At 34.2% G+C, this 72,089-nt stretch overlaps 6 protein-coding genes across 6 annotated transcripts; 2 read left to right on the forward strand and 4 right to left on the reverse strand.

The window, feature by feature from the left end:
- The first annotated feature begins 3,402 nt into the window (after window positions 1–3,402).
- LOC120160896 (RHOMBOID-like protein 13) lies at window positions 3,403–4,836 on the forward strand. The gene has a single exon (XM_039171216.1). It carries the CDS (start codon window positions 3,792–3,794, stop codon window positions 4,596–4,598), a length of 807 nt encoding a protein of 268 aa, XP_039027147.1. The 5' UTR covers window positions 3,403–3,791; the 3' UTR covers window positions 4,599–4,836.
- A 2,467-nt stretch (window positions 4,837–7,303) lies between these two features.
- Window positions 7,304–10,395, reverse strand: LOC120160906 (probable transcription factor PosF21). Its single transcript, XM_039171223.1, has 4 exons — window positions 9,514–10,395; window positions 8,233–8,365; window positions 7,999–8,083; window positions 7,304–7,703 (listed from the first exon to the last, which is right to left on the reverse strand). Exons 1-4 carry the CDS (start codon window positions 10,131–10,133, stop codon window positions 7,396–7,398), a joined length of 1,146 nt encoding a protein of 381 aa, XP_039027154.1. The 5' UTR covers window positions 10,134–10,395; the 3' UTR covers window positions 7,304–7,395.
- Window positions 10,396–11,149: 754 nt separating this feature from the next.
- On the reverse strand, window positions 11,150–14,771 carry LOC120160915 (F-box protein SKIP16-like). The gene is made up of 5 exons (XM_039171230.1): window positions 14,343–14,771; window positions 12,839–13,561; window positions 12,333–12,551; window positions 11,948–12,054; window positions 11,150–11,367 (listed from the first exon to the last, which is right to left on the reverse strand). Exons 1-5 carry the CDS (start codon window positions 14,556–14,558, stop codon window positions 11,289–11,291), a joined length of 1,344 nt encoding a protein of 447 aa, XP_039027161.1. The 5' UTR covers window positions 14,559–14,771; the 3' UTR covers window positions 11,150–11,288.
- Window positions 14,772–17,554: 2,783 nt separating this feature from the next.
- On the reverse strand, window positions 17,555–43,306 carry LOC120160927 (3beta-hydroxysteroid-dehydrogenase/decarboxylase-like). Its single transcript, XM_039171238.1, has 12 exons — window positions 42,877–43,306; window positions 42,039–42,128; window positions 41,812–41,945; window positions 41,543–41,713; window positions 41,012–41,128; window positions 40,846–40,925; window positions 40,050–40,248; window positions 38,781–38,898; window positions 19,008–19,182; window positions 18,396–18,552; window positions 17,991–18,057; window positions 17,555–17,903 (listed from the first exon to the last, which is right to left on the reverse strand). The coding sequence occupies exons 1-12, from the start codon at window positions 43,154–43,156 to the stop codon at window positions 17,713–17,715; spliced, it is 1,779 nt and encodes a 592-aa protein (XP_039027169.1). The 5' UTR covers window positions 43,157–43,306; the 3' UTR covers window positions 17,555–17,712.
- Window positions 43,307–48,282: 4,976 nt separating this feature from the next.
- Window positions 48,283–49,965, reverse strand: LOC120160936 (60S ribosomal protein L38). Its single transcript, XM_039171246.1, has 3 exons — window positions 49,882–49,965; window positions 49,220–49,403; window positions 48,283–48,479 (listed from the first exon to the last, which is right to left on the reverse strand). Exons 1-3 carry the CDS (start codon window positions 49,882–49,884, stop codon window positions 48,457–48,459), a joined length of 210 nt encoding a protein of 69 aa, XP_039027177.1. The 5' UTR covers window positions 49,885–49,965; the 3' UTR covers window positions 48,283–48,456.
- Window positions 49,966–70,867: 20,902 nt separating this feature from the next.
- LOC120160703 (putative F-box protein At1g67623) lies at window positions 70,868–71,299 on the forward strand. Its single transcript, XM_039171061.1, has one exon. It carries the CDS (start codon window positions 70,868–70,870, stop codon window positions 71,297–71,299), a length of 432 nt encoding a protein of 143 aa, XP_039026992.1.
- The last annotated feature ends 790 nt before the right edge of the window (window positions 71,300–72,089 follow it).

Consider the following 72,089-nt stretch of genomic DNA (forward strand, 5'->3'; position numbering starts at 1 on the left):
TTAAGTCTAGCCATTGATGATCCGCTGATAGCAGGTATTAACTCTTGTTATATTTATAGATTTTGGTTTGATTTCCTTTAGAGAGTATTTGCTAAAAAAAAAAAACAGAAGCTGTCCCCATTAGCACGACGGGACTTACAACTTAAGCTGTAGGAATTATCGAAAATTAAAGAGAAAATAAGTAAGTAAATAAAGGAGGCTTGAATTGTTTTTGACATTTCATGTTTCATCATATTTATTTGGTGAGACTGTCAATGATTTGTATTAATTCTGACTTTGACACATGTATAAATGTAATATCATTTTCAATAAAAATATTCTCATATTGTAGATGTTCGGTTTTGTCCGGGGCCAAGTCGGAGCAGACCCGAAGCAATGAAAGTCCAATGATCCAGCAGAGAAGCCTCCAACCCATGTGAATACTCCCTGGAAAACAAGAACAGTTATGGGGGGTTAACAAGTTATCAGAAGTTACCTAAAAATGGGGCAACCACTAGAAACTAAAGAGAGGGGGATATTAGAGAGCATTTAGCAGAAAACAAGGGGGGAACGAAAGGAGGAATCAACCAAAAAACAGAGAGGATTTCATCAACAAGGGGGGTCCGAACAGAAGAAGAAAAAAAAAGGAATCATTTTGCAACAGTGGATTCAACGAACAAGAATAGCCATTGTAACGGAAATTTCACTCACCATTGTATCAAAAACCGAGGAATCGATAGAAAGCAAAGAAGTTTTTCTGGTATCACCAATTTTTCTTTCAATTTTCAGCTTTCTTTATGAATGTTTTTCTTTCTAAGAAAGTAGAAAATGTGAAAAATCAAGAGTTTATTTTTGTTACCTTTTCTTTTGTTCATCCCATCGTTGCTGGAGTTTAGGTCATCGATACTTAGTAGAGATTGTGTTGTGGTCTAAGTGGATTTAGGTTTTGGTTCTGTCATAGGGTGGGTTATTTGTGACCATCGAGAGTGGAAACGCTGGAGAGTGGATGATTTATGGCATGGGTAAACGTTTGGGTCTCGAATGAGGGGAGGAATGAGGACTAAAAAACTTGAAAGCTTTTAGATAGATTAGGTTGGTCGCTTGGGTTTTGTGTAGTCGTGGTAGGTAGTGACCGGAGCGGGAGCCACCGGCGAACAGGGGGTGGCGTGCAATGGTTCTGAGACTTTTGAAGTCTTTGCCGCTGCGTGAAGAAGGAAGAGAGTTGAAGAAGGAGTCTTGACGCGGCTGGGGTGTGCTTAGGATTAGATTTAAGTCTTAGTTTAGGTTTTATATTAGAACTTTAAGGTAAATAGTTTTTTAGCCATCAAAGTTTTAGGGTTATTTATGTTTTAATTTTGTCTTCTTATTTCATGAACATTTGAATTTAGTCATGGATGCTAGTATATTTATTTTCCGTTTACTTATACATTTGGCTCGTAATTCTTTTCATGTTATATCTTAGTGATTGAATATAATCTTTTCTGCTTTTTTAATTTAGTTATCCATTGTTTCGTTCATTTAATTTTAGTCACTAAATCGGAATTTCCATGTTTTTAATTTGATTTTCATATTTGTAAGTGTTTCTTTTTTAGTCATCAGTTTATGTTATTTTTTTTCTTTTTCTTTTTTGTTTGTCTTCGCATTTAGCATGTAATTTCGGTTAATTGGCGTTTTAGTCTTTAAGTCTAATATGTTGTTTTTTTTTTAATTTGATCTTTGTATTTCATGCTTATTTAATTTTAGTCATAAATATTAAAACATATGTATATAATTTTTTTTGCATGTCACGTTGTATGTTATTTTTTAATTTTGTATAATTAATTTTTGGTATGACATACTTTTTTCATAAATTGCATGATAGCCTCATTTGCATAACTCGACATATTACATAATTGGATTAAGGGTAATACCCTTTTAATTTAAAATTGTTTTAAGTGGGCAGTCATAACTGATTTGAGGTCCACTTTTAATGATTTTAAAATAAAAGTGTATCCCGAAAGTGAAACCAAAAAATTGATTCGTCACCTAAAATTTGGGAACGAGAGAAAAAGAAATGTTCGTTTATTTAAATATATCGAGAAAATGTTGTTATATCTTTAAGATCTGGTCTCGATATTTGTAAATAATCGAACATTTTTTATCTTTCTAAAACGACTTGGTAATTTTAATTTAATTTGTTTAAGTGCTTTTGAATGTTTTTAAATTTACGTCATTGTTTTATGGGATCAAAAATCAAATAAAGTTCGAATTTGTAAAGTTCAATGCAAGGACGTTAATTAATTGACTAGGTACCAATTTAGGGCGTCGTGGGGGTGCTAATCCTTCCCTACACGTAACCGACTCCCGAACTCGGATTTTGGTAACACATACCTTAATTTGTTGTTTTAATTAAAATTAATTTTTATTTAAAATAACAAACATCTTTGGGTGCCCAATCACACCCTAATCAAATATTGGTGGCGACTCTTTGAACAATATGTTTTTAACGAAAAGAAAATTTCAAATTTTTCGAAACGAGAGGTTTTTAAATCGCATTTGTTTTTTAAATTAAAAATCAATTGAAAAAAGTAAATTAAAAAATAAGGTGGTTTTTCAAAATCTCACCTTTTCACCTTTTAGAAAAAAATCGTTTCGACATATATTATTTTATGTGTTAGAAAAATATGATAATATTTCTTTAATAAAATATTTTCTACTAGTTTTTCCAATAAAAATGTTTAATATTCAAAATATTGTGTCTTTATTAAGCTTAAAACCAATTATTAGTTTTTTTTGGCTCTCCCAGTTCAAGATCAGAACATATCAAAGACTCAATTGAGATTTACATAAGAATTTACAGATTGATCACCAAGAGTAATGGTGATAAGATTTGAACTTGACCTTACAAGCTCAAATTCCTTAATCTCAATCACTTGTACCAACACTCGTTGGTCAAAACTAATTATTAGCTGATATAATCGTTAAGTTTTTATGAATAAGATTAAAAACTTAAATTTAGATAGTGTGAATGGTAAAAGTTAGATCAAAATAATTGTTTTCACAATGAATCTTTATCATATTTAATTCTAAGTTAACGAATCAAATGATGATTTAAATTTTATCAAATTATTATAAAATGATCGTGAAACTTATCAAATTGTTAGAAAATGATTATGAATAATAATCATTTTATGATGAATTTAATAATTATTTTATATTTTCCAAAATTTCAAACTATTTAGATTAATTAATGATATCAAAACAATAGAGGAATGAATTGTGTAAACTTAAAATTCATAGACTATATTATCATTGAGTATAGAAGAGGGATCAAAACAAAAATTTGACCAGATTTCCGGATTAACTCAGACGCGACCCGACCAGGTTTTATTTTAACAATCTATGCGACCGAATCGAGATATTGGAATCGTTCTCTGATCTCCTATTGGTAAAGTAAATAAGCAGCTGCAGTATCTAGAAAGGCTACAAGGAACCTGAATCGATTTACAAACAGAGCTGAGAAAGTAAGATCACTCATCTCCCCCTTCGTTTTTCCAATTTTTTCTTGCTTGAACTAGTCTATTGATCAACTCTGAAACAACCCAGCTCCTTTTTCTTTTATTTTTTATGCATTTAAATGATTAGGATTTGAGAAGTATTGGATATTTTAGATCTGGGTTTTTCGTTTTGTGCATGATCTGGTTGAAGAAGGATCTTTTTGATGAATTTTGTGCTGGGCTCTTGAAATTTTTATGTGGATTGAAATTCTGGGTTTTGATTATTTGATTGAAAAAAGTGGAAAAAGATAGGGAAGTTGGAGGAGATTTGTAGATATGGGGAAGCCATTAATTTATGAGATATTGGAGAAACCAGCTACTAGTTGTGTAATAGGAATTTGTAGTGCAATTTGGTTTTACATACAAAAGAAGAACATTGGTTATCAGCATGTCGGCTTAAGTTACGAAACCGCAGTCGAAGGCCACCATTGGAGGGTGATTACTTCAGCTTTCTCGCATATTAGTGTTATTCATCTTGTTTTCAATATGAGTGCCCTCTGGAGTCTTGGTGTTGTGGAACAATTAGGGCATTTGGGTCTTGGAGTTGCTTATTATCTTCAGTATTCTCTTGTTTTGGTCGTATTATCCGGTTTGCTCGTGTTGGGATCGTACCATGTCTTGATTCAATGCTTTAAGATCGAGTATTTCCGACGAGTGACTGCAGTTGGGTATTCTTGTGTCGTTTTTGGCTGGATGACGATTTTGTCGGTCAAGCAACCTTCATCTAAGTTGGATCTTTTTGGATTCGTCTCTCTTCCTATTAGTTTTGCACCTTTCGAATCGTTGATTTTCACTTCGATCATTGTGCCTCAAGCGAGTTTCCTTGGACATTTATCTGGAATCATTGTAGGGTATGCTATAGCTTGGGGTTTGATTCATGGGATGACTAATTATTGGGCGGTTTCCATGCTGGGATGGATTGCTCTGGTTTTCGTTTTCAGTTTGAAGCGTTCCGGTGCATATGATTTCAACTTTCTCGAGATCGAATCTGTTACAGATCCTTCATTGCTTTCTGTTCCTTTTATTGGAAATGGTAGAACGTTGCAGAGTACCGTTCCACTTGGAGGCATCGAACTCATCTAGTTCATTTCCAAAGATGTTGCCATTATATCTACAGCGTAGACCGGATTATCGAGTCATCCTTTAACAATGCTTAGTGATTCACTCCTGGGGGTTCAGCGGTTTAATTCCGGAGTTGGAACAACCGGGACATTCTTGGTCGTTAGATGTTGCTGATCAATTGCTTCCCTCGGCTGTGATCGGACAAGTTTTCAGGTCTGGTTTTAAACTCAGAAATATGTTTCATACATTTATTTTCTGCCGAGTGTGGTATCGCAATTCACTGATCATTGCTCACTTATGCATCGTTATTGCATTACTTGATGAATAAAAGAAATGTATCTCTAAATTGTGCATTTTTAAATTCAGTTTAATTCTAGAGTTTCGCCGGTGCGAGTCTCGAATACGAGAATGTGTCCGGCATGTGTATGACGTCTCGAATATGGGAATGTGTCCGATACGAGTACGTGTCTGACATGTGTATGATGTCTCGAATATGGGAATGTGTCCGATACGAGTACGTGTCTGACATGTGTATGATGTCTCGAATATGGGAATGTGTCCGAATAGAGAATGATGTCTGGAATTTGAACTTGTCACTATTCCTTGAACCTTGACGCTTACGATATTCGATTAAAGCGTCTCCTCCTTGAACTCTACTTTTCCATTAGACTTGGGTAACTGTTGGTGCATCTTGTCATATATTGTGCAATTCAATTTCTTTTGCGTTCAATTGGTTTTCAAACAATTATTTCTATTAAATTCTTAAATCAAAAAGTAATTTTTAACTAATATTGTTCGTTAAGTCCTGTTACATATTATAATTGTGTCACATGACATTTATATATATATATATATATATAATAAAAAATGTTAAAAATTATTCTCATTGTCCCACAGAAATGGTTTTTAAAAATTTTATTTCAAAATTTATTCCCATTGTCCCACTAGAATTCTTATTAACTCTAACTCTATCTTCTTATTCAATTTATCTTTAATACAATTTGGAAAAAAATATATATTTTTTCTATAAAATTTAATTATTTAAAATAATTATGTTTAAAATTATCTATATTCTTGGGTTTAGAAGTGCTTTCCAACCAGGAAACGAACATTATCACTTGGAACCCGTCAAGAACAGGTGTTATATATGTGTATATATACGGACGGTGAGTTAATCAGATCAACAACAATGCCGGATGTTCTTCCATTGACAAATTTTATTCATGTTGAAGCAATTTCCAGTACCCCGAGGATATCAATTCCGTCCCACCATACACGATATCTTCTTCGTGTTTCTTATACCAGTAGTCCACAAAGGAGATCCTCTGCCTTCTCCTTTTGTCTGCGTCGAAATCTACGGCGAAAACAAGGAGCCTTGGAATGTTTTCGATACAGAAACGAGACGGTCATTTTGGGTTTTCACTAAGTTGAGGAAGAAGAGTAAATCGAGAATCGATCGGACTGCGGGTTGTGGTTGTTGGCTTGCTCGGAGCACCAAGGAAGTTTTGGACAAGAAGGGTCGGGTTTTGGGGATTCATAAGTACTTCACTTTTACTACCAAGAATGATCGGACGACGAACCAGGGTAATGGGCACTGGGTTATGCATGAGTTTTCTTTAAAATGCAGGGATTCGTACGATTGGGTTATTTGCGAGATAAAGAATAGGGGTGCAAAAAAGAGTAACGACGGAGGGATGAGTTCGGATCCGGAGTTTTCAAATTCGGATGACTACTCCTATAGTCAGACCAGAGACATAGATGCTATGGATTTGGATCTAAACCTATACCCGAAGCTAAACAATGAAAAGAAGTCGCAGGTAAGTAACAACAGTTCGAAAGACGATGTCTGTCGGATACAAAACAACAATGATGTGGATTCAAATGATGAAGAGACGGGGCCCATTCCAGAGCTTTCTCTAAATCGTGAAGATTCAAACGACGACAATATTAGTTACAAGCAAAAAAATGAAGACGTTGCATGTTCGGATCCTAAACCAAAGAGTGTTTCTGCCTATCAGAACCCGACCGAAGAGGATTCCGATGAACCTAACCAACAAAATTCCAAGCAAATTGAAGATACCAACAGTCTCCATTTAGAACGACAAGAATCAAGTATTAGTAACGATTCTCCTTGGCAGATTCTAAGCAAGTTTATCGATGAAGCAGATGAAGTAGATCCTGAAATCATATTGAAAGGGCTCGACTTGACTTCTAAGGATCCAGATTAAATACCCGCGGTCCCGAACTTCGTAGAAACATTCAATTTAGTCATTTGTTGTTTAATTTTCAAATTCCACTATGTAATCTATTAGGCGTCCAACAAAGTTGGCAGACAGGATTATGTTCCCAGATCACAAGCAGGATCTAGATGTAAACTTTTTGTCTTGATTCTTTTCACAACATAGCAATTTCGAATGCAGTGCAAGAGAATAAAACTCACATGATCTAGTTTCTCAGATTATAGTCGTGTACAGTATATGTTCGGGCATTAGTATGGAGATACGACTCCAAAAAGAACGTGACAAGCTCAAATCTGAATAACACAGCACATGACAAGCTCATAACTATTTTATGGCCTCAACAACTCGGCCATTCAAGATAAGTGCTAAAAGCAATGAAACGGATATAAATCAAAGGATTTTCAGAAACAGTAAACTATACCGGATGATATTATATATGAAACTTAGGTCAATCTCTATAACAACCTAGAAATAGATGTTATATGGGAAAAGCCTAAACAGATGGCAAGGAAATACATGTCCCACCTAAAAACATAAAAGGCCCATAAATACCTGGTCTTATGAGCATATATAACTCATCAATCCTTTGATGCTGTCGAGCTGGCATCCGATGAAGCATCTTTGTAAGGGGATGCCATGGAACCTCTAACTCCCATGTCCCCTGTCTGATGTTGCAGCTGGAATGGATGCAGATGTTTCTGCGATTGAATCTGAAGTTGCTGAAACTGCTGTGCAGTTAGGAGGGTATGCATAGCCTGATTGTTTGAGTAGTACTGTTGATTAGCTCCGAACGACGCATAGTTCATCATTGGTCCACCATTCGGCATAGGTTGGCCAGTCATTACTTTCAGGTGCTGGATTTCCTCTTTCAGTGCATCATTTAATGCTATCAAACGACAGGAACAAAGACAAATCAATTGCTAAGGAAACAGTGGAATTAGCTCAAACATATCTCTGACGTTTATAGTAGAACAGCAAGCATTTATATTCATAACTGATATGCATAGTCGAAAGTTGAAAAAACCTAGATCGAGATCCACTCAATAGCATAGGAATAATAAATGTCATTTATGTTCCGAACCACGTAATTAATTGCATACAGGAGTTTATAGTCTAGCCAAGAAAGAATAGTGTTGAACTCGTCCAGTGTTTTCAAAAAAATGTTTTGAAGAGGTGCACACCGTCTTGCAAATGAACCTGTTGCTCCATTGTTTGCAACCGCAGTTTCAACTCGCTATTCTCAGCAGTCATACCATTGGTGTCTCTCTGCTCATAATTATCAGATAAGAATCGGGTGAATAATTAAATATAAATAAATTAAAAGAACAAAAAAGAATAAAATAAAATGAAAACAAAAGGACATGAAGGCCTGTCATATTTCACAACATTTAGAACGCACACAAGGAGACAGTTACCTGGAACAGAGCCAGCTGGGCAGAGAGTGATGTTGCTTCTGTTTGCAACGTCTGTACTTTCCGTTCAAGCTCAGCTATATATCGCATCTTTCTTTCCTTTGACCTAGCAGCAGACTGCCGATTTGCCCAGATTCTGTTATAAAGAAAAGAAAAGATAAGGTGGCGTCAAAATCTAAAAATATGTTAGGGCAACAATATTCATCTCTATTCTGGGAAAGATGAAAATCCAAACTCCAAAGAAGATCCTCTTGATGGGAAGAAAAGGGGACGGAGGAGAATTATCGAGACGCAAACACAGATGGACAGAAAACTAACTATAGCTTCGGCAATTGCCCTAGTTCCAAACTAGCTTCAAATTAAAACCAAGTTACATGATCTCTCAGTGAACATATCTTTATGGAACTGACCTCAACCTGCAGAAAAAGGCTTAAAGGTGGGATCCAAACTAGGACAGAAATAACATCATCACACAAAGCATATTGCAAAAGGCTTAATGCTGGGATTTAAGCTAGGAGAGAAAATAACATAGCGCGGGGCACGTTATGAAGATTTAATGCTTTGGGGTTTGAGCTAAAAACTAACATCTCGTGGAGTGCGTTGCGAAGACTTACTGCTTTGGGGTTTGAGTTAAAAAACTAACATCTCGTGGAGAGCGCTGCAAAGGCTTAATGCTCTGGGGTTTGAGCTTAAAACATCACGTGGGTGCGTTGTGAAGGTTATGCTGGGACTTGAGCTAAGAAAAATTAACACCACCACCAGGAGCAAGTTGCAAAAGGCTTACCGTTGGGATATAAGTTAAGAACAAATTAACAACATCACTCAATGCATTGCGAAATGCTTGATGCTGGGGATTAAGCAAAGAAAAAAACTACCGTCGGGAGCGGACACATTAGATAGGAAAGCCTCTTAATGCTGGGATTTAAGCTAAGAGAAAAACTAACATATCAGGAATAACGATGTGTGATTGACTCTTTCAATAACAAGTAGCACATCACTATAATTCTATCTTCAACCATGAGTTAGATAACACTTCATTCTAAAACATAATCACCAAGCTCGTAAAACGGAATTCTGTAGTCTTTAAAACAATTATCATAGTAAAAAAAAAAAAAAAAACAAAGATCACAATCCCTGCCTATTTATTGCCAAAAACCACAAACCTTCATTCTAAAGCATGAATTTTTTAACTAAATTCATAATTAAATACGCTGAAAATAAATCCAATTCAATCAATTGAGCTCATACAAGAATTTCAAGTCAAAAGAAGTAAAAAAAGGATACCTCTTAGCACGCTTGGGATCAATAAGGGCAAGCTCAGCAAGCTTAGTAGCTGACATAGCTTTCTTAGAATCAGCAGGAGAAACTTCTTCCGAACAGGACATCAGCATTTCCGGCTTAATACTGGTCGACCCATCCATCGACTGGCTATGCTGGTGCCTAACTCTAGGCTTCTCGGAAAACCCAACGGTAACACTCGCGTTTTCACCATTCATCCCCGTCCCAGCTCGAGAAGCTACCGGAGCAGTAGCCGGAGCACCGGTGGCAGACGACGACTCACCGACCTGAAAAGTCGAGGTTGCAGAAGAAGAATTGAACTTATCCATATCGAGAAACATAGAGAACAAATCCTCTTCCGTGTCGTCGGAATAAGACGGCCCATCGCCCGCCCCAACAACTCCGAGATCACTATCGAAGCTAATATCATCGGGAAGAGTAAGGATTTCGGAATGTGCACGACGGTGACCTAAGGTCTTGGGCGGATTATCAGGCATTTTGCTAATATCGTGACTGAAACGATTCGAATCCGAACTTTGACCGAATGAGTTCAAAGCATTTCCGGCAGACAAAAACCCCGAATACCGACCGGACGGCGGCAAGCCTGGAGATTTATCTTTGTCCATTCTAGCAAAAAATAAAAGAAAAAGAGAGCTCCAAAATTTTGAAGTTAAACCCAAGCAGGAATCAAAATCCTAAGCAGAGCAAAGATCTGCAAACTTGAAATGGCGTATTAAAAACAAACAGGAAACGATAAGTTACAAAGAAATTCAGCAAAGAAAAAAAACTGAGACTTGGTGACGAAAAATGAAGACAACAGCAGTAGTCAAAGAAGATATTCCCGAGAAAATGATGGGTTTTTTTAGGGAAAGAAAATCAAATCATTTCATGAAAGGAAGGAAATAAGAGGGAATTGATTACAGGGTGTTGTGTAGATAAATTGGAGAACATGAGATCTGAAGACATTACATTCTTCTTCTGTCATCTTATTTTAGTGTGTTTCTAAAATTTAGTTTAAACTAACAATATCTTTTTGTTTTCTAATTATATTACATTATTTGTCTTTCGATCGATATTAATATAACAATTGATGTGGTTAACACGATGATCTATTATGATTATATAATAATTTATAATATTAATATAATAATTTATATATGAATGGGAACATAATAATTCACAAAAATATTAAATTAATTCATCTCCCTTTCCAACCATTATTGATTTGAATTTATGTTACAGATAAAATGATTTTAGTTAATATTAGAAAACATAGTAAGACATTTAAAATTTAGAGTAAACAACACATTTAATACGTAATCTATCCATTATTAAACTTTTAATTTTTTAAAACCACGTCTATCATTTAATTTTCATTTTATTTTAACATCCGTTTAATACTTAAATTATCAATTTTAATATGTTTTAGTACATAAACTTTTATTTTTTTGTAAACTATACCTAAAATTTAGTTGATATGTTTAGTATCTTTAAACCCGAATCGAATGATATGTTCAGGGTTAATATGTTTGTGTTAAGTTCGGATCAGCCAAAAACCCGACTCAACCCATAATCGTGACGCAGTAAATCCGACTCAACTTCTTTTGAATGGAAATTCTTAGTAATGATTATGGTATTGAGGAGATACAAACCATTCACTAATCACCATTCACCATAAACATACAAGAGCAATCTCACAATGTCATAAAGAGCACACACACACACTCATAAATATGTAACGATAACAGATAATGCATGTGAAAACAAAGCGGAAGTTTTTGTCAAAAAACATAATCCGGCTTCTGAAGTGGGAACCTTGCCACTTGAACTTCGAACGGACCGCCTTTCGGATCAGCCAACCTAGCCGCAACGGTAAAAGCTCCGTTAGAAGGTATTCATGTCACACACATATCTACGTCCTATATAAACACACTCGAGTCCGAGTAACATTGACGATAAACTACATTATAGCGGAGAACAAAGATTCACGACCTACGGAAACAATCTTGGTTTAATAAAAGAAACGAATTTTTCGTTGTTCCGTTTATCGGAAACTCGAGTTGTAATATCGGCAGTCGGAAGATGGAACTACATGTTGGAAGAAAATGTAATGCAGGTACCTTGAAATGATGCTATATAAAAAGATAGATATAAATTTTGTACCTCAACTTGGTTTTAATGTGCAATTCGGAGACTGAAAATTTTGTAGGTCTAAATTGGTACCCAAACTTCAGTTTTTTGTCCAAATCGGTACTCACGGTAGATAATTTATTCAAACCACAAAGACAAGTTCAGGTAACAAATTGAATATACCCATATCCAATATTCACTGTCTTCAAAGAGAACCAGTAACAAATTGAGCTTATCTGACTGAACAATTTTCTTATGAACCGGTAACATAAGAGTATATCCAAATAGGATAAAAGTTTTTGCACAATACCTGCCAGGGACAAATGTGAAAGACCCTTCAACAGAACCCGAATAACATGATAAAGGAGTACAGCTCTCGTAAACGAATTCATCTTCACCTGGATGCAACAGCGGGAACTGCAAGGGCAAGAGAATATGAGATTTATAAAGCATAAGTCGACCACTCAATGACTCGTGCTAATAACTTATGCAAAACTACTCGTCTCGTGATAGTCGACAGAAAAAGACAGCCCGGACATCAAATTTCCTTCTCTAATCGTTACCGCTCAAAGAAAAATATTCTTAACAAGTGAAAATTAAATTGCTGGGCACATTATCTATACTATGAAGAGTCGGACCAACATAGTTATCTATAGGCGAGAAACTGAACCCGAGAGAAATTGGTATGCCATTACCTTTCCAATCACAGCTTCTCCGTTAACATTGGATACAATATTTTCATTGGCACGAATAATCCAGTGCCTCCGACTCAGTTGGCAGGAGCCAAAGGTCATTCCATTAATGATGCACCCTTCGGGCAATAGCGACATGCGGATTGAATAAGCAAACGTGTACTTCTCGGCTTCACCTTTCAGGTCAGTAAATTCCGGAACAAAAACAGCTGAAGCACGAACCTGAAGATAATAAATAATCTTTGTTAGTACCATTATGTGAATAATAATGAAAAGCCAAATTTCGTAAGACTAGAGTGCAATGTCAAATACGAGTAAAAGCGCCTAAGATGTTAAAATCACTATGTAGTATCCAGCACAGAGAGAAAAATACAAGATAATAATCTAACTCAGCTAGCAACACACTCTGATTCTTCGAAAGAATCAGTGAAAAAGAATTAGAACAAACTAAGTATCAGAAGAAAGAAATCGATGCACAAGTACTTTGCAAGAAGAATATAAAAAAATACCTGCACACCATTTGTTACAGCGGTGGAACATAGGGGAGGAACCTCGGGAAAAAGATTGATACTTCGAACACCTCCTTCTTTGCGGACTTTAATTATTCTGTTCTCTAAACGGCGTCCGTGTTCCTCTAACCATAACAGCATGGCATCTTGCTGCTGATAATCACGCAAATTGTGCACAGAACGGATAAGTGCATTGGGGACACATTGAATCATTTCCCCATCTATAGGAAGGTTTCGAGTACCAACATAAAGTTGGCCATTAGTAGAGTTCAAGAAAAACAATTTCTCACTAACAGTGGAAGAAGCAGCCACGACGATGTACTTGGACCGGCTTGAAAAACCTAAGTGACGTATGAAGCCTCTTGTTTCAACAATAACCTGACTTATCGGCAACAAGAAAACATTAACCGAATTGTTATGGAAAGAGTAGCCACCTATAATTCCTAATGTGCTACCATGTGTTGTCCTCAAGTGCTCTTTGTCTCTCAGTTCTTGACCGTCATGAAAACGATATAGAAGTCGAGTGGGAAGCGGCAGTTTTACTTTCAAAAGTGTCTGCAATTGTTTGATATCGGATTCTGATGCACCCCTTCTAAGTGTAGCTTCAGCCTCAGGAAAATTAATTCTCAACCATTGCTTAAGCTTATCCCAACATCTTTTAACACGCATAACAAGCGGCCATGGATACATCGAGAAAGCCTCTCGCCATAACTGATAAGCCACCTGGTAAAAAATGAATAAACAAAGATAAAAGCATACTCAAGTTTATACACACTATAAATCCACAAATTCATACATACTAGTGTATTCAAATCTAGTGACACATTTTTGCTGAAATACAAAAAATGCCCTTGAACTTTACCATTTTATTCAAATAACCCCGTACTTCTTGTGCACCTAAATGCAGCCTTAACCGTCGTGTATTTACTTAAATAAGCCCTAATCTTTAATTTACACCTAAAATCCCTTATCATAAAAAAACTTCACTTGAAAAAAATGAGGGTTAAGTGTACCAATCAAAAGATAAAGCTTATTTAGGCAGAGAAAAAAGTATAAGGGCCTATCTAAGTAAAATAGTATAGCTCAGGGGCTATTTTAATATTTTAGCCAAATATTTTCATCTATGCTAAAAGTCATTTTGATCATTGTACTTTCAAAAGTTACAAAAATGGTCATCAAATTTTATGGAACATCACTAAATTTTATCAAAAATAAAATTTATGGAAAATTTGCAACTATTATGACATCTGAGTGATTGTTTTGTAACAGTTCATGTGACCATAATTCAGTGACCTCTAGCTAACCCTATGCTAAATTTTAACTTATTTTCTTCTAAATTCCAAAATTTGAGTCTTAGATCCCCATGAATGTGATTTGTTAGCAAAATGGTATTTTTACGGGGGAAATTTACTTTATATAATTGATTTTCCCCCAATTCAATAAGAACAGCCACACGATCAAGTAAATCAACACGAACATTCATAGATCAGGAAAATCAAATCACCTTAAACGAAGGGAGAGCGTTTCCGTGATGATCTTGAGGGGATGAAAGATGAAGCTCTTGGGAACAAAATTGAGCCCAAAGCGAATCTTCAGAAGCTGAAACTCTGAGCCTTTTGCTAACACATGAAACTCTAGCAGTATCTGGAGGAGTTAGTTTTGATAAAATCGTGTGGAGAGCTAAACCTCCCAAACCATCTAATCCCAGCTCCTTCTCCATTGAAATCACAGTTCGAAACCCAAAACCCAGATTTTGAAAAACAAAGAAAATCAAAGGTCAGAGCTTCGTAGCGCTAAATCGAGACATGGATGAGTCGCTGCCTGGTGTTCTGGGAGAAGAGGGGTGCTTTGTTTTGGGGTTTGGGGTTTCGAGTTTTCTTCGAGTGTTTGGGTGAAGGGACGGGAGAAGCTATCTCTGTTGTGCCTTTTGCTCTCAATCGCAGTTGTGGAGTCTTATTCTGATGTTCGACACGTCGCGATGATTTTGTACATGTATGGTTTCCAGATTTCTCATTAAAAAAATTTGGATAACTTAGTAATTAAACTATTATTCTTATTTTATTTTAATTTTTTAATTATTATTTTTTATATTATTTTAATTATACGTTGTTTACATATTAATAGAACTATTAACATAATACATTTTAAAAATTCAAAAATATATAATGACACATTAATATCATAATTAAATTTTAACGAGAGATTATCAAGATAAAAGTAAAAGTCAAAATATTAAAACTTCTTCTTCAAATAATGACTATTTTTTATTTATCGTTTTATTTATTTATTGATTTTGTCATTTACAATCCATGCAAATACTCCATACAAGCTTCAGTAACTCATAAGCTTGTCGATGGATCAAGTCAAAGGTTTACAAAAGAAAGAGATGCGGATAAGGAAAAAGAGGAACTCGCAAAAAAAAGGAAAACCACTCTTCCTTAACATGTTGGTGCTTGAAAGGAACGAGATGAGTCTTTTGATAGCTTGAATCTAGTGCTGTCGAGCGGAGGATTGCTTGCATTTGCTAATATCCCAGGCCACATAGTGTAGCCACAGCGAATGACAAATGTGAAAGAAGCACCCAATACACGAAAACACAACAAAAAAATCAGATACTTAGTGTAAATATTGAAAGCAGGGTTTAAATCGCGGTCGCGTTTTCGGTTATTTCGGATTTATCGTGATTGTGGCCGTCGCGGTAACTCGAACATCGACGAAACCGCTATATCGCGGCTGAAATCACGATCGCGGACCAGTTTTTAAAAACCTGATTGATAGTTATGAGATAAAAAATGTAAAAGTAAAAGAAACTTAGAAAAAGAGGGAGTTGGGTTTAACCTTTTGAGTTTACTGGTGAGCAGTGAGATAGAGAATAAGAGTTGAGGAGGTAATGAAGATTCATGAGGTGTTTCTTCCTATAATTCCCTTGAAATTTCTATTTATTTAGCTTAGGTACAAGCCTCTAAGATTTGCAGAGCAAATTGGTGGAGTAATGGCGTAATAATTAATATGCGTCTCAGACTCTGCGAGAGAAGAGTAGAAGGGAGTTAAGAAGAGTATGGATATGAAGAGGGTGAAAGGTGGATGCTGCGTCGGACGACGACTTATTTTGGAAAGCTGCTTAATATTTTGTGTGAGAGAAGAAGAAGACGAAACAAGGAAGAAGGAAGGGAGGAAGAAGAAGAAGCTATCGCGTCAGAAAGTTAAGGGAGGTAACTGTCAGTTAGATAAAATTAACTGGAGGTAACAACGGAATCTTACTGAAAATAACTAAAAATTTAATGACTGTATTACAAATTTAAAAGTTGGTTGATCTAAATACAAACATTTTAAAAGTTAGGAACTATTGATATTCTTAACCCTTTAAATTATGTTATGATTTCATTTTAATTACATGTTGTTAATAAATTAATAAAACTATTGACATAATACTTTTAAAAAATTCAATGATAATTTGACATTATATTATTATAACATATTAATAATACAGTTAAATTTTAATGAAAAATAATCAAAACACGTCGTTAAATATAAGCTTAAAACAAAAATAATAATTGAGGTATTAAAACTATAGTTTACCCAACAAAAATATAGGCAAAGTTTGTCGGTTGACAATTTTTTAATATTTCTTCATGTTTTCCACCTACAACATTATTATTAATCAACATTTATGGTAGCGCTTAACCGACTTTGTTAAGTATCTTAATAAATTTCCGATCACGCCGTTTCTTAGTCGTATATTAGTCCATCTTTCTTTAGACAAACTCAATTCTCATATTTCTTTTTGTCATCCAACTATTAAAATTTTACTTTTAATCATTATCGTTACATTTTTAGCCCTATAAAACACTTATTTAAATTCAATTTATATTTTTAACAATAAATTTATTATTTTTCAATATATTCTATAAGTTTTATATTTTATTCAATTTAGTTCTTCAACTGTATTTTGCTGTAAATTATTCTTTCACTCCTTCATTCTTTCCTCAATACTTTGTCCTCGAAAAACTCTTCTTTAAAAATATCATTATAAATATATTTTATAATTTTAAATGACATTTAATTTATTAAATAACAATACATAAAAAATAATGAAGTATATGTATATCTTATATAATTAAAAATGTTCATCTAAACTATGATCAATTTGCATTATAGTATTATAAATAATTATAATTAATTAGAAATAAACTTGAACCTCAACACGGAAAAAAAGAGAATGTTGTTGATGTTGTGAATACTCTAGACTTGGAATCCTCGTTTTATATTAAATTACATATTTTAGATATAAATGATAGATAGGCTAATTATCAATTTTGATCTATCTTGATATCTAAAATTTAATTTTTTTTTTAAATCATACCTAAAATTTAATTTTTGGTTTATTAAAATACCCCATTCAAAACTTAACTTTAAATTAAAAAAAAAGTAAAAGTTTAAATACTAAAACAGACCGAAACTGATAGCTTAGGTATTAAATGCATCAAGTTTTTAATGGCATGATACTAAAATGAAACAAAAACTAAATATTAGTAATGATTTTGAAAAAATTGAAAATTTAAATATTAAAACAGATAAAAAGTGATAGTTTATGTACTAAATGCGTAGTTTACCCTAATAGATATAGAAAAACGATCTAAAGATAACGAAAATCTCTGGAAACAATATGAACACCCATATTCGACACTCACCGTCAAATCCGGTAACATATGTACCTTATATACCCTATATACATTGATATACGTTTCAAAGGAGCAGAGTTCAAGGCGTTCAATTTCTGTAGTTTGATCATTGATGCTAGTCTAAACGCAATACAACCGATCAGTAAGGAAACTAAAATGCTACAAGAGCTTGATCCGGTGATTACCGTGCCTTTACGACGACCGAACTTTTTCTTGAAGCAAAACGTTGATGTTTCGAATAAATGCCGTGAGCGAATCAGGGAGGATCCTCATTATCGATCCTTTTGATTCTGCGATGCAAAACAACGGAACCGCCCCTAATCCTTCGATCACTGATTCATATTGTTCGTAAACAAAGAATGCAGTGAAGGCAAAAACCAGAACTGCATTGCGGATTACATCCGAAGTCAATACCACATGATAAATCAAAATAACTTCAGATTTATAGTGAAAGTAGATCCGTTACTTACCAAAGCCAACGAGTACGGCCAATGAATAAGAGACAATCCACTTGAACAAATACAGAAAAATCACAACCTGGATAAACTACATGCAGGTTAGAAGTTAAAGAACAAGAAGAAAAGCTTACTTATAGAACTTGCTATCATGGTAATAATCCAGCTTGTACGGACTTGGGTATAGTTTTTACGGATAGAACCAAAAAAAAAAATCGGGGGTTATGGCAGATTTTGTAAAAGAAAAGTGATGTACAAGAATGGACCGACCCGGATACAAAAAATGAGGGTTTCAGGGGGACTTACATATAATGTGAAGTTCTAGGTCGGACTGTTGGAGCTTTCGAGTTTTACATTTTAAAATGGTAACTATAAAAATGCATGAAATCATAAACACAATATTTCCATGGAAATACAAACCTTGAAAAACCTGCTCCAATCGTCTCCCTTGGCCAACAATTTGATGCTATGAACTATTCTATTCCACATATAAGATACGTATCTGACTGAATTTTTCACATCCGAGTCTTGTATTTCAAAACAAGATGATGGTATCTTTTGAACAGAGAAACCGGATCTGCCGCATAGGAAACCATAATTAAGACAAAGATATAAGCAAACGTGCATGTGTGTCTATGCATTATTATTCAAAAATATATGTTAATAATATGGGATTCATCGGGTTACTGAATGAAAAAAATTGAACTGCGGGTTTATAAGTTAATAGTCGGAATATAAATACTTCAGAGAAAAAATAAAAACAGTGATCAAACCACAGTTCCCTTTCATTATGACATTTCCCAAGGTGGGTATATGCAAACAAGGGAATGGAAAGAGGATCTCAATCGAAAGAGTTCGGCATCGAGCATGAACAGTGAAAATCAAAAACTGAAAGAGAAGGGTGTAATGGGGACCAAAGAACTGGTTCATGTTCCGGATAGAATCAATCAATGCGTAAAAATGGGGAACTCCATCAAAGTGATCCAATGAAATGCCATAAAACAACCAATGGATATAACTATAAATACTCACGTCGCTGACGTTAAAATGCCATGTCCATAAAGCATGGTTGTAACTAGCAGCAGAAGCTGGGCTGCAGATGAGATAAAAGTTCTTCCACAGAAAAAGAACCAATAAAGTACCATAGCCAGAGTAAGGAAGCAGGAAAATGTTTTCCTTTCATCTCTCCACAGCAAGATATCTGAAACTGAATCGAAGTAATTCAAGGTCACTATATGGAGAAAATTGCATTATCAAGCCTCGGTTTATTTACAGGAGTCTAGATACAAGTGGGCTTAAGTTAGGCTTAAAGAAGAAGTCAAATGAAGCCTGTTGGCTAAAATTACAAACCCAAAAACCTTCGAATATTTCAAAAAAGAAAGAATAAAATTTTAACTAGTATTCCTATGGTACAATGAGGGATTTAAATAGCAGTCCGCTATCGGAATTGAAGATACTAAATTTTATCCATTTATTATTATTATTATTATTATTATTATTATTATTATTATTATTATTATTATTATTATTATTATTATTATTATTATTATTATTATTATTATTATTATTATTATTATTATTATTATTATTATTATTATTATTATTATTATTATTATTATTATTATTATTATTATTATTATTATTATTATTATTATTATTATTATATTATTATTTTATTATTATTATTATTATTATTTATTATTATTATTATTATTATTATTATTATTATTATTATTATTATTATTATTATTATTATTATTATTATTATTATTATTATTATTATTATTATTATTATTATTATTATATTATTATCATTATTATCATTATTATCATTATTATCATTATTATCATTATTATCATTATTATCATTATTATCATTATTATCATTATTATCATTATTATCATTATTATCATTATTATCATTATTATCATTATTATCATTATTATCATTATTATCATTATTATATTATTATTATTATTATTATTATTATTATATTATTATTATATTTTATTAATATTATTATTATTTTTATTATTAAATATATTAAATACAAACCAGTTACAATTAAACCGGCTCAGTTACAAACCAACTGAAACCGGTCCAAATCCAACCGGAAACCCTAAATATTTGGGTTTCCAGTTAGGGTTCCCTAACCCTAATCTAGCCAGCCGCCAGCCGCCATCTTCAATCTCAACCGTTGGATCTGGTTTGATCCAACGGTCCATCATTTGCCAGAGGAAACCCTAGGGTATCTATACCCTAGGGACACGTCCACCGCCGCCGCTGCTGCTTCCAGAAGCCCTCACCGCCTCCGCCGCTGCCACGTCCCGAATGATGCTTCCAGAAGATCAACGCCGGCCGTCCACGCTAAGGCTACGGGGTGAGTCACCACTGGTAGTCCGGTGACTCACCGAAGCCCCCTCTTCGGACCAGTCCGATGACCGCACCGGTGGTGGCTATAAAAGCCACCACCCACCTGCGAAACAAAAAAAAAGGAAAAACCGAGACAGCCAACAACAGAAAAAAAAACAGAGGATACAACAAACAACGAATAGCAACCACAGCAGTAAACCAAAGGAAAAGAGAAGAAGAAGACTTACCCTTGAAGCCTTTGTAGCCCTCGGAAGCCAACGTTGCCAAACCGCCGTTTAAGAAGGTAGAACCCTTCGGTTTTGTTTAGATTTACTCCGATTAGGAGTCTTTTAGAGAAAACAAAGACCGGAATCGGTCTTAGGGCATTTAGATCTACAATTTGGGGTGTTTTTGGTGAATTCCGACCACCGTTACGGTGGCCGGCGGCGGTGGCCGGCGGCGGAGTACGGTGGCCTAAGGCTGCCGGTTTCCCTCCGGTGAGGGAAACCTAGAGAGAAGGCAGAGAGTTTGAAACTCTCTCGGTTTAGAGAGAGAGAAGGAAATGAGGAATGAAATGGTTGGCCCTTCGGGCCAGCCGATATTGGACATTTATAGTCCTTCCCGAACGACGTCGTTTCGGGAAGGACTATGCGCGTAATTACAAAATAGTTAAATCCCTTCCGCAGTCCTTAGTATTTGTAAACTTTACATTTTAGTCACTAAATTGAATTTTTAATATTTTTTAGTTCAGTCTTCGAATTTTAAATTTATTCATTTTAGTCCTTTTTATTAAAAATATATTTAGGATAAATAACAGATTTAATCCTTAAAATTTTAATAAATAATATTTTAATCCCTAGCTTATATTTTTAATTTATTTGAATCTAATATCCGAATTTTAGATAATTTTATTTTAATCACTAAATAAATAAAAAAAAAATAATAATATTTAATCCCTATAGTTTTGATTAGTTATGAATTAGATTTTTTAATTTTATTTTATTGCAATTTAGTCATTTATTTTATATGTTTTAATTTATTTTATTGTTTTTAAATATATTGTTTTAATAGAATTATTCTTTTATTATATTGTTAAATATTTTGATATATATTCATAAATATATATAATATTAACTTTTAAATATTTATTTTTAATATCGAAGAAAAGGACAGTCTTAATACAACTGGATGTCCTATTCTGATATTTTAAAATTAAACAATATTATTTAAATTAATATTTATCAATATCAAAGAAAAAGAGCTGTCTTAAAGTACCTAGAAGTTCTTTTCTGATATTTTTAAATAAAAAATATTTTATAATTTTGAAATAATAGAATTATAAATTAAATATATTTTTGAATTTTTAAATTTTTAATACTAGAGACAATTTATAATTAAAAAGTACCAATTTTGGGCGTTGTAGGGGTGCTAATCCTTCCCTAAACGTAACCGACCACGAACCCCTTTTTATTATTAAAAAGAACAAATTTTTGGTTATAAAACGCAGATCAGTTCATTTTTTAATTGATGTTTTCTTAAAACTCTTTTAAAAAATAATTTTTAGGTATTTGACCTACCTGATCCAAAAGGTCGATGGCGACTCACAAATTATTTTCAAAATTATTTATTAACATTAATTTCCCCACCAAAATTTAATATTTCGTGCCCGGACGAAAAACGGTCACGACAGCTTGGCGACTCCGCTGGGGACCTGGTCAAACTTTTAAAAATTAATTATAAATTGTCTCTATTAGTTAAAAATTAAAAATTTATATATTTAATTTTTAATTCTTTCTTTTCAAATTTTTTTATTTTTATTTTATAATATTTATATGTTTTATTTGCAAGTATTTTATTTCAGTATTTATTTTTATGTCAAAAGTTTAACATTTCTCCTCACACACAACACTTGCATTGCATTACATAAAGCTCTATAATTGAGTTGTCCCTTTTAAGTGAAAGTGAAAGCAACGTCTTCGTGAGAATTTATTCTCCGTGTCAGACCTAGCAAGTAACTTTCGGGGTTCATATGCTCTCTGTCTTCGTGAGAATTTATTCTCCGTGTCAGGCATAGAGAAATGTATCCCCTCGAATTGAACTCGATCCACTTTAGTCTGTAATGGACTAGGATTGAGGGTTAGCAACCCAAGGGGGCACTAACAAGGACAATTCGGGTACCTTTACTCCTAGTTCTGAAACCCTGCATATAAAAAACCTTAGAAACTCTTCCAATCAGAAGTCATGCCGAAATTTTGTCCAAAATAGGTGTACACACAGGAGAAATGAATTATGTCTTTCCTGTTAATTTATTTTACATGTTTATTTAAATTATTTAGAAAAGCATGTTTAAATTAAATAAATGTTATTATCCTTTAAACTAACTTATTTTCTTTTTGTGTGTTCTTTATTTTTCTGTTTGCATAGCATCATACAGGATAAAAGACATTGATCCTTGTGTTAATAGTCTCATTGGAAAACCTTCATCCATGGATAAAAAGGGTTCAAGTCAAGTAATTCTAAACTCAGAAGTAAGACAGTGGGCTGAAGATTTACAAAGACAAGAAGGAGATAGTCTGCCAGATGATTATGTATCTGACTTGGCCAGTTATGCTCCAGTTTCATTAAAAAGAAATGATATGCAAGATTTGCGAAGCATTTGGGAAAGTTGGGATTCAAACAAAAAATTGCAGTTTTATCAGACTTACGGAGATATCCCATATCTGCTCTATGTAGAAGTTGATGATGAATTACTCCGAGCCCTAGTTCAATTCTGGAATCCAGGGTACAATTGCTTCACTTTCAATAAGGAGGACTTGGTCCCTACTATTGAAGAATACACAACTTTGTTACATATCGAAGGGGCTTTGGAGAATCGAATCTATTCAAAGTCAATTAAAATTCAACCCTTCCGAGTTAAATTAGCAAAGATTGCTGGGGTACGAGAAGAATGGGTAGCGGCCCGTACAAAACAAAAAGGCGAAAGCGAAGGCATTGCTTGGACCAACATTAGAGAACTTATTCAGAGCCATCCAGATATTAAAGTACGATTCGATTTATTTGCTATGGGTATATATGGTATGGTCATCTTCCCAAAAGTATTGGGATATATTGAAGCTGCAGTGGTAGACTTGTTTGAACAGTTATCGAAGAAGATTAATCCTGTTTCTGCCATCCTAGCAGAGACCTTCAGATCGTTAAATGCTTGCAGAAGGCTAGGAGGTGGACGATTCTCAGGGTGTACCCAGTTGTTATATGTTTGGATCCGTAGTCATTTCTGGAGAACGGAAAAGGTTTCATACCGACGCTTCAATACGGATTACTCCCCATTAAAAGAATTTCTAGAGCAGGAATGGCCGAAAGAAATTAAGAAGGATATGTGGATTAATGCCTTTAGAAATCTACAAAGCAATGACATTGTTTGGCGAGCCCCGTGGCAAATACAAAGGGAATTCCTTTACAGGTGTGGTGATTACAACTGGATAATGCTGCTCGGATTATGGGGAGGAATTGGATATGCACCACTGCTGGTTATAAGGCAGTATGAAGGTCGTCAATTTGTACCTGTCACTGCTGGACTACAGTCATCTGAGTTTGCATTCCACAGCAAAAATTATAAAAGAAACATCATGGAAGCCGTTACAGCTTGGAAAACAACTTTTTGTATCCGAGCTAAAGCAGCAAAAGAAATGCTAACTCCTGATTATGAAGAATGGAGATTTGTCAGGAAAAATGAAAATATTCCTCTACCAGATCAAAATGAGGATATTTCTATGGATGATCGCATCAAGGTGGTTCCATCAGAGATTGAAATCCTGAGAGCTGAGTTTGAAGCAGAAAGAGATGGATGGTCGAAAGAATTAGAGCAAATGAGACAAGATAAAGCTATGTTGGGGGTTGACATTGACTTTCATTCGTCACAATGTGCAATGTTGAGAAAAGATAAAGAAAAAGGTGAGGATGAATACAGAGCCTTACAGAAAGATTACCAGGAGTTATATAAATCTCGAAAGGCATCAGGACCCGGCCAATTGACGGTACAGATGACTAGAGAATTGAATATCGAGAAAAGACGAGTCGAAGATTTAAAAGGAAAGAATAGCTGTCTACTCAAAAGCCTGGAAAAAGGAAAGCAAAAAATGGAAGATTTTGAGGTCGACAGACGAGAGCGAATTATAAAAACAAGGCTGAACACCGCGAGATCATGAATGAAATGCAAAGAGAAAAGGATCGAGTCAAAGATTTAGAAGAGATGAAGAATGACATCTTTGTTAAATTTGAAGGCGAGAAAAATAGCATGTTCAAGGGATTTGAATCTGAAATGAACCAGTTGATTGCTGAACTTGAAGTCAGAGGCCAAAAGATGGAAGAATCCAATATTGAAAAAGAAAAATGGGAGTTGGAAAAGAAAAATTTCAACACCAGACTTGAGGTAGAGCAGGAGGTGGCTAGCAATTGGATGCAAAGATGCAGAAACAAAGATGTTCAAATCCAGAAGCTTAATCAAAGAACGCAAGAAGCACGAACAAAACTTGAAGAGGATCTGGATCAGTCTAGAAACAAAAACTCAGAGTTTAATGCTTACATCTTGCAACTTGAAGAATCATTGTTTCAAGAAAATGTTCGTCTAGGACCTAATGATCTCAAAGAAAGTAATGAGGAAAATGCTTCACTGCGAAGACGCATTAGAGATCTTGAAAAAATTCTGCACAATTGTCAAGTCAGAATCACTGAGTTAGAGCAAACTCTTGAAGGAACAACTGAACGATGGCAAAAGTCAACTGAGTTCTATGTCGAAAGAAGTGAAGAAAGAAGCAATATGGTGTTCGAGGCCATGGTACAAATGAGCGAGGTTGCCAGATATGTTGGGGAACTAGCTGTTGAAGCCGAAATAATTGAGCATCAAGTTGATCCAGTTTCTAAGTGTGGAAAGAAGGTGTCATGGTTAATGAAGGAAATTATAGAGCTTAATAGGAAAGCTATGCCTTATTTGTAGTTCTGAACTATTATAAAGAAACTTTTGTATGCCGATGAAAGTTGTTCTATGACAGTTAACTTTTTGGGATCAATGTTTTTTTCATACATGCATTTTTGCATACATTCATCATTCATTCCATAATTTCCGCTATGAATTATTATTTTATTTATTAAGTTAAAATTCATTAATTAAAATTTGAAAAAATAATATTAAAAGATTTTTCAATCGCAGTTACTCTGGCCAAAAGAGAAATACTACATCACTACGGTACTAGACAAGCCATTAAGAGAATTATGGAGGATAAAATACAGCGTATTGAGGAACAGCATCATAAAGAACAAGAAGAAATGAGAATGAAGTTGGAAAAAATTGAAGCCAGCATTGCAAATTCACAAGACAGTATGATGAAGAAGATAGAGGACATGTTTAAAAGGCAGGCTATCAGTGGAAAAATGCAGGAAAATCCTGTATCTTTTGATCAAGATCCTATGTATCCTCTAGGTTTTCCACCAGAATCAATTTATCACTCTGGTACTACCCCTATACAAATCAATGCTCGTACATCTGCATTACAAGAAGTCAAATCACATGAAGATCAACAAGTGGATCCTGCATCTTCAAGCAAAAATCCGCTTATATCAGATGTGAAAGTAGGGGATCTTAATACTGAGCATTTGATCCCAGATTTAAATGAGCTAAATGAGAAACAAAAAGCAAATGAAGAACTGACCAGACAGATCAAGAGCTTAGAAGAACGAATGAAATCCGTGGAAATAACTGAATCATTCTATGGATTTGATGCTAGTGAGTTAAGTTTGGTTCCAGACCTAATCCTCCCTATCAAGTTCAAAGTTCCCGAATTTGATAAATATAATGGTACTACATGTCCTTCATCTCATATCACTATGTTTTGTCGAAGAATGGCAGGATATGTGAAGGACGAGAAATTGTTAATTCACTGCTTCCAGGATAGTTTGACAGGACCGGCTTTAAAATGGTATACTCAATTGACCAAAGCCAACATTAGATCCTGGAAAGATTTGGCTAAAGCATTTTTAGAGCAATACCGCCATGTGACAGACATGGTCCCTGATAGATGGACTCTCCAAAACTTGGAGAAAAAGAATAATGAAACATTCAGACAGTATGCCCAGAGATGGCGTGACACTGCGGCCCAAGTTCAACCACCTTTGTCAGAAAAAGAGGCCACAGTAATGTTTGTCCATACATTGAAGGCTCCTTATTTAAACCATCTAATGGGGAATGCGACCAGAAATTTTGCAGATTTGGTCATTTCTGGAGAATTAATTGAAAATGTCTTGAAAAGTGGCAAGATTGAATCAAATGATGGGTCTAGTTCCAAAAGACCTACGTACCGGAAAAAGGAGAATGAGGTCAACAATGCCAATTCTTATAGCAAAGATTCATCGAAAAGTGTTACAATAACCCAGCCAAGGGTTAAGAAAGAGGAAATAAACACTAATCGAGCAGAGTCCAGAGGATCTCGAAAAGAAAATGAAAGGTTGTCTTTTACACCTTTACCAGTACCATATGCAGAGATCTATGATTCGCTGTTAAAAGCAGATGTTATAAGGCCCTATCCTTTGGTTCCCATGCAACCACCATTCCCTCCTTGGTATGATACAAAGGCACACTGTATTTACCATGAAGGAATTACAGGACATTCTATTGAAAACTGTCTAGCTTTCAAAAGGGTGGTTCAAATTTGATCAACACTGGGAAGTTGGAATTCAATACACCATCCGCATCAAGTCATCCATTGCCAAATCATGGAGATAAAAACGTGAATGCAATTCAGGAAGAGAACAGAAAGAAAGCAAAGACTGACATTTCTGAAATTAAATCTCCATTTGTTTGGATATTTCAACAGCTTTCTTTAGCCGGTATAATTCCACAACAATTCAGGCCAAAGCAGAATGAAGGCAAGAATTATTGTGAATATCATCAGGAGAAAGGGCATAAAATCCAACTATGTCCTGAGTTTAGAAACTTGGTGCAAAAATTGATGAACAATAGAGAAATAGAATTCTTTGAAGAAGAACCCGGGAAAAAAGAAAATGATGTTTGCTCATCAGAGGATTCTAAACCAAATCAAAGAATAAATGATCCTGTGATCATTAATGTGAAATCATCCACGGTGATTCCGGCACCAATAAGGCCAAAAGTAGTTATTACCACTCCTCTACCATTTCCATACAAAGATACCCGCAGGGTACCTTGGAATTATACTACCAATGTTTCAATGGTAGGAGGATCTGTTTCTCTAGAAAAAACAGAAGAGAAAAAACAAAGTCTGAGTACAACATCGGCATCTGAAGCAGTGAGCGAGGTCGGTTTCTTTACAAGAAGTGGGAGATGTTACTCTCCCGAAACATCCAATGCTTCAGAACAAGTGAAAGCAAAAGGAAAAGCTGTGGCAATACCTCAGAAGGTATTTGAAGATGAATCCCTTCCAGCATTCAATGAGCCTGTGACAGAAAAGCAAGCTCAAGAATTTTTGAAGTTTTTGAAACATAGTGAGTATAGTGTGGTTGAACAACTACACAAACAACAGGCGAGAATTTCTATTCTTGATCTTTTGATGAATTCAGAAGCGCATAGGAATGCTTTGATGAAAATCCTCAATCAGACATTTATCCCCGAAGATATATCCCTCAATAAACTTGACAGAATTGTGGGACATATAGCCGCCGACAATTACATAACCTTCACAGATGATGAAATACCAGAAGGCGGAATGGGGTCAGTAAAAGCTTTAAACATCACGACACATTGTCATGGTCATGTGTTGCCAGGAGTATTGATTGACAATGGGTCTGCCCTCAATTTGATGCCTCTAGTTACACTTCAAAGAATGCCTCTGGATCAATCACACATGAAGAGTTACCAGAATGTGGTACGAGCCTTGGATGGTACCCAAAAAGAAGTGCTTGGGAAAATGGAAATACCGTTGTTAATTGGCCCAGTCGTGTACAATATTGACTTTGTGGTGATGGACATCCACCCCACATATAATTGTCTATTAGGGAGGCCATGGATTCATTCAGCAGGAGCCGTTCCTTCTTCATTACATCAGAAATTGAAATTTGTTGTTGATGGACAACTAATATGCGTCAGTGCTGAAGAAGAAATCATTGCGTCTGTAACAAGCGATGTTCCATATATCGACACCAATGATGAGGCTCTTGAATGCTCTTTCCGAGCTCTTGAATTTGTAAATACAACTTTTGTTGCAGAAAGAAGGAAAATTCCATATCCCAGATTGTCTGATTGCACCAAGATGACGGTACAACAAACTTTAGGCATCGGAGCTAAAGCTGGGAGAGGTCTAGGAAAGAATCTTCAAGGGATTTCAATTCCTATCAGTATAAAGATGAAAAAAGACCGTTTTGGGCTAGGATTTAAGCCCAATTTTCAGCAGAAGAACAAAGAGATGAAAAGAAGATGTGAAGACAGAAAGGCAAAATTGAAAGGAGGAGAAATCCTTTGGAAACACATGTCTTTCCCACAGTTGAAAACCATATTCAGATCAGGGGGAACAATTAATGTGGAACAGCAGCTTGTTGAAGCCTTTAAAGAAGAGAAGTTGACAAAAGATCGAGACATAGTTGAAGAAGCTATGAATGGATTATTTATCAACATGATCATGAATGACAACAAGACTGGCAAGTACTTGGATAGGATTCGACCATGTCTTCCTGGAGAAACACTCACCAACTGGACCGCTGAAGATCTTCCTATAGTTTTTAATATTAATGCAGAGTAATATTCAGAACTAATCTTTATGTTTAGCTCAAAAAAAATATGAAAACTTTTTGTTATTTTGTAAAGGAAATTATGTTAAATATAAGAAATTTTCTTTAAAATTTCATTATGGCAATCATTCTTTACATTTTCTTACATTTTTACATTTATTTTCATAAATTTACTATATTCTTTCGGAAATGTTCCGACTTAAATTTGCAGGTGTCACAGTGTTAATAGCATGTGTATTCCTAAATTTAATCCAGTGATAAATTTAGAGCATCCTATATGTCTGGAAGAAATCAATGGTTGTGAGGATGAATTGGAATGTGATGTTCCTACTGAATTATTAAGATTGGTAGAAAAAGAAGACAAACAAATTCTACCCCACAAGGAAGAGGTTGAGACTGTGAATTTGGGAACAGATGAAGAAATAAAAGAGGTGAAAATTGGTACCACTCTGACAATCCAGATAAAACAAGAATTGATAAATCTCCTTCAAGAGTTCAAAGATATATTTGCCTGGTCTTATCAAGATATGCCTGGTTTGAGCACAGATATAGTGATACACAAGCTTCCAATCAATCCGAAATATAAACCAATCCAACAAAAGCTCAGAAGAATGAGGCCAGAAATGTTGTTACAAATCAAAGAAGAAGTGATGAAACAAATCAATGCAGGTTTCCTACAGGCATCTAAATACCCAGAATGGGTAGCCAACATTGTTCCCGTACCAAAGAAAAATGGAAAAGTTCGAATGTGCGTGGATTACAGAGATCTCAACAAAGCTAGTCCAAAAGATAGTTTTCCATTACCCCACATAGACACATTGGTGGACAATACTGCAGGGCATGCATGGTTTTCATTTATGGATGGATTTTCAGGATATAATCAGATAAAAATGAATCCTGAAGACATGGAAAAAACGACATTTATAACCATGTGGGGCACATTCTGTTATAAAGTGATGCCATTTGGATTGAAAAATGCAGGGGCAACATATCAAAGAGCTATGGTAACTTTGTTTCATGACATGATGCACAAAGAAATTGAAGTATATGTAGATGACATGATTGCCAAATCCCGAACTGAAGAAGAACATATTCAAAATCTGAGAAAGCTTTTCCAGAGGTTGAGGAGATATCAATTAAAGCTTAACCCTGCTAAATGCACTTTTGGGGTAACTTCCGGAAAACTTTTGGGATTTGTGGTCAGCAAAAAAGGAATCGAGATTGATCCAGATAAAGTAAAAGCAATTCAAGATCTTCCACCACCCAATACAAAAAAAGAAGTTCGAGGCTTTTTGGGAAGATTAAATTATATATCTCGGTTCATTTCTCAATTGACTGACAAATGTGATCCAGTGTTCAAATTACTTCAAAAGAATAATCCTGAAGTCTGGAATGAAGAATGTCAGGAAACTTTGGATATTATTAAGAAATATTTATCCAATGCCCCCATTTTAGTATCACCGATGCCTGATAGACCATTAATTCTCTATTTGACGGTCTTCGAAAATTCGATGGGATGTGTACTAGGACAGCATGATGAATCAGGAAGGAAAGAAAAAGCTATTTATTATCTGAGCAAGAAATTTACTGATTGTGAAGTTCGATATCCACCAATACAAAAATTATGTTGTGCTTTGGTGTGGACTACTCGAAGACTCAGACAATATATGTTATACTATACTACTTGGTTGATATCAAAACTTGATCCTTTAAAATTCTTAATGGAATCACCAGCTTTGACAGGCAGAATGGCTAGATGGCAGATGTTATTATCTGAGTTTGATATTATCTATGTCAACCAAAAAGCGATAAAAGGAAGTGTCATAGCTGATTTTCTCGCCAGTCGTGTATCAAACGATTATCAGCCTTTGAACTTCAATTTTCCCGATGAAGATTTGTTGTGCATATCCATGAATGAAGAAGTCAGAATAAATGATGAATTTGCAACTTGGAAGCTTTATTTTGATGGAGCATCTAATGCTTTGGGACGAGGAATCGGGGCAGTGTTGATTTCTCCAGAAAATGTTTATTATCCCTTTACAAGCAGACTGGAGTTCTTTTGTACCAATAATATGGCGGAATATGAAGCTTGTGTCATGGGGTTAAAAGCAGCTATAGAAAGAAAAATCAAATTTCTCAAGATATATGGAGATTCATCGTTAGTGGTGTATCAATTACGAGGAGAATGGGAAACGAAAGATCCCAAATTATTGGAATACCGAAATTTTACACTCGAATTAGTGAAAGAATTTGAGAGAGTTACCTTCAATTATCTCCCTCGGGAAGAAAATCAAATGGCAGACGCTTTGGCTACATTAGCTGCAATGTTTCAAGCAACTAAGAAAGTTGATATGATGCCAATCAAGATGCAAGTATATGAAATTCCTGCACATTGTTATAGTGTGGAAGAAGAGGTAGATGGTAAACCATGGTATCATGATATTCTGCAATATATCAAAAATCAAAGTTATCCACCAAATGCATCAGAAATTGATAAAAGAACCTTGAGAAGAATGGCTGCTGGATATTTTCTTGATGGAGAGATTATGTATAGAAGAAGCAGTGATCAAATGCTATTGAGATGTTTAAATACCAGCGAAGCTCGAAACGTCATTGAAGAAGTACACAGTGGAATATGTGGAACACATGCAAATGGTCTTTCCATGGCCAGAAAAATAATGAGATATGGATACTATTGGGCTACCATATACACAGATTGCATTGATTATGCAAGGAAATGTCATAAATGCCAGATATATGCAGACAAGATTCATGTACCCCCATCTCCTTTACATGTAATGACAGCACCCTGGCCATTTTCTATGTGGGGAATAGATGTCATTGGGGCAATCACACCAAAAGCATCAAATGGACATTGCTTCATCCTTGTGGCAATTGATTATTTTACTAAATGGGTTGAAGCTGCTTCATATACCAATATTAAGAGATCCACAGTCTGCAAGTTCATAAAGAAAGAGATAGTTTGCCGGTATGGTCTACCAGAAAGGATCATTACAGATAATGCTCTGAACCTGAACAACAAAATGATGACCAAACTTTGTGCACAGTTTAAGATCAAACATGCAAATTCAGTAGCATATCGTCCAAAGATGAATGGGGCAGTTGAAGCAGCAAATAAAAACATCAAGAGAATCATTACAAAGACTACTGAAACCTACAAAGATTGGCACGAGAAGTTACCTTTTGCTCTATATGCATACCGAACTACTGTTCGAACATCTACTGGGGCAACACCGTTTTCTTTAGTCTACGGAATGGAAGCAGTCTTACCAATTGAAGTTGAGATTCCATCGCTTCGAATATTGAGAGAAATAAAATTGGATGAATCTGAATGGATCCAAGCTAGATTTGATCAATTGAACCTTATTGAGGAGAAAAGATTGAAAGCTATTTGCCATGGACAGATGTATCATAAACGGATGATGAAGTCTCATGACAAAAAAGTACATCCAAGAGAATTCCAAGAGGGTGATCTAGTACTAAAAAAGATCTTGCCTATACATAAAGATTTCCGTGGGAAATGGATGCCTAATTGGGAAGGACCATACGTTGTGAAAAAGGCCTTTTCCGGAGGAGCGTTGATCTTGGCAGAAATGGATGGAAAAATTCTGAAAAATCCAATAAACTCGGATTCTGTCAAGAAATATTATGCTTGAAAAAAAAAAAAAAAAAAAAAAAAAGAAAAAGAAAAAAGGGGTCAAGGTGAAAACCCGCAAAGGGCATCTTGTAACCAAAGGAAGGATTTGAGTTGAAAACCTGAAAAGGCGGCTCAAATGCAGATTGATATTAGGCATCTGGCAATTGAACTCTCTTAAGATTTTGATGGTTTGGAAGAAGATTCACATCTACAAGCATTTTGACAACGATTGAGATCTTCCAGACAAAGGCTTACATCATTACTCTAAGTTGTATCAACTGGATTAATTTAGAAATACTTATGCTCATAATTTGTTGAGACATTTGAATTTTTATTATTATTATGTTTGCCAGAACTTTGAATACAATTTTATCTATTTCAAGTTCAATTTATTTGAGATTTAATTTATTTTTGGAAATTCAATTTATTCTTTTCTATTGAATTAACATAATTTTGAGATAAATTAAAGATTTCTGAATATCACTTTATGTTAATACTTTTAAATACATGGAATACAAAATAGGCAAATCATCACTAGCTTAAAGTCATGAACATCAAGATTGTTACAAGTGGTGATACCGACAACAAGGTCGAATCCGCCAAATACTCATCAATTATTCCAACCGATCACCATTCAGTTCTTGCACATCTGTTTGAAAAATATACTAAGACAATAAAAGTCAACCTTTGAAGCATTGATTCCAACAAAAAGAAACAAGACATTGATATCAATGGGAAACATGTTTCTATACAGATCCTTGTATATGGTTTTTAAGGAAACCTAGAAGCATTTCCACCTCATCAGGTTCAAGTGGAGTAACTTTACTCCTTCTAACCTATACTAGATTCCATTTTCAGTACTCATCAAGAACATACTTTTGGACACTTGAAGGTGGCTCATTGTCATAGGCTTCAGAAGCCTTACAGACCCTTTCTGTCAATTCGGCACTTCCTGAACATGTTTATAAACAATTCAACCTTTTATATGTGCTCAATAGCATCTTCTGGAAGTGTTCTTTGAGTTATCTGATCTGATTGGACAGAACATAGCATCTTCTGGAAGTGTTCTTTGAGTTATCTGATCTGGTTGAACAGAACATAGCATCTTCTGGAAGTGTTCTTTGAGTTATCTGATCTGGTTGGACAGAACATAGCATCTTCTGGAAGTGTTTCTTTGAGTTATCTGATCTGATTGGACAGAACATAGCATCTTCTGGAAGTGTTCTTTGAGTTATCTGATCTGGTTGAACAGAACATAGCATCTTCTGGAAGTGTTCTTTGAGTTATCTGATCTGGTTGGACAGAACATAGCATCTTCTGGAAGTGTTCTTTGAGTTATCTGATCTGATTGGACAGAACATAGCATCTTCTGGAAGTGTTCTTTGAGTTATCTGATCTGATTGGACAGAACATAGCATCTTCTGGAAGTGTTCTTTGAATTATCTGATCTGGTTGAATAGAACATAGCATCTTCTGGAAGTGTTCTTTGAGTTATCTGATCTGGTTGGACAGAACATAGCATCTTCTGGAAGTGTTCTTTGAGTTATCTGATCTGGTTGGACAGAACATAGCATCTTCTGGAAGTGTTCTTTAAGTTATCTGATCTGATGGGACAGAACATAGCATCTTCTGGAAGTGTTCTTTGAGTTATTTGATCCGAAGAAGTGCATCAGCAGCCTTAGTCATTTGAGCAGCACAAATAAAATTTATCAATTTTACAATTGATGAGTTTGGATCATATTTCTACATGGCTATTGAAGCTTCAGCCTTTGAGAATCCCATTTTGTCAAGTATAACAGTTTATTCTCCTCATCAGAATCAGAAGTCAAGATTTTTTGGTATTAGAAGAATTATCGATATCTGTGAAATCATCTTGAAAAGCCATTTCATAATCAGATGAGCTGTTATCATAATCAACATGTTGCTTGAATGCAAGCTTTTCAAGAGCCTACACAATTGAGTTTTATTCTCAAGAAATTTTTATGACATTATATCTACCTCTACATTTGTCAAAGAGGATAGATTCTCTAATTTGAAGAAGAAAGATTTATTGGGTTTCTATAACTGAAGAAATATTCAGTTCACCAATCTGAAATCAAATAACTTAACATTCATGCATCATATTTTAGGTGTTTACAAAAATAGGTGCATTTTCATTCATTTTATTCTTGTTGAATTTTTAACAGGAATTTCAAAGATTTTAAAAAGATTCAAATTCATCATTTGATGGATCATCATTACCCGAGAAAGTTCATAATGAGAAGAACTCATCTGAAGAAGGAAGAAGAAGTTCATAATGAGAAGAATTTGTTCAACCTTTTGCTTGAATTCATCACTTGATGGATCAACATTTCCAGAGAAAGTTCATAATGAGAAGAACTCATCTGAAGAAGGAAGAAGAAGTTCATAATGAGAAGAACTTGTTCAACCTTTTACCTGAATCCATCATTTGGTGGATCATCTTTTCCAGAGAAAGTTCATAATGAGAAGAACTCATCTGAAGAAGGAAGAAGAAGTTCATAATGAGAAGAATTTGTTCAACCTTTTACCTGAACCCATCATTTGGTGGATCATCTTTTCCAGAGAAAGTTCATAATGAGAAGAACTCATCTGAAGAAGGAAGAAGAAGTTCATAATGAGAAGAATTTGTTCAACCTTTTGTTTGAATCCATCATTTGGTGGATCATCTTTTCCAGAGAAAGTTCATAATGAGAAGAACTCATTTGAAGAAGGAAGAAGAAGTTCATAATGAGAAGAATTTGTTCAACCTTTTACCTGAACCCATCATTTGGTGGATCATCTTTTCCAGAGAAAGTTCATAATGAGAAGAACTCATCTGAAGAAGGAAGAAGAAGTTCATAATGAGAAGAACTTGTTCAACCTTTTGCTTGAATCCATCATTTGGTGGATCATCTTTTCCAGAAAAAGTTCATAATGAGAAGAACTCATCTGAAGAAGGAAGAAGAAGTTCATAATGAGAAGAATTTGTTCAACCTTTTACCTGAATCCATCATTTGGTGGATCATATTTTCCAGAGAAAGTTCATAATGAGAAGAACTCATCTGAAGAAGGAAGAAGAAGTTCATAATGAGAAGAACTTGTTCAACTTTTTTGTTTAAATTCATCATTTGATGGATCAACATGGCCAAAGAAAGTTCATGAATGAGAAGAACTCATCTGAAGAAGGAAGAAGAAGTTCATAATGAGAAAAGCTTGTTCAACCTTTGTTTGATATCATCTGAAGAAAGAAGAGAAAGTTCATAATGAGAAGAACTCATCAAGAGTTTATTCAACCTTTTGAATGACTCTATCACAGAAAGGAGGTCATCATCATCCCCAGCAGAGAGTTCATAATAAGAAGAACTTATTTGGAGAAAAAGAAGAATTTAGTCAATATCTCCATCATGATCAAAGTAAAGTCAAATGGATAAAAATTTTATTATCTTTTTATCTTTGCCCTATTCTTGTTAACACAAGAATGAGCAAAGAGGGGCAGCTGAAGATACTAAATTTTTATCCATATTATTATTATTATTATTATTATTATTATTATTATTATTATTATTATTATTATTATTATTATTATTATTATTATTATTATTATTATTATTATTATTATTATTATTATTATCATTATTAATATTATTATTAATATTATTATTATTATTTTTATTATTAAATATATTAAATACAAACCAGTTACAATTAAACCGGCTCAGTTACAAACCAACTGAAACCGGTCCAAATCCAACCGGAAACCCTAAATATTTGGGTTTCCAGTTAGGGTTCCCTAACCCTAATCTAGCCAGCCGCCAGCCGCCATCTTCAATCTCAACCGTTGGATCTGGTTTGATCCAACGGTCCATCATTTGCCAGAGGAAACCCTAGGGTATCTATACCCTAGGGACACGTCCACCGCCGCCGCTGCTGCTTCCAGAAGCCCTCACCGCCTCCGCCGCTGCCACGTCCCGAATGATGCTTCCAGAAGATCAACGCCGGCCGTCCACGCTAAGGCTACGGGGTGAGTCACCACTGGTAGTCCGGTGACTCACCGAAGCCCCCTCTTCGGACCAGTCCGATGACCGCACCGGTGGTGGCTATAAAAGCCACCACCCACCTGCGAAACAAAAAAAAAGGAAAAACCGAGACAGCCAACAACAGAAAAAAAAACAGAGGATACAACAAACAACGAATAGCAACCACAGCAGTAAACCAAAGGAAAAGAGAAGAAGAAGACTTACCCTTGAAGCCTTTGTAGCCCTCGGAAGCCAAACGTTGCCAAACCGCCGTTTAAGAAGGTAGAACCCTTCGGTTTTGTTTAGATTTACTCCGATTAGGAGTCTTTTAGAGAAAACAAAGACCGGAATCGGTCTTAGGGCATTTAGATCTACAATTTGGGGGTGTTTTTGGTGAATTCCGACCACCGTTACGGTGGCCGGCGGCGGTGGCCGGCGGCGGAGTACGGTGGCCTAAGGCTGCCGGTTTCCCTCCGGTGAGGGAAACCTAGAGAGAAGGCAGAGAGTTTGAAACTCTCTCGGTTTAGAGAGAGAGAAGGAAATGAGGAATGAAATGGTTGGCCCTTCGGGCCAGCCGATATTGGACATTTATAGTCCTTCCCGAACGACGTCGTTTCGGGAAGGACTATGCGCGTAATTACAAAATAGTTAAATCCCTTCCGCAGTCCTTAGTATTTGTAAACTTTACATTTTAGTCACTAAATTGAATTTTTAATATTTTTTAGTTCAGTCTTCGAATTTTAAATTTATTCATTTTAGTCCTTTTTATTAAAATAATATATTTAGGATAAATAACAGATTTAATCCTTAAAATTTTAATAAATAATATTTTAATCCCTAGCTTATATTTTTAATTTATTTGAATCTAATATCCGAATTTTAGATAATTTTATTTTAATCACTAAATAAATAAAAATAAAAAAAAAATAATAATATTTAATCCCTATAGTTTTGATTAGTTATGAATTAGATTTTTTTAATTTTATTTTTATTGCAATTTAGTCATTTATTTTATATGTTTTAATTTATTTTATTGTTTTTAAATATATTGTTTTAATAGAATTATTCTTTTATTATATTGTTAAATATTTTGATATATATCATAAATATATATAAATATTAACTTTTAAATATTTATTTTTAATATCGAAGAAAAGGACAGTCTTAATACAACTGGATGTCCTATTCTGATATTTTAAAATTAAACAATATTATTTAAATTAATATTTATCAATATCAAAGAAAAAGAGCTGTCTTAAAGTACCTAGAAGTTCTTTTCGGATATTTTTAAATAAAAAATATTTTATAATTTTGAAATAATAGAATTATAAATTAAATATATTTTTGAATTTTTAAATTTTTAATACTAGAGACAATTTATAATTAAAAAGTACCAATTTTGGGCGTTGTAGGGGTGCTAATCCTTCCCTAAACGTAACCGACCACGAACCCCTTTTTATTATTAAAAAGAACAAATTTTTGGTTATAAAACGCAGATCAGTTCATTTTTTAATTGATGTTTTCTTAAAACTCTTTTAAAAAATAATTTTTAGGTATTTGACCTACCTGATCCAAAAGGTCGATGGCGACTCACAAATTATTTTCAAAATTATTTATTAACATTAATTTCCCCACCAAAATTTAATATTTCGTGCCCGGACGAAAAACGGTCACGACAGGAATAGCTGCCGTTGTATAGCGGTAAAGGTGCCGTCCGAAACTGTTATTGCACAACCGCAATACCCGCAATAGCACCAGCTATTGTTGTAATCGTGATAAACGCAACGCGACCGTAACCGCAATTTAAATCCCAATGTAGTACAATCTCATGACATGGCATGAGATGGTCAAAACAGTAAGAAAAGAAATCAACAATTTCAAGATTAAATCTACAAACAAATTGATGATGTGCTCAATTTTTGAAAAGACATTACTTCAAATTATTTGGCTCGGGATAAGCTTCAGAAAAAAATATTTATGCAAGGCCATTATGAAAGTCCGCATAAAAATTTTGTATAATGGAATACCTGTCCCGCTGCCTAGCAGCTTCTCCACTTTGGATTGTTCATCAAAATTTCTGAATCTCATAAAATACAAGTCTTTGGTTAGATGAGAGAACGATTCAACGGTTGACTTGATACCATCCTATATTCCCAGCAAGAAAGAACAAAAATCATGTCAAACTTTTAGATAAAACTCTTGAAGTCTCCCTATTGGATCTTGAAAAGATATTTTATGTGATTGATGTAATCAAGAAATGAGAAAAATAGTCTTAAGACCAAAGAACTTCAATCTCTCTTTTTGTGCCAAAAAAGTACTTAAATCTAATGTTAATAATTTCTTAAGCAAGAACAAAATGTAACATGAATGACAAACGGCATAATAGAGACTGAAAATTGTCTTTATGCTTATTAATTCAGGGAGGAAAACTGAAAAAGGGATAAAAGCATAAAAAAAACAAAAACAGTTATCAGATTCCACAAGAAAATCCAATCAAACGGCTATTTTTTACTTTGATTCCAGAAGGATACCCAATTCTACCAAATTCCATTCATCAGTCTTTCAGTTCAAGGAAACAAAATCTGAATTAAACTCACTTTAGTTATTTCCAACCAAAAGTTTGTTCATTTGCCCCTCACAATAGATATACTTAAGAATTGAACAAAAAATGCAGTATTGCATTTCAACGTTACTAGTGAGAAAAATAAATTGAAATCAAGAATGTTTAGTTGACTGTAAAATCAATTTACTTCCATTCATCAGTCTTTCAGTTCAAGGAAACAAAAGCTGATTTAAACTCACTTTAGTTAGTTCCAACCAAAAGTTTGTTCATTTGCCCCTCACAATAGATATACTTAAGAATTGAACAAAAAACGCAGTATTGCATTTCAACGTTACTACTTGTGAGAAAAATAAATTGAAATCAAGAATGTTTAGTTGACTGTAAAATCAATTTAAGAGTGATAATCCACTCCATGCCTCAGAAGTGGAGACAATGATTAGTTATTCTTATCTATAAAGATTAATATTATTCAGAAATACCAAGGGATGAAAATAGAAATTCAATGCACTGAGTATTCCAGTTTCTAACAACCCTAAATAAATCATGAAAAATTAACAGCTAACAGAAGCTCTGGAAACATTCAATATATTTTAGGAGTGCGTTTTTAACGAGGCCTACAATTCCTATAAAAAATATATATATTTTAGGAGTGCCAGAAGAAAGGACAAATGATGAGAATATTATATGTTAGAAAAGAATGGATTTCATAAAAGGAAAGACAGCAGAAACTTACTTTTAGGGAGACGACAGGGGCGTATCCAAGATGCTTTTGAGAGGCAGAGCAGTCAAAAGTTCTGTTACGTGAAGCTAACAGCACTAGGTAATGAGGTGACACAGAATATGTATACATTCTGTAGCGCAATTTGTCATGTATGTATTGACAAAGTAAGACTATATAGGAAACCATTCGAGTAGGAACTTTTATGAACGGCCTGCAATGCAATTGACAACTCCAGTTACGAGAATATTGTTTAAGGTGACAAAATATAAACAAAATAAAAGAAAAAAGAAATTTGTGTAATTGCTTCAGCAACCAATTTAGAAGAAAGACAAAAATTACATAAATTTTCAACTAAAAAAGAGTGAGGATTTCCAGAAGGATGTCAAACAGGATGCTAAAACATGTAACAACAGAGTTTGTGTATCATAATTGTAAGACTCCACTGCCAAACACGAAAGGACACTCATTCCTATTCTAAAATTATTGTATCTAATTGGTATGGCAAAATCTAGCAGTATTTGTGCTGATGAATAGGCAATAAACAGCTAATTTCAAATTTCAGATACCAAAGGAAAGGATCCAAATAACTAACAAGGCTTCATAGCATAATCAAAGTTAGTTTACTTTATTCCCTTCTCTGGTCCATGTTAACAGTCACAGTAACACAAGTAAATTACTAACAAAATAGTTAAGTGACCTATTACATGACATACTCATGTTAGATTGATGAATCTACAGTATAGTAACCTACAACGAAACAGTATGATAATGACAGATGTTCACATATTGGTAAACCAGCATGCTTTACCTTTGATACCCTAAGCCTTCAAGTATGAGAGACACAAATTCCCAGAACATTACAGGCTCAAGGTTTGTGATGAAAAAAACCTGCATATTGAAAACATAGTTTATATAACTTTCAATATTAATTAAATAAGACAAGTTTATATAACTTTCAAGACTCCTTAGGATACCTTTCCAGCCACAGACACTGCTTGAGAATCTAAAGATTCTGCAGCACAGATATGAGCATAAGCAACATTCTCGACATAGGTAAAATCAGACATATTTTTACCACTTCCTGTAATGAACTGAAGTGAGAACTGTCACTATAAAAAGGATTAACAGAAATACTCCATATTTCATCATAAGTTCATAACAGGAAATAGACATTTTCAGGAAAAAAGAAGAAACAAGACACATAATATAATTTCAGAAACATAGAAGCAGCGGCACATTCCCAAAAAGCATGAATAATCTGGGATGCAAAACAACTAAGGATCTTAATTGAGAAAAATTCAAACATGGGAAATCAGGGATAAAAGTAAAGAGGTTCCGAAAGGCACATCGCCATATTTTATTGTCAGTCTGTATCCAAATTATCAATGTAGATTGTAGAAATATGCAATATTATATGGTTGTAACAGTAAGAATTTTCACACAATCAAGATACGAGTAAAACTATAGCTGTAATAAATAAAATGAAGTTAAGACAGTTCACAAACCTTTGCCAAACCAAACGTGGCTAGATTTGCCAGCAAAGGAACAAATTGTGTTTCACCGGGTCCAAAGACATTGCTAGGGCGAAGTACACATGTTAGAAGACCATCAATATTGTTAGCTAACCTGATTAGTCCTTCTGCTTGAAACTTAAGGTCAATCATCATATCTTTAAACTGTAACAGTGCATCGATAAACAAAAGAACAATTAGCAAACAAATGGAAACTCAAAACCCAAAATTGTTTTATCAGATTGCAGCAATATGAAACGTACTTTCCCAGGAAAAGTGAAGGACTCGTCACCATTAAGTATATCCCGTGAACCATCAAAAACGACATCTGCAGAACTGTTGTATACAAGCCGCCTAACTTTACTTTCTCGGCAGGCATTGATGACATTTTTTGCACCTGAAAATGTTGTCAACATAATGCCAGGGTTTTAAAAATATAGTATATAGTTATAAATCTCACCAAAAGAGGGACAGGAAAAAGGTCCATTACCTTGAACTATGATCATGTAACAATTACAGAAATCATGATCATCTAAATCAGTCGGTTCCATGTAAAATATAACATCTGCACCTTTAGTTGCTGCAAAGTGTATTGTCAATAGAGTCGGTTTCTCAAACATCTTCAATGTTGCCAGAAAATTTAAAACTGAACATGAAACTAAATATAAAAATTTAGACTGATAAAACTAACATTTTCAGTTCTCAAATTTGATAATGGTTTCTCAGAGACTAAATATCGTGTATTCCTAATTTTCCAATCTTTCCAGGCAGCTATATCTAAAAGCATTCAGTATTACTAATCTCTGAGAAAGGGAAAAAGAACATTTCTCGGATTTTCTACTTTATTTTTAGCGTCTAATAATCTAAGAAAAAACCAAAACAAAATTCCTCTATTTCAATTAATGAAAGTGTAAAACTATTTTAGTCGTTGCTTTTTCAGCTAGCTTTTCAGTTCTAGAGACAAAACCAAGATTTTAGATCAAAAGCGAACAATATTTTTCAAAATAAGAAAAACGATTTTTTAAATACTGCACAAAATAAGTGGTTCTACTTTTATATAGACTAATTATGCTATAATCGATATTAGTTTTCATTTCTGATCTGGTTCTACTTTTATATAGACTAATTATGCTATAATCGATGTTAGTTTTCATTTCTGATCAACTTTGAGTTTTGGTTTACTTTATTGCAACTTCAAGTAAATTCGAACAAAAATGCTCAGCGCAAACTCCATTCTCAGCTAATCAAACTCAAAATCGCCTTAAACTTAAATGGATAATTGATCAAACTTATATCGATCGTATATTAACGTTTGTATTTCCTTGTACCTTCGATAATTTGAGACGTATCGAGAACATCGACGTGGCAAAAGGAGGCTCGACCAGAATTGATAGCATCGGCGAGGAGAGAGTCGGAAGCGGAGTAAGTATCGAGCAACAGCGAGTGAGAAGATGAGTCAGCGACTCGGACGATCCAGCCTCCGAGTCGAAGCAACCTGTTGACTAGCGTTCTTCCTGAGAATCCTCGGCCTCCGAGAACTACGCACGTCCGAGTTTCGCTCCGATCTCCGCGCGCCACATCATTCGTCGCCGCCGGCGTCACATCCATTTTCCCTCCTTTTCTTTTCCTTATTGTTTTCCCTTTTTTATCTGCAAAAAATGGGGATCGACAATGTTTTCGATTAGTGTGCGGAGGATTTGATAAAATTACTGGCGTTGTGAAATAAAAAAAACTGTTTGGCGGGGCGAAATCGTTGAATTTTTTCTTTGCCTTTTCAATTGTAAGGAAATATTATAGGTCTAATTTTGATTTCAGTCCTTCAACTATGGATAAATGTAATATTTAATTCTTTTACATTCTATCTACCATAGGTTCAGAACGGATCTAGATTTTACTCGTAAATATCTAGGCAAAAAGGTATTAGACATCTCTATATATTCAATGTGGTTCACGTATTATTTTTTCTCATAATATGACTCCAACTCAAAAAATAAATTTATTGTGACCCTTTGACTTACGTTTTTCGTCGTTTGACCGTAACAGTACTGACGAGACAGTTCAGAGTACTGAAGTGTTAGTCCATGATTTTAATGTGACAATCAATATGCTCGGTTTGAGTTACTAGTTTAGCTCATCTGTCATGTTATCCGTCAAGTTATCGACTATTGTAGACTGTCACATCAACACTGTAAACTGTCATGTCAACATCATGAACTCAACGACGAAAAAACGTAGGTACAAAAAGCTACATATGGTTTATTTTATGTGTTGGAGGGCCATATTAAGAGAAAAAAAAATAGTATGAGGGTCACATTAATTTTTTTTAAAATTACATAAACCTCTTATAAAATTTTTCCAAATATTTATTATTAAACTCACTTTATTTTTTTGGATAATAAATTTTAGTATTTTTTATTTAAGTTCATTTTAATTTTGTTAATACTAGTTGTCTATTGGTAACGTACGTACATTCTATAGATGTAATTATTCAAATTTAAATTTTTTAAAAGAAATATTTTTTATTTTATTAGAGAGGTAACTCAATGGATTCAATAATAATATTAAATTAAATTAAATAAATAATATAGAAGTTAAATTATTTTAAATTGAATTTTTAAGATTATATCGTAAATCAAATATGGAAGATGAACTAAAAGTGTAATTAGACCAAGTTGATGGAATACGTAACTATATTTTCCGGTTGAAAGGAAAAAGGTGGATCGTGAGTGGTGGGTGGGGTCCAGTGATCGGGTGAGATGGTGCATGCGGCGTCAGATACAAGGGCGCTTTCAGGTGAAAATTACAGCTCCCACTAAACAACTTTCTTCTTTGGCACCTAATATTTGTCTTCCTAAGTTATATCTATATATTTTAATACTTAAATTATTAATTTTAATCTATTTTAATATTTTTTTTAAATCATATTTGATGTTTAATTTGTGTCTTGTTTCTAGTACTTCACTATTAAAAACTTAAAATTTTTATGGCTAAATTATATCATCTCTCAAATATCTTCTTATTCTTATTTTGATATTAGAGTTTAAAATATTTTTATATTTAACTATATGTTAAAAACTTTGCATTTTAATTTTGGTAGTCGAGCCCAGAACCTCAATAAATAACTACAACTCTTTTACCATTAAAGTTGCTCTGTTTTAACATATATTATCTTGTACTTACCTAAATCTGGCAAACTTGACCTAAATCGATTTACCTGACCCAATACCCGATATTAACCCCAACATGATGATCAAATTTGATAAAAACTCAAACCATACCCGATCCAAAATTTAACTGACCCAATATGTATTCATATCCAATTTGACCCGAATCGAAAACACTTCAAACCGAAATTAACTCGAACCAAAAGTAACCTGAACCGAAAATAACTTGAATCGAAAAGCAACCTAAATCGAATTTAAGTCGATCTAAAATTGATCTGAATCGAAAGCAATTTGAATCAAAAATCAATATATACTTGATTAGACTTATAATCGAATTAAGCATAACTAATAAGATTAACAAACAAAAAGACATGTTTTCACAAGAATATATCAATAATTATATATATATTTGATTAGACTCACAACTAATTCAATTTGAATTGACACGATCCAAAAGTTAACCAAAATCGAAAATCAATCGATTTGATATTGACTCGACCCAAAATCTAACCAGTTCGGTATTAACTAGACAAAAAAACAACCGATCCAATATTAATTAGAACTGAAAAACAACTGATTTGATAGTCACCCGATTTGAAAAATGGCCCACCCGCAAATTTACCTGACCCGACCCTACCCAAATAAAATTAAACTGAATATAATCTATACCAAAAAATGATCCGACCCAAATTCTATCCGAATGACCCATTTGTCACCTCTATACTTACTCTATATTAATAAAAAAATATTTAATCTTTGGTATACTTTACCTATTAAAATAAGGATATATAATACATTTAGTACCTAAATTATTAATTTTAATCTATTTTAGTACCTGAATAATTGATTTTTTTTCAAAATCATACATAAAGTTTAGTTTTTTGTTTCATTTTAGTACATTGTCGTTAAAAACATTATTTTTTTTTATTTTATTAACCCATTTCAAAATTAGCGTTAAGTTTTTAAAAAATTAAAAGGTTAGGTACTAAGACGGGCCAAAATTGATAATTTAGGTACTAAATACATGTGTGTTTGTTTGTCGTAAAACTAATTACGGAATTGGTTTTCCCCAAAATCCCGTGTTTGTTTCATGTAATTCGTTTTCCGGAAAATGTTTTCCTGTGTTTGTTTCACGTAATTCGTTTTCCGGAACGTAATTCATTTTCCTAGTAACATAATTTCCTTTGTATTTTCTGTAAAATGACTTACGGATTCATTTTCCGTAAGTCATTTTTCGAACTTTTCACTTCAAAGCAAAAATATTTAAAATAATTTTATTTTATGAATTTAATATTAATAAAATATTTTAGTATCATTTTCATCAAAATATTAATTATTAAAATATTTAAAATATATTTATTAATATTTATAATAATATAATATTCTATTTTTAGTTTAATAATATAAGATATTATATTTTTTATTTTAATAATATATAATAAATTTTTTATATATTTAATAATGAATAATATTATTTATATATTTAAAACATATACTAGTAAAGATATTTAAAATATACTAATTAATATTTTTAAAATATAATATAACACTATTACTTTAATAAATAATTAATATAATTTATAATATTTTATTTCACTAAAATATACCAATATTAATATTTTTATTAATAAAATTATAAAAATATATTTAATAATAAATAAATTATTTTAATATTTTAAAATAATAATATTAAGTTTTATGAAAAATAATATTATTTATTATATTTAATATTTGTAATAAATAAATTTTAAAAAACTCTTCAACTAGTGGAAAAAATGTTTAAATAACATCTTCCAAACATCATAAAACGTTTTCCAGATGTTTTCCAGAAATGTAATTCATTTTCCAGAAATGTAATTCATTTTCCAGAATTCAAATTCTAGTAATTCATTTTCCAGTCATTCAAATTCCAGTAATTCATTTTCCGGAAAATCAATTACAGGTAAACAAACAGACCCTAAGTTTTTAACGGTGAAGTATTAAAATGAAATGAAAACTAAATATGAGTATGATTTTTAAAAAAAATTATTATTTCGATACTAAAATGAGCCAAAACTGATAATTTCAGTACTAAATGCATAATGAACCCTTAAAATAATTCATTGCCAATGGATCTGAGTTGTATAAATACATTATTTTCCAATCCATAAAATGAATTATGAAAGATAACACTTCCAAGTAAGGATGAACACTTTGAAACTGTCTTCATTTGTATAATTTCATGCAACCAATACCTAGACTTTGAATCGAAACCCATGTAGGAACTATATACATATCAATGAATTGGTAACCGCTTTCGATTTCGATATTTGTTGTGCCTAACCGTGTTTCATGAAGATCGAATGAGTCACTTTCTCGCTTTAGTTTCAACTGCTAGGATGGGCGGTGACGGCTGCGATCCGCCACCTAAAGCGGCGGCGGCAGATTCGACATGCGTAAGAAGATAGTCATATACTTTCTTCCTAAGCCTATCGACCGTCTCCGTCGAAACATTCACGGGTGTCTCGCCCTCGTCTTTACTTGAACTAATTTCGTCTAACCAGTCATTGACACTCTTGAGCTGCGTCAACATCCCAGCTATTTGACCCTTGTCGGATAGAGCAGACGTGTCTACATCGGCATCTAAGAATTTCTCGACGAACCCGAAGAACCAGTCATGGGATTCCATTCGCAAGATATCAGCCATGTCAACAGCCTCATCAAGGCCATTTCCCCTTGTCCATATTTCCGGTGGTGGTTGGACTGCAGCCTTGGGAACAAGGCCTGAACCGTTCCCGGCTTTCCGAATAACACCCTGTGCTACAAGCTTCGAAACAACTACTGGCCGGGTTTTTCCTTGGGATTTTGTCGTGCCATTCTTATCTGAACTCTCGAGAATTAATATATTTTGGTAGCCAATGCAGCTTGCACCCATGAAACTGCATATTTTCGTCTATCAAATGCAACCTTTACAGCCTCTTCTGACGGGGTTCCTTCTGATTCTGGAGATGAACCAACTGGAATAGTTATCTAAATGTTTAAAATTATTCTGTATAAAGGTTCTTGAACAGATTCTTGATGCACCTGGATCATAGCGGGATTCTAAAGTATCAACTCTAAATGTCTAATTAGATTCATTAGTAATCGATCTCTTTCAATAAGACTTCGTTCCTGGAATCCAATTAAATTGCATCAATTTCATGTTTTTCATTACTGATAACTACCAAGTTCCTCTGTAAATACTTGGATCCTCTAGTGTGTTCCCCACATATTACATGACTGAAAAATCTTTCACTGAAATTATTGATTTACTGTCTTATGAAAAATGGCTACATGATGTGTGTTTTTTTATTATGATTTTCACTGAAAAATATGATTATTCCTGATTTATGGAATCATGAAATTTACTGATTTATGAACTATAGTTTCCTGTTTTCACTTGTTACTACAAATATTATAGATTTGAAATTATATCACTTAAAACTTATATTTGAATTAAATATGAGTAAATTTATTTTTTCAGCAAGTGAATAGGTGTCGGCAACGCCAACTTCGGTTGTTTCTCCATCAAGGAAACCGTTCATTATAACCATTTATAAGTTCATATCATCCTACAGAAATCCATAAAAACAATACAAAAATCCAATTACATAAAATTTTGAACTTCACTGTTGCAAAATGGCCTGAAATACAATAAAACCGAAGATTAAAATTCTAGCTTTCCTCGCCTTTAAACTGAGCAACCGAACCGGGACAGTCGTATTCTCACAGGTCTTGAACACTCAAACCTGTAAGCATGGAAAGAATTGAGAACATTAGGTCAAGACCAAGATCAACATGGAGAAAGGTAGTAAAAGCTAGATTCCAATGCCACCAGCATGGCAACTAGAGCAACTAGCTACAGATCTTTGATTCCTTTCGAATAAGGGTTCTCGTTGAATCAAAATTAGAAAGAAACAAGCCTCCGCAATAATGGTCTGACCTAGAACATTGAGATATTACCGAATTGATGTAAGAGAATGACGGGATCTACTGTCTTGTTACCGGTTTGACAGGAATGGGAACAACAGTTTGTCTAAGCTATGGATCTACTACTCTGTGCTATGCTTGCTCATTTCAAATGAGGATTTTGGTTGAATCAAAGTAAGAAGAACAAAGCTCCTCTGTCATGATCACGACCTAGAAGCTCAAGTTATTTCTAACATGGTAAGAAAGAAATAGTTCGACCAATTGTATGAAAAAAATGGGAACAATGGTTCGTTTTTGTTAGAGGCCTACAAATCTATAATACGTCTGGTTGAATCAAAACAAGAAAAACAAGGCTCCTCCATCATGCTCAAAACATAACCTTACCATAATTTACCGGCATAGTAAGAAAAAAACAGTAGGGTAGGGTCAATTGCATCCTGCTTTTTATGGAAGCATTAATAACAACGGTTCGGTTCTGCCAAGGATATATGATTCTATGATATGCTGGTTGAATAAAAAAACAAGGGAAAAAGGGCAAAATCGCATTGTATCAATTTACCTGGGGGAAGGGACTGCTTCAACTTGTCGGCCTTCTCCGCATCCGAGACACAAAGTGTGTACAAGTACTTGGAGCAGCGGACCTTGAACTTGACAACATCTTTACTCTTCTTGATCTTCACCGAGCGAGCATCCTTCCTCCTGGCGGTGAGAAGGAAGTCTTTGATCTCATGAATCTGCTTAGGCTGCAAATCATTAAAACAAAAACATTCATTATAGGAACTCAGAGGATAAACCACAGATAAAAAAAATGCAAGATATGCCTTCAATGACATCACGTTAATCAATGTAATAAAAAATATTACAGAGAACATCGATGGACCATAATATCACTTTAGAATTACTATAAGCAGACAAACAACTCATAGAACAATGAAAACACAGGTTAAAGCTTTGATCTCATGAATCTGCTTATTCTGTAAATCATTAAACGGAAAACATTCATTTGAAGAGATTAACAACTCAAAGAACAATGAAATCACAAAGCTAAAAGATTTGTAAACCACGCACATTTCTTTTCAATTGAGGATAAAACCAAAAAGATATAAACACCAGAGCATTCAAATGCAGACAAATTGAGTAATGAAGGAAGAACAAGAGCATCAAAATAAGAACATATTCATAGATTTAAAGATAAAATTTGAAGAGATAAATGGGTTTTACCATTTTCGATTGAAGAGTTGAGAGAGCACTTCGCGTTAACCCACGCAAGAAACGGCGCTCAAAGCGAAGGATATGTCAATATTTCACCATATAAGTTGCTCGCAGAAAACCCTAGAGAAAATTTATATTGTATTGACCCTTTTAACCTTGGTTAATTGGTTATATGATTTTAGAGTCCTTAATACTTAATTAATACTTATTTGGACGGTAAACGACTTGAGTCGAGCTCGAGTATCGCTGAATTATACTTAACTGAAAAAGTTTGAAGCTAAACTTGACTTTAATCGAAAGCTTACAAGTTTAAAATTATCAAATTTGAAATAAAAAATTGAGGTTCAACTTGAAAGCTCGCGAGATTAAAATTTTCAAGTTATATTCGAAATACAAATAGAAGCTCAACTCAAGCTTGAAAAAACTTGAACTCAAAATATTCTCAAACTTAACTCAATTGAAGCTCAAATTCACGCTTAATTCAAGTTCGAACTCTAACTCAAACCTAAGTCTTAAGTTGATGAAATCCTTATATTATAAATATATATATAAGTGTTAATATTATTAATAATTTAATTTAAATTTTAATATATTACTTTTTTTGAGTTTCTCGCAAGCTTTTCAATTCAAAAGCATCAAGTAGTGTGTTTTGGCTCAATAAGAATTTGAGTTGAATTCGAGCTATATTTAAATATTAACCGAGTTTTGATTAAGTCAAACTCAAATAATTTACGATTTGTCTCATCTTATTTACAGACTAGTTCTTATAAATATTGACACAATTTTTTTCATTTAATTTAATATTTAATTTTTAACCAAATTTGATATTTAGATTCACCATAAGTATCAATTTAAATAAAATAATAAGATTTAAATATTTAATAAAATAAAAAAAAAGTTAAAGTACAAAGCAAATATTAAGACCGACGTGAAATATTTAATTAGACTAAAAATATATAATTATTAAATTGAATAAAAAAACTAATACATATATAGGAATAGCTAAAATATATTTTAAAATTAGATTAAACGACATGATTAAAACCTTTTGGGTAAGATTTAAAAATATTTTAATTTGATTAAATTTTTTAGTAAAATTTAAATATTTAAATATTCTTATTTTTTTTACATTTTATGTGGACACGTCATATCAAATTTAAATAGATTATTAATGACATATTTTGGATTAGGTCAAACCTTGGCATGCTAATAATATTATTATTAAATAATATATTTGATTTTAAATATAACAACTTATAAAAATTATTACAATAATATTTTTAAATATTATTATAATAAAAAGAACCCTAATATATCATATGTTAATCGAAAGTTGGAATTATTAGTGAATAAGGTTTCTTGTTGTTCAAGTTATATTTTTCATCAACCAATGTGCCCTATAAATAATGATAATAAGATTAAGTTTTGTCAAGTCAATTATCTTCTAGTTTTCGACATTAAACAACTGGTTTGATGGCAAACATGAAAAGTCTTTTCGATCTTTTCGATGATGTTTCGATTTCTTACAGCTCCATCGAACTTGTAAAACACTCTACGAAGTCGCTAAAGATAAATATATTTTTACAACAATGTCATTGCATAATTATGGTTGTTAACCTTGGAGGATTGAAATGGAGAAATTATTAGAAAAAGCATTTACTGCGAATAATGTTGAAAAACCATGCACATGCATCGAAAGTGCATGGAAAAATAAATGAAGTCAATAATAGTAGGCATCGAATGGTAGGTGCAGAAATTGTTGAAAAATAGTGATGGTAAAACTATGCAATTAGTCATTGAACTTTACGGTATTTATAAATTTAGACCTTAAAGCTTCAACTATAAATATCCTAGTTCATTTAGCTTCAAAACTATCCCAAAGCATTCTAGCTTTCTTCCAATACTAGAGAGAATTTAGAGAGTTTCTTGAGAGTTGTTTTCTCCTTTTTATCAAGAGAGAATTATCATTGTTTTCTCTTTGGTAGATCGAGAGAAGTTGTAATTCCTATTTTCTCATAGTGAAATTTTTCTACTGTTGCCCGTGGTTTTTACCATATATTATTTAGGGGTTTTCCACATAAATTTTGTCTCTTTTATCTTCAATTTTTATTTTCTCAAATTATCAGTTGCGTTTTTGCTCTATCTGATAGCCGTCTTCTGCAACAATTGGTATCAGAGCCAGATTTGAGTGTGTAATATCTGCTTATTGTCTTTGTGGTTGTCACCAAAAGGTGGATCCTCCAAAATAAGAAAGTAACAAGGAAGACATACAAGTAAATCTGCAACAAACAGAAGCGTTGACAACGATGAGAGGGAGATCAACAGAACGAGGCCAAAGCAGCAGTCACAAACATGGTAGATCGAAGTCGAGGAGCAAGAAGAATTTAAATTGTTACAAATGTGGAAAGAAGGGTCACTTGAAGAAGGGTCAACCACCGTGGAAGACAGAAAGAGATATGCAGATATATGGCTCATTGATTCGGGAGCAACATATCATATGACCTCAAGAAGAGAATGGTTCTATCATTATGAACTTGTCTTAGGAGGATCTGTGTATAGTTACAATGATCATGCCTTAGAGATCGTTGGCGTTGGAACCATCAAATTGAAGATGTATGATGGAACAATAAAAGTTGTTCGAGATATGCGGCATGTGAAAGGCCTGAAGAAAAATTTATTATCCCTACGGATTGTTGGATAATAATGCAAGCAAGATTGAAACACATAATGGAATCATGAAGGTGTTCCGTGGAGCGCTTGTGGTGCTGAAAGGTGAAAAGATAACATCAAACTTGTATATGTTGAAGGGAGAGACTTTGCTAGAAGCAGAAGCCTCTGTTGCCCCATGTAGTTCAGATTCTGCAATGCTATGGCATCAAAAACATGGACACATGTCATAACAAGGAATGAAAGTCCTCGTGGAGCAAAACCTACTTCCAGGTTTAACAAAGGTAACACTTCCTTTGTGTGACCATTGCATAACAAGTAAGCAACACCGATCAAAATTCAACAAATCAAATTCTAGAGGCAAAAGTGTTCTAGAATTGGTTCACTCTGACGTATGGCAAGCACCAATTACATCCATAGGTGGAGCAAAATACTTTGTGTCATTTATTGATGACTACTCCAGGAGATGTTGGGTGTACCCTATTAAGAAGAAGTCAGACGTGTTTTCAACTTTTAAAAACTTCAAGGCGTAGGTGGAACTTGATTCTGAAATAAGATCAAGTGTTTCAGAACAGATAATGGAGGAGAATACACAAGCGAAGAATTTGATGACTTTTGCAGGAAAAGACAATTCACAGTGACGAACACTCCTCAACAAAATAGAGTGGCAGAGCGGATGAACAAAACCTTGTTAGAAAGAACAAGAGCAATGTTAAGGGATGCAGGCTTAGAAAAATCATTCTGGGCAGAAGCATCAATACCGCCTGTTATTTGGTGAATCGAGCTCCATCAACTACAATAGAGCTGAAGACATCAATGGAGACGTGGACTGGTAAACCAACTGATTATTCAAACCTCCATATATTTGGAGGTATTGCGTACGTATGACAACTATCGTTTTCGATGTCAAAATAATTTCTTATTCTCAATCAATAAATAAAGGAAATACGTAGAATAGAGAAATAAGGGTCGAATCCTTAGGGACTTAGAAAATCACAATTTAATGTTTGAATGGTTCTAACCAGGCAAAAATAGTAAAAAGTGGGTTTATAATATGATATTAAAATGGTAAAAATAAATAAAAACAATTTAAATAAAAATAAGAGTATGAAGATTGTGAATAAATACGGTAAAAGTAGCCTCAAGCTTCGCTTTGATTCAATTTCCTTTAGATCATCGAATAAGATTTTCTCTTCGAGATTCACGTCGGTTACTTTGTCTACAAGGGCTATCCTTGTGACTCTATCTTGTATACCGAATACCCAAGGCAATCTTTGATTCCAGCTTCGGTAGTTGATTCTAACAACATCTATTGTCGTAGATCAAATACTGTTTAAGTTTGTGGCGACCGACTCGGATCGTTGTTTCTATAACCGTCAATTCCGATCTCAATTCCCTCTTGGCGAAGCTATCTCGCCAAGTGTGTTCCCAGGAAGTCGAATTACTTTCTATAAGCCGAATCTTCCTCCCACACGTGTAATCGCAACAACCTCTTGACCAAAGCCAATATTTGATTTTGAAAACTGTTTTAATTTTTGAAAAATAAGCGCAGAGATTGAGAGAAATATTCCGAAGATATTAAGAGACCGTTTCAATTCTCCCGTTGGAATTGAAACATCGCGACATCTCTAGGCTTATGAAAAGTTTAGCTAAGCATGAAAAAAGTCATACTTAGCATAAAAATAAAACTTGAAAATAAAGAAAAATAAAAAGAACTTGAAAAGGAAAAAAGAAAACTTTTATAAAAACTAGAGAGAAAATAAGAATGTATTCCGAATGATGATTTTAGGCTTACCCCAAGTGGGTATTTATATCCTCTCAATGACTAAAGGACAAACAAAGAAAATAATAAAATAATACAAAAGATAATAGTTTTTAAATTTAAATTCAAACTTAAACTAGTCTCCTAATGCAACTCTGCTCGTCAATCTTCCAGAAGGCGTGCGGACGAAGTCTTCTAGAAACCGCCGCTGACTGGACCTTCTAGAAACTGCCACGTCAAACTGCGTCGTGCCCATGACTCCAGCTGTGACCAAATAATAAAAAAAATGTAGAATTCGCCCGTTTTGTCAAAAATTCTGGAAAGCAATGACCTGTACAAAAACAAGTATAACACGACCAATTCAGCAGCAATAATTCGACAAAATCGAAGAAATAACGAGCAAATATTAACGATTTTAAACACTCATCAGATTCCCCCTCACTTATCTCATGCTTGTCCTCAAGTATGATTAACCAAATCAGTCAAAAACTTCATTAAATGTTCTTTCTCAAGTTTCACATTTAGGGAAGCAAGGTAGAGACCACAATAACTATTCAAGTCAAGAAATCAATCAATTGAACATCACCAATTGGAACAAGTCAAGTGCAATTGTAATATCCATTCATTAATTAATTTCAATGCTCATAACTCAATACCTTACCGGGATTCACTCAAATCACTCAATGTGTTTGGGGTAAAGAAACGCTCAATATCAGAATTGACACGGTATTACCATAAGCCTGCAAGTAAATCAAATCTCCACTACTAATAAGAACAAGATGCATAAATCAAAGGGTCTTTTATTGGTTGTAACGGGGCTTAGGTAAAGGCGGGGAAAAGGCTAAATATTCAAGGCAATGAACTAACAAATGATAATCTCAACTCCATCAAAATATTAAGCACAACAAAAAAAAGACATATCAAACAACGAATTTCTTTTCGAAATGCATTTTTTTCTTTTTCACACTTTTGTTGTTTTGTTTTCCATTTTTTTTCTTGTGGTTTTTTCCTTTTTTTTCGAACAGCTTCTTTTTTTTCTTTTTTTTTTGAACTGCTTTTTTTCAACATTTTTTTTCGATGGAGAATACAATGGTAAATTTATTCACTTGCCCTGAAAAAGGTAGAAAAGAGGGATAAAAAAAGGTTCGGGTTTATGAATATGGTGAAAACAAAGAAACGGGAATAGGCTCAAAAGTGGTTAACTAAGGGGAAAATGCATGGGTAGGCTATTTAGTGGGGAAACGGAATGGTTAATCCTAAGGTGCCCAAATCATCTTAAAGCATCATGTTCATGTGTAATCTCGACAGTATTTAACATGCAGGTTCTAGAATACCAATTCCAAATTCGGCACACTCAATCAAACAAAATGAGAGCGAAAATGATATGCTCGTAAAGGCTCAAATCTCACCAAATTGTTTCATGCGTTGAGCTAATCACATTTCAACTAACAAAGTCATAGAATATCACAGAAAATACCAACTTATCACAATTCATGCTATTCGCTATCAAGAATATCCTAACATAAACAATCATGTGTTCCCAAACAATCATAGCATTCCGAAAATTTTCAACAAGACAAAAACAATCAATGAAATTTCCAACCAATTAAACCAACACATACTAGATTCAAAGCATAAAGACAAGCAAAATGTACTCCCCCTCACTTAAAGCGTTTTGCCTCAAAACGAAAAATTAAAGTGCAAAAGAAGGAATAGAGTACTCCCCGGATTTTTTTACCGGCCACGACCATGGTGGGGGAGGCGCTAGGACAGTGAAGTGTGTTGCCCGGTTTGATGCCGTAAACTTAAAACATTATCAGGTGCTGTTGTCGGTGGAAAACCAGTATCTAAATCCCCTGTAAAACCATAAACCTGATGAGTAATAATTGAATAGAAATAGGATCAAAATTTACCTCTAAAGTATTTGCTAAATCACCAAACAAGAGAGAGACGGTGAGTGCGAACGTCGAACGATGTGGTCGGAGTGTTTAGTGCTAGCTTCGGCATCATCGTGTTGTTGGTTCCTCATGCGCACCATCGTGGATGGAGGGGATAAAACACGTTAGCAAGGTGTAGATGTCGCTGGTGGTGAGTAGAAGGAAGACGATGGTTTCACGCTTTGGGAGGGGAGCGATCGGGGATGGGGGAGATGAAGAGAAGAAGGTTGGTTGAATTGGGGTTATTTTGTCATTGCCGTGCGTGGGAGGGGGTGTTTAAATTTGAGTCAAATTAGTATTTTGTTTGTTAGGATAATGGGTGTTGAAAATTGAAAAAGTGGATGGATGAGGATAGGGGTGGAGTCCACAACAAAGTAAAAAGAGAAGAGAATGTGGACGGCAGAAAAGAAACAAAATGTGGAAAAATTATTTTTGGGTTTTGCTATCGAGCGCCAAGCCTTCCTTGGGATTTGCTAATGTGCGCCGTTAATGAAACAGTGCGCACAGCTGAGCTTCTCATCTTTTCCTACCTTGTTTGACTATTTACTACTCAATAGACTCTGAAATTAGCACTGTTCGAATCATAATCTCGCAAATCCTCGTCGTTTAAGTTTGAATAAAAATATTCGGTTCCTGCAAAATAAAAATAAAAATTGAATTAAACATGCTTGAATGAATAAAAATAAAATGAAACAAAAAGTAAAGATAAAAATAAAAAATATAATGGAATTGAAAACAATGGGTTGTCTCCCATGAAGCGCTTTTGTTTAACGTCGTTAGCTTGACGACCTGATTCAAACTACAGGTTCTGTGACAGACATTTCCACTTCATTCGCTTTTTACAACTAAGAAATTCCTTATGAGAAATTTGAAAATTCTCACAAAGATTTCTTCGGATATTTCTCAATTTTAAAATCTTGTCCAGAAGAATGATCGTCAAAACATCTTTTTTTACCAAAAAATGATTTCTTCAAACGGCTCCTTGATGATTTCGACTTAATTTTTTGTGCCTGCAAAAAGGAAGGTAAATCTTTAGTTTTTAAAGGAGTTGAGATCAAATTTGAATCAACAATTGAAATATTTTTCAACTCCCTTATGTTGTCTTTTTTATCATCCGATTCCTTGCATAAATCATCAACAAAGTTAGATTCATATTCAACAAGTTCAAAAATGCCAACAAATTAACACTATGAACGTTATCCAGATATCTCATTGCTTTATAAACATCAAATTTTAAGATCTCACCGTCGAACTCCATAGTAAGAGTACCGCTTCGAACATCAATTTTTGCATTTGCCGTGCTCAGAAAAGGACGTCCGAGAAGGATTTCAGAACCAATGTTGCTACGATCATTTTCCATATAAATCACATAAAAATCAGCACGGAAAATTAAGTTTTCTACCTCCACTAGAACATTTTCTATGAGTCTTTCAGGATAAATTATTGATTTGTCGGCTAGCTGAAGTGTAACTCTCGTCTCCTTCAAAGGCTTGGTGGAAATTAAATTATAGACGGAGAGAGGCATTACATTGATAGAGGCACCTAGATCGCACATAGCTCGCTTGATTTTAACCTCACTAATTTTACAAGGTATTGAAAACATACATTGGTCTTTATACTTCGGTGGAAGCGGTCGTTGGAAAACTGTTGACACGTTCGCGCCTAAGTCTACTTTCTCGACCCTGGTAAGCTTCCTTTTAGTCGTACAGAGATCCTTCAGAAACCGGTAATACCTTGGAACTTTTCGGATAACTTCGAGGAGAGGTATATTAACTTCCACCTTCTGAAATACGTCTAATATTTCCTTTTCCTCATCTTTTTTATCCTTTTTAACTAACATTGATGGAAAAAGGCGGTGGCACGTCGTAGAGAGATGGCTTTAGATCGTCCATTTGTTCTTCATCGTTCTCTTTCTGAGATCCTGCGTCAACTGTTTCTTCTTTCCTTTGGGAGTTCAAATCTTCTTCTTTCTTCCGGGATCTTGCGCTCACTTCCTTTGGTCTGGTTGTTCAATAATTATACCGCTTTGGAGGGTGATGGCGCTAACATTCTCTATTGGATTCGGTTCAGTTTGTGCTGGTAGCCTCCTTTGTGACTCTAATCTCCCCACGGTTTGAGCCAGTTGGCTCAATTGCTTGTCCATCTCTTGGAAGTGGGCTTCAGTTCGAGTTTGGAATTTCTCTTGGGATAGTGCTAACCTCTCAAAAATCGATTCTAATGATTACTTCTGCGGTTGTTGCGGTGGTGGAGGTCTCATTTGATAGCCTTGGTTCGGTCTTGGGTTCTGCATATAACTGAAGTTCGAATGATTCCTCCATCCTGGGTTGCATGTATTACCATAAGGATTATAAGCTCTTTGGGGAGGTCCTGGAAAGTTTTCGACTGCGTTGACTTAAGCTGTTGTGACCGTCTGTTGGATGATCAGGTAGTGCACATATTCCACATAATCAGTTTTGTCCTGTCTTTCCTGCAACAAGAGAGTTTACGACTTCAGTTAACTTATCTATTTTATTTTCCAAGGAAGATGAACTTATCTCATGAGCCCTTCGAGAAGGTTCATTATTTGCGCGGAACTGTTGGGAATTGGCAGCCATCGTCGATATTAAGTCTCTTGCCTCAGTAGGAGTCATATTCACCAAGGCTCCACCGCTGGCTGCATCGATCATCTTCATTTCCAGGGGAGATAATCATTCATAAAAGTATTGAAGGAGTGTTTGTTTGGTTAACCCATGTTGTGGGTAACTAGAACATAACTTCTTAAACAGCTTCCAGTAGTCGTAGAGTGACTCTCCATCAAGCTACTTTATTCCAAGTATTCTTCTGCGTAGTTCGCTTACTTTTGCTGCAGGGAAAAACCTGTCAAGAAAAAGACGAGTCATGTAAGCCCATATAGTTACAGAATTAGGAGGTAGATAAAATAACCACTCTTTAGCCGATTCGGCTAAGAAAAAGGAAAAACTCTAAGTTTTATTTGGTCATCGGTTACTCCATGTGGTGTCATGCTGGAGCAGACCATGTGAAATTCCTTGAGATGTTGGTGTGGATTCTCGTTTGGCAATTCGCGGAATGTAGGGATGAGATGAATAAGGCCAGTTTTCAATTGGTACGGAGTTTCGCCTTGGGAAAAATCAATGCACATAGGTCCTTATTCAGTGGGTGCCGCGGCAAACTCTCGAATAATAGGTTCAGCCATCGGATTTGTATTACCTGAATTTGATTCTTCTTCTGGATTTGTTTGGTGTCTCCTTCTTTCCCGAAGTGTCTGGGCGTGGAGCCTCCTAGCTTCAGCTTCAATCTCCGGGTTGTACTCCACTAATGTGCCCGGATTAGTCCTGGTCATAAATCAAAAGCAAACAAAAAATTAGTAACTTTGGTGAAGTCCCAGGCAACGGCGCCAATTTGACAACTGTCGTTTTCGATGTCAAAATAATTCCTTATTCTCAATCAATAAATAAAGGAAATACGTAGTATAGAGAAATAAGGGTCGAATCCTCAGGGACTTAGAAAATCATAATTTAATGTTTGAATTGTTCTAATCAGGCGAAAATAGTAAAAAGGGGGTTTGTAATATGAGATTAAAATGGTAAAAATAAATAAAAACAATTTAAATAAAAATAAGAGTATGAAGATTGTGAATAAATACGGTAAAAGTAGCCTCAAGCTTCGCTTTGATTCAATTTCATTTAGATCATCGAATAAGATTTTCTCTTCGAGATTCACGTCGGTTACTTTGTCTACAAGGACTATCCTTGTGACTCTATCTTGTATACCGAATACCCAAGGCAATCTTTGATTCCGGCTTCGGTAGTTGATTCTAACAACATCTATTGTCGTAGATCAAATATTGTTTAAGTTCGTGGCGACCGACTCGAATCGTTGTTTCTATAACCGTCAATTCCGATCTCAATTCCCTCTTGGCGAAGCTATCTCGCCAAGTGTGTTCCCAGGAAGTCAAATTGCTTTCTATAAGCCGAATCTTCTTCCCACACGTTTAATCGCAACAACCTCTTGACCAAAGTCAATCTTTGATTTTGAAAACTGTTTTGATTTTTGAAAAATAAGCGCAGAGATTGAGAGAGATATTCCGAAGATATTAAGGGACCGTTTCAATTCTCCCGTTAGAATTGAAACATCGCGACAGCTCTCGGCTTATGAAAAGTTTAGCTAAGCATGACAAAAGTCATACTTAGCATAAAAATAAAACTTGAAAATAAAGAAAAATAAAAAGAACTTGTAAAGGAAAAGCGAAAACTTTTATAAAAACTAGAGAGAAAATAAGAATGTATTCCGAATGATGATTTTAGGCTTACCCTAAGTGGGTATTTATAGCCTCTCAATGACTAAAGGATAAACAAAGAAAATAATAAAATAATACAAAAGATAATAGTTTTTAAATTTAAATTCAAACTTAAACTAGTCTCCTAATGCAACTCTGCTCGTCAATCTTCCAGAAGACGTGCGGACGAAGTCTTCTAGAAACCGCCGCTGACTGAACCTTCTAGAAGCTGCCACGTCAGACTGCGTCGTACCCATGACTCCATCCATGACCAAATAATAAAAAAATGCAGAATTCTCCCGTTTTGTCAAAAATTCTGAAAAGCAAGGACCTGTACAAAAACAAGTATAACACGACAAATTCAGCAGCAATAATTCGACAGAATCGAAGAAATAACGAGCAAAGATTAATGATTTTAAACACTCATCAACGCGATGTACAACTCCCAAGAAATCTCAAAGCTGGATCCAAAATCCAGGAAATGCAAATTCTTGGGGTATGCTGATGGAGTCAAGGGGTATCGCTTGTGGGATCCCACTGCCCACAAAGTAGTCATCAGCAGGGATGTTATCTTTGTAAAAGATAAGCTACAAAGAAAAGAAGATGATGATAGCGTTGAAAAGTCAGAGACTACACAAATACATGTGGAAAAAAGAGGTTGAACAAGGAGATTCTTCTGAAGCAGAACCAGCACATGATGAACAAGAACCAGAGAGTTCTGAAGCTCCAACAACTCGTAAATCAGATCGTGTGAGAAGATGTCCCAATTGGCACTCAGATTATGTTATAGAATGAAATGTTGCATACTGCCTTTTAACAGAGGACAGTGAGCCATCAACATACCAGGAGGCAATAAACAGCTCATATGCTTCACTGTGGATGATGGCGATGCAAGAAGAAATCAAAGCCCTTCATAAAAATAATACATGAGACCTTATGCCACTACCACAAGGAAGGAAGCCAATTGGTAACAAATGGGTCTTCAAAATCAAGCGAAATGGTGACGATCAAGTGGAGAGGTATCGTGCAAGATTGGTGGTCAAAGGATATGCTCAAAAAGAATGTATTGATTTCAATGAAATTTTTTCTCCTGTGGTTCGACTAACAAAAATTCGAGTAGTCTTGGCAATGTGTGCTACATTGAACTTACATCTATAGCAGCTAGATGTTAAAACAGCTTTTCTTCATGGAAATCTTGAAGAAGAGATTTACATGTTCCAGCCTGAAGGTTTTGAAGGAAAAGAAAAGAAGAACTTGGTTTGCAGGTTGAACAAATCTCTGTACGGTCTAAAGCAGGCGCCGAGGTGTTGGTATAAGAGATTTTATTCTTTCATTATGTGCCTTAGATACAAAAGACTTAATGTAGACCCTTGTGCTTATTTCAAGAGGTCTGATGATAACGATTTTGTTATATTGCTGTTGTATGTGGATGACATGTTGGTTGCAGGACCCAACAAAGATCATATTGAAGAATTGAAGGCACAACTGGCTAGGGAAGGCTTTCACAAAAGAATTACTTGAAGAAGATCTTGTCACGATTCAACATGCAAGATTGTAAGCCAATTTCTACCCATCTTCCTATTAACTTCAAATTATCTTCCAGTATGAGTCCTAGCAGTGAAGAAGAGAGGATGGAGATGTCTCGAGTATCGTATGCATCAGCAGTGGGAAGTTTAATGTTCACTATGATATGCACAAGACCAGACATTACACAAGCAGTGGGAGTGATTAGTCGGTACATGGCGAATCCAGGCAAAGAGCATTGGAATACAGTAAAGAGCATTGGAATACAGTAAAGAGGATCTTGAGATACATCAAAGAGACCTCAAATATTGCATTATGTTACGGAGGATCAAACTTACTAATCAATGGGTATGTAGATTCTGACTATGTAGGGGATTTAGATAAAAGCAAATCTACTACATGATATGTGTTCAAAGTTGTTGGTGGAACTGTAAGCTGGGTTTCAAAATTGCAGTCAGTTATGGCTACATCCATAACAGAAGCAGAATATGTAGCAACTACACAAGCCAGTAAAGAAGCAATTTGGTTGAAGATGCTATTGGAGGAGCTTGGGCACAATCAAGAGTATGTCTATCTGTTTTGTGACAGTCAAAGCGCCTTGCATCTAGCAAGGAATCCAACATTTCATTCAAGGACAAAGCACATACGAGTTCAATACCATTTCATTCGTGAAAAGCTGGAAGAAGAGACCGTAGATATGCAGAAGATTCATACCAAAGACAATATAGCAGATTTCATGACAAAGGCGATCAATATTGATAAATTTACTTGGTGTCGATCCTCTTGTGGCCTGTCAGAGATGTAAGCAACATAAATGTACAAGGTAGAAAGAATGGTGTGAAGATATGATTGTTCCAATCAAATTTTCAAGTGGGAGATTGTTGAAAAACCATGCACATGCACCGAAAGTGCATGGAAAAATAAATGAAGTCAATAATAGTAGGCACCGAATGGTAGGTGCAGAAATTGTTGGAAAATGGTGATGGTAAAACTATGTAATTAGTCATTGAACTTTACGGTATTTACAAATGTAGTCCTTAAAGCTTCAACTATAAATATCCTAGTTCATTTAGCTTCAAAACCATCCCAAAGCATTCTAGCTTTCTTCCAATACTAGAGAGAATTTAGAGAGTTTCTTGAGAATTGTTTTCTCCTTGGTAGATCGAGAGAAGTTGTAATTCATATTTTCTCATAGTGAAATTCTTCTACCGTTGCCCGTGGTTTTTACCCTATATTATTTAGGGGTTTTCTACGTAAATTTTCTCTTTTATCTTCAATTTTTATTTCCTCAAATTATCAGTTGTTTTTTTGCTCTATCCGATAGCCGTCTTCTACAACAAATAATCCCCAAGCTTTATATAGGAAAGGAATGGCGAAGTGCTTCTGCGATGTTAAGCGCAACGTTGATTGCGGCATACGATTCCTACAGGAAGCATCCGATAGGGGAGTGATGAAGCTACTTACGCTTTGGGTTTACAACTGATTTGTATGGAGTCTCGAATTTCGGAAGGTTACCGAGTTTACGGAATCTCGATGCAATATATGTTGAAGAAGGCTTCAACATTATTAATCGCTGTCAATGTGTGACTATACGTATGATTTCCGATATCTGGATAACGCCACAGCTCAAACCGCCGAAGAGAGTTTACTGTCCTTGTATCAATGATCTCGATCGGTGTTCATATTGTTTTTGGATGTATGAAGCGGAATATTTGGCTGAATTACTTCGGAGAAAAAACTTGGGTCCCTTATCCAAGCAGATGATTTACTAGGAAGTGTTATATTTACTGTTGGTTCATGGTTTTATGTGACTATTCGAATGTTGATGAAAATGTTAGAATTCAAACCCGATTCTAATATTTGGATGTCGGAAGCTTGCATGAACAAAACATTTGGCAATGGTAAAATTAAGGCAACTAAGAAGCGTCTTGATTGTCTTAAGAATAAAGAAAGAAAGAAACGCGTGTTTATCAAATGATTTGGTAACATATATGCTTAGTAATTAAGCAGCTTAATCACAACAATATGTGGCAACGACGAGATGGAATTGCAGCAGCTTTCTTCATAGATTTGGCAGCAACTTAAGGTGACAAAAATGTTGGCAGGAGCATAAGCTTGAAACGAGTTAAAAGACCAAAGTTTTGGCCAATCACGCAAGCAAAACCTACCAACTTCTAAAGTCTTCATCAAGTCGGCTTATTACTCTTATTATATATATGGGAGTTTGGTTCTTAGTTTTGATGCAAGTACGAATGAAAGAAAAATAAGAGAGTGAAGGTTGAAGCTTAGCAAAGCTTTGAGAGTTTGAGTTTGTAAATTACTTGTAGTTAGTGTCGTTTTTGTGTTGTTGTATCATATTTCATTCTTATCAATAATATTACGTGAGTTAATAATATATCAACACTATAGCAAAACAGAATTTTAGCGGCGTTTTTTTAGTCTTATAGCGGCATTTTTAGCACCGCTAAAAGCGCTTGCAGCGATTGAAAAAACACCGCAAGAAGCGCCGCTAAAACCAGTTCCGCTAAAGTTAGTGCTGTTTGAGAACCAAAAACGCCGCCATAGGTCAAGATCTATAGCGGCGTATTTGGAACAAACGCCGCAAAAAGTCGAGATCTATAGCGGTTTTTTTTAACAAACGCCGCAAAAGGTTGAGATCTATAGCGGCATTTTTGGAACAAACGCCTCAAAGAGTCGATATCTATAGTGGTGTTTTTGGAAAAACGTCGCAAAAGGTTACATCTATAACGACCTTTTTAGAACAAACGCCGTAAAAGGTTGAGATATATAGCGGCGTTTGTTCAAAAAACGCCGCAAAAGGTGATATCTATTGCGGCGTTTATTCAAAAAAGCTGTAAAAAGTGAGAGCTATAGCGGTGTTTTTTGTTACAAACGCCGCAAAAGGTCAGATCTATAGCGGCGTTTTTGGATACAAACACCGCTAATTACCTATCTTTAGCTAAGATTAATTGATTTTGCATATTTCATTTTTGTTGTACATCACCTAAATTTAATATCATGTAGATTTATCTAATTAACAACAACCATACATTTTCATTAAGACACAAATTATGCAGAAAAATACTTAACAACAAAATAAATTAAAATTTATAAACATTAAAATTAAAAGTAATGTAGTTTGACATTGTTCTCATAGAATTTAGTATGATTTTTTAGTCACTCTAGATCATATAAAGACCATGCATAAAAAAGGTTAAAAGCTCAACTAAAAGACTCAAACGAAAAATAGATACGAACAAAGCTGACTGTATAGATAAACGAATCACAAAAGAGATAAAATTATTGAAAGACCATCGAGAATCACAAATCAAAGCCGAACGTCATAAGAATCTATCCACGAACGCAAAATCATGTATCCAAATTCAATATGAGAGTTCAGACCATGAAAGGTCAATAGTATTATAAATAAGTTCCATCTTGATCAGCTGTGACTTCGACAAATCCAACCATGAAAAAACATAAAATAAAAAATATAGTTAAATGGCCGAAAAAAAGGACAAAAAATACAAAAAAATGTACCACAGAAACATAAAAAAACATACTACAGATGCAAAGTTGTTCTTATAAAAAAAACCTAAATAAAAAAACCAAAAAACAGACTATCAATAATCAACATCAAAATTAATGTTGCTATCTTCTAAATAAAGTTAAAAAGAAAAAAAATGATATGTTCTATAAAAAAGATTGAAATAAACCCCAAAAAGAGAGAATAAACTAAATGTATATCTTTAAAAATTGGCATATTCAACAATACAATATTAAGTATCATGATTTAAGAACTCTTGGATAAAACCGACGTCAAATATTCAATTATACTAAAAAGATTTAAATATTAAATTGAATATTAAAGCTAAAATATATATGAAAACCTTTTGGATAAAACCTTAATATATTAAGACTGACGTCAAATATTAATATATATTTAAGGTAAAATATTAAGCTAAAAAGGTTAAATTAAGACCGACTTCAAATTTTAATATACATTTAAATCAGATTAAACTACGCATTTAAGCTTAAAACCTTTTGGATAAAATCTGAAAATATTGTAACAGAAAAATTAAAAATATTTTAATTTGATTATTTTTGGGTAAAATTAAATATTTTAATATTAAACACATAATACATGAAAAATCTTTTTTTACTGTTTATGTTGACAAGTCACATCCAATTTATATAGATTATTAGTGCCATATTTTGAAGTAGGTCAAACCTTGGCATGCTATTATTATTATTATTATTATTATTATTATTAAATAATATAAATTATTTTAAATCTAACAACTTATAAAAAAATTATTATAATAATACCTTTTTAATAATATAATAAAAGAACCCAAATATATTAGATATTAATTGAGAGTAGGAATTATTAGTGAATAAGGTCTCTTGTCGTTCAAGTTTTATTTTTCATCAACCAATATGCCCTATAAATAATGTTAACAAGGTTAGGTTTTGTCAATTTAATTCTCTACTAGTTTTCGACATTAAAATTCTATTTTTTTGCTCTTAACTTTAGTTGGTCTAATGGCAGATATGAAGAGTATTTTTGATCTTTCGAACGATGTTTTATCAGAGATTTTAAAACGTACTATAGAGAACTCCGTATACGATTTCATGCAGATTCGAGAGACTTGTAAAATATTCTACGAAGCCGCTAAAGATGAATATATTTTCGCGACAATGTCCTTGCATAACTATGGTTGTATGCCTTGGAAGATTGAAGCAAAGAAATTATTAGAAAAAGCATTAATGGCGAACAATCCCCAAGCTTTATATAGGGAAGGAATGCTCAAGTGTTTTTGCCATGTTAACTATGATGTTGATCGCGGCGTACGACTGTTACGGGCAATGTCTGATCGAGGAGTCACCGAGGCTACTTATGCTCTTGGTTTGCAGTTGATTTGTATCGAGTCTCGAGCTTCGGAAGGTTATAGAGTTCTACAGGATCTCGATGCAATATACTTTGAAGAAGGCTTCGACGTTATTACGCGCTGTCGACGTGTGACCAGCCGTATGATCGCTGATATCTGGACAACGTCACAACTCGAACCGCTGAAGAGGGTTTACTGTCCTTGTATCGATGATCCCGATCGGTGTTCGTATTGTTTTTGGAATTATGAGGCGGAATATCTGGCTGATTTACTTGAGAGACGAAATTATGGTCCCTTGCCCATATCGTAGTCGAGTTTCAGAGGGTTAAAGTTCCTATTCTGTGTCTTTTCTGTTTTTGCATGGCTTTTTATTGTTTTTGAATTTAATTTGAAAGTTTGCAGTTTAGTCCTTGGGAGTCGTAGTATTAGAGATCCAAGTGTTTTTTTATATGTACTGCTCTCTATTACCAATTTGATATCAATAAATCAAGCAAAAGGCAGTAAAACTTTCAAAATTCTGATTGACTTGCACTTCAAGTTAACATCACTGTCTAAAACTTGTTGCTAACGGCAAATCCATGAGAAAAAAATAGATAACTAATAAAAAAAACTCGAATTTGAGGGTGAGAACTCAAGAAGATATGGATCCGCCACTATCTAAAAACTTTAAAGCAAAATTTGTGTTTCGTGATTTAAGTGCTTCGCAATTGGCGTAAGTATACACGTCGTAAGTTATATTAGAAATTCTTTTTCTTTGATCTTAACTTTAGTTGGATTGATGATGAGTATTTTTTACTTTTAGAATGGTGTTTTATCAGAAATTTTAAAACATGTCGTAGAGAACACCGTATACAATTTCATGTAAATTCGAGAGAATTGGAAAATATTCTACGAAGTTGCTAAAGAGGAATATATTTCACAACATCGTCCTAGCATAACTATGGTTGTATGCCTTGGAAGATTGAACCAAAGAAATTATGGCGAACAATCCCCAAGCTCTATAGAGGGAATGAATGGTTAAGTTTTTTTGCGATATTAACTATGACATTAATCGTGGTGTAAAACTCCAACGGGAAGCGTCTGATCGGGGAGTATTCGAGACTACTTATGCTCTCTGTTTGCAGTTGATTTGTATCGAGTCTCAAGCTTCAGAAGGTTATCGAGTTTTACAGGATCTCGATGCGATATATTTTGAAGAAGGCTTCAACATTATTACGCGGTGTCGACGTGTGACCGTTCGTATGATCGCCGATATTTGGACGACACCGCAACTCGAACCACCGAAGTGGGTTGACTGTCCTTGTATCGAAGATCCCGATCGGTGTTCGTATTGTTTTTGGAATTATGAGGCGGAATATCTGGCTGATTTACTTGAGAGACGAAATTAGGGTCCCTTGCCCATATATTAGAGATCAAAGTGTTTTTCTGATGTATGTGTACTTCTCTCTCTAATGATGATTAAATTGAATTCAAGTAACTTTCAAGTACATATATTTAAATTTATTTATATTTACATGAGTATATATGTTGTATATACGAGAAGTATTTTTTTTAATTGATAACTCAAAATAGTACACCAAAATACACTAATATGGATACATTCTGGTATAAGGGGGGAAAAAGCAGTATATTCAACGGTACGATATTAAGTATCTTGATATAAGAACTCTCACGATATGTTTTTAACAAGAGAAACTCCTAAAACTTTGAGAAAATTATCGGAAGCATGCATGCAATTGTAAAAAAAAAAAACTAATAAAGTTTACAGTCAAACTTTTTTTTTATTATACATATATAATAAAAAAGAGTAAGCTTCATGAGCTTATATGATTTCGATTTTAGTCATCGGTTACAAATTAAAATGATTTAGTATCTTACATTATTAATATGTTTGATTTTTATTGGTCATCGTTACTTCGGTAGTAGAAGTGTCCATAGGAGAGGTGCAATTCATGCATGGATTGTCGATTACTAACATGCAAACTTTGTTGTGATAAGTTCCCAACAATAATGAAGTATTTACATAAACAATGTCACAAATATTATATGAAATATGTATATATCATTGTCATTATGCTTTATGTAAGTGATTCCACAAACTCATTCTGCAATTCATCAACTTCAGAATCGTTTTCTGTTCAGTTTTAGGAGAAAGGAGTGTTAGGGTTTTTAAAATATAGAAAATTAAATAGGTTCGAAGTATCACTTGTATTAAAGCTGGGTTATTTTTTTTTCCCTCGGTAAGGAGAGTTTTATTAATGATAGCTAAAACCTAGTCGAGTACTTGGTTAAAAACATCCTTAATCTAAACCGAAGAAAACACCTAAAAGTAGCAGTAACCACTCCTGAAAAACAACCAATCGTCCCAAATGATCAAAATTGACCAGACAAATACCCTGCCAACCCCCAAAATCAAGGAAAACTAGCAGCAAACTTCTTGATCAGAGTCCTGCTCCAACAGTAACCAACAAGCACGAAGCAAAAGAACATCCCAACTCACCCCAAAAGTAGACTAAACAAGCATGCACCAATAACCAAATCGACCATAAAAATAACATTTGCAGCAATCCAAAAACCAGAAAACGCTCCTACAAAGAGCAAACCCTCCAATCCCTCCAACAACATAAAAAAGGAATCACCATGACACACATCTCCAATCCCTCCACCAAGAACACATCAGCGAAGGGAACAAGACTCAACAGTATAATAAAGAGAAGTAACACATGACTACACCATAAACTAATCCAATTGCCACCCATTCAATTCGCTCAACAGCACATTCAGCAGAGGACAAAACCACCAAACAGCCAGACAATCAAATTACCCTCGCTTTGAATAGATCAAGATTATACCACCTTAAATAACGCTTTTCTCCATACTACGACGCATCCCCTAATCGGTGAATAAAATTAGACCGACTAAAAACATAAAACACCACCCATATAGTTTACCATAAAAAAAGATAAATATAATTAAACTCATGTCTAGGTATAACTGAAGGATTATTAATTTTGGCATTTACAAATGTCGAGGTACGATGTCAGATATTGTTAGCGGAACAATTCCACGAGGCATAGAAATCGGGAATATTAATTTTACACTCATTTTATCATTTGTAGGTGACAAGAATTTATTGTGAATTCTACATTTATCGTCATGTCAATATTATAGATCATCACGTTATCATCATGAATTATTATGTCATCATCGTAAATATCTATATCATCACTATAATAGTTAATATTAATGTTCGTTTTTCTTAGTTAAAGAATCAAATTGATTTTTTTTTCAGTTTAAGGGCTTTATTGAATGAAAAAGTTTAGGAATCATATTGATTTGTTTGAAAAATTATGAGTCACAAATACTATTGAACATAATATACAATATTTTTTTTAGGAATATAACGACTTATAGTAACGTATAAGTTATAAAAAAAATAGAACAACTTATAAAAAAGTATAATATAATATTTTAATATTATTATAATACTATTAATAAAATATTATTATAATAAAAAGAACCCAGATATATAAGATATTAATTGAAAGTAGGAATTATTAGTGAATAAGGTTTCCTGTGGTTCAAGTTTTATTTTTCATCAACTAATATGCCCTATAAATATGATAATAAGATAAGGTTTTGTCAATTCAATTCTTTTCTAGTTTTCGACATACAAATATTTTTCTCTTTGGTTTTAACTTTAGTTGGTCTGATGGCAGAGATGAAGAATATTTTCGATATTTCGAATGATGTTTTATCAAAGATTTTAAAACATGTAGTAGAGAAGTCTGTACACGATTTCATGCAAATTCGTGAGACCTGTAAAGCATTCTGCGAAGCGGCTAAAGACGAATATATTTTTTCGACAATGTCACTGCATAACTATGGTTGTCTGCCTTGGAAGACCGAAACAATGAAATTATTAGAAAAAGCATTAATGGCGAACAATCCCCAAGCTTTATATAGGGAAGGAATGGTCAAGTGTTTTTGCGATGTTAACTATGATGTCGATTGCGGCGTACGACTCCTACGGGAAGCGTCTGATCGAGGAGTCATCGAGGCTACTTATGCTCTTGGTTTGCAGTTGATTTGTATCGAGTCTCGAGCTTCGGAAGGTTATCGAGTTCTACAGGATCTCGATGTGATATATTTTGAAGAAGGCTTCGACGTTATTACGCGCTGTCGACGTGTGACCAACCGTATGATCGCTGATATCTGGACAACGTCACAACTCGAACCGCTGAAGAGGGTTTACTGTCCTTGTATCGATGATCCCGATCGGTGTTCGTATTGTTTTTGGAATTATGAGGCGGAATATCTGGCTGATTTACTTGAGAGACGAAATTATGGTCCCTTGCCCATATCGTAGTCGAGTTTCAGAGGGTTAAAGACTTAAAGTTCCTATTCTGCATATTTTCTGTTTTCGCATGGCTTTTTATTGTTTTTTCAGATGTATATGCACTTCTCTCTTGAGTTAACATCACTGTTTTAACGAGATAAACTCCTAAAACCTTGAGAAAAATCTCGGAAGCATGCATGCAATACTTAAAAAAAACATCTAAGAACTTTAATAGTCCAACTTTTCTTTTTATTATACACATATATTATATTTATACGTAGAATAAAAAGAATAGTAAACTATACGGATGATTTCTTATGTATTTGATCAGTCTTATTTTAGTCACCGGTTAAAAAAATAATTTTAATCTCTTACGTTATTGATACGTTAGATTTTAATCTCTCATCCACTAATTTCGGTTAATTCGGCAGCAGAAGTGACAGATGGGATATAGGAGAGGATGCATAGATTTGGTGTACAATTCATGCATGGATGTGGGAAGCTCATGCATCGTCAACTACAAACGTGAAAATTCTGTTTTTAATTAAATTCCCGGCAATAATGAACTATTTACACTCTGTTGTAATGGATGAATACTGTGTTGATTGATTCATCGACTTCAAAATTGTTTCCTCTTTCAGTTTTTGGAGAAAGGGGTGTTAGGGTTTTGAATGGCTTTTGTTTTATTTTTTTATTGTCAAATCGGACGAGTCAATGACCGATAAATTAAAATGAAATGGGCCGATAAAGTAAGGAATTAAAATTACTCTTTTCTTGAATCAATAATTAAAATTAAAAGGATCGAAAACTTAAAAGACTA

The sequence above is a fragment of the Hibiscus syriacus genome, unplaced genomic scaffold (genome assembly GCF_006381635.1).
Source record: "Hibiscus syriacus cultivar Baekdansim isolate YM2019G1 unplaced genomic scaffold, ASM638163v2 tig00002866_pilon, whole genome shotgun sequence".
Classification (NCBI taxonomy): Eukaryota; Viridiplantae; Streptophyta; class Magnoliopsida; order Malvales; family Malvaceae; genus Hibiscus; species Hibiscus syriacus.

Bases quoted from the DNA above. Each gene is read 5' to 3' on its own strand.
- LOC120160936 (XM_039171246.1), bottom strand. The intron at 48,480-49,219 runs GTAAATTGATAC...CCATGCTTACAG, and splicing joins GAAGCAGTCCCTTCCCCCAG to GTTTGAGTGTTCAAGACCTG.
- LOC120160927 (XM_039171238.1), bottom strand. From the start codon at position 43,156: ATGGATGTGACGCCGGCGGCGACGAATGATGTGGCGCGCGGAGATCGG. The intron at 41,714-41,811 runs GTACGTTTCATA...GCACTGTTACAG, and splicing joins CCTTCACTTTTCCTGGGAAA to TTTAAAGATATGATGATTGA. The intron at 19,183-38,780 runs GTATTCCATTAT...ACTTCGATTCAG, and splicing joins GCTGCTAGGCAGCGGGACAG to TTTCAGATATCTTGCTGTGG.
- LOC120160915 (XM_039171230.1), bottom strand. From the start codon at position 14,558: ATGGAGAAGGAGCTGGGATTAGATGGTTTGGGAGGTTTAGCTCTCCAC. The intron at 13,562-14,342 runs GTGATTTGATTT...ATTTTTTACCAG, and splicing joins ACGCTCTCCCTTCGTTTAAG to GTGGCTTATCAGTTATGGCG. The intron at 12,552-12,838 runs GTATTTTTTTAT...TATTATCTTCAG, and splicing joins CTGTAACAAATGGTGTGCAG to GTTCGTGCTTCAGCTGTTTT.
- LOC120160896 (XM_039171216.1), top strand. From the start codon at position 3,792: ATGGGGAAGCCATTAATTTATGAGATATTGGAGAAACCAGCTACTAGT.
- LOC120160906 (XM_039171223.1), bottom strand. From the start codon at position 10,133: ATGGACAAAGATAAATCTCCAGGCTTGCCGCCGTCCGGTCGGTATTCG. The intron at 8,084-8,232 runs GTAACTGTCTCC...AATTATGAGCAG, and splicing joins CCCAGCTGGCTCTGTTCCAG to AGAGACACCAATGGTATGAC. The intron at 7,704-7,998 runs GTGTGCACCTCT...GTCGTTTGATAG, and splicing joins ACAGGTTCATTTGCAAGACG to CATTAAATGATGCACTGAAA.
- LOC120160703 (XM_039171061.1), top strand. From the start codon at position 70,868: ATGGCGAACAATCCCCAAGCTTTATATAGGGAAGGAATGGTCAAGTGT.